This window comes from Dysidea avara, chromosome 10, assembly GCF_963678975.1.
Source record: "Dysidea avara chromosome 10, odDysAvar1.4, whole genome shotgun sequence".
NCBI classification, from domain to species: Eukaryota; Metazoa; Porifera; class Demospongiae; order Dictyoceratida; family Dysideidae; genus Dysidea; species Dysidea avara.
Genome location: NC_089281.1, coordinates 18,988,839 through 19,060,927, shown reverse-complemented (window position 1 = coordinate 19,060,927; position 72,089 = coordinate 18,988,839). Strand labels below are relative to the sequence as shown.

At 37.0% G+C, this 72,089-nt stretch overlaps 3 protein-coding genes across 5 annotated transcripts; all 3 read left to right on the top strand.

Moving 5' to 3' along the window:
• Positions 1-21,361: 21,361 nt before the first annotated feature.
• Positions 21,362-31,163, top strand: LOC136268386 (uncharacterized). The gene is made up of 6 exons (XM_066063708.1): positions 21,362-21,913; positions 24,814-25,080; positions 26,054-26,176; positions 26,228-26,305; positions 27,101-27,154; positions 30,111-31,163. Exons 1-6 carry the CDS (start codon positions 21,440-21,442, stop codon positions 30,939-30,941), a joined length of 1,827 nt encoding a protein of 608 aa, XP_065919780.1. The 5' UTR covers positions 21,362-21,439; the 3' UTR covers positions 30,942-31,163.
• A 17,632-nt stretch (positions 31,164-48,795) lies between these two features.
• LOC136236458 (uncharacterized) lies at positions 48,796-57,752 on the top strand. Its single transcript, XM_066026611.1, has 5 exons — positions 48,796-49,309; positions 54,858-55,139; positions 55,628-55,675; positions 55,914-55,958; positions 56,759-57,752. Exons 1-5 carry the CDS (start codon positions 48,956-48,958, stop codon positions 57,587-57,589), a joined length of 1,560 nt encoding a protein of 519 aa, XP_065882683.1. The 5' UTR covers positions 48,796-48,955; the 3' UTR covers positions 57,590-57,752.
• Positions 57,753-60,307: 2,555 nt separating this feature from the next.
• LOC136269167 (proto-oncogene tyrosine-protein kinase LCK-like) lies at positions 60,308-70,969 on the top strand. Of its 3 annotated transcripts, none has more exons than XM_066064655.1 (7): positions 60,308-60,477; positions 61,228-61,600; positions 62,751-63,020; positions 67,009-67,062; positions 68,345-68,389; positions 69,694-69,738; positions 69,856-70,969. In XM_066064655.1, exons 2-7 carry the CDS (start codon positions 61,259-61,261, stop codon positions 70,678-70,680), a joined length of 1,581 nt encoding a protein of 526 aa, XP_065920727.1. In that variant the 5' UTR covers positions 60,308-60,477; positions 61,228-61,258; the 3' UTR covers positions 70,681-70,969. The 3 variants fall into 3 exon arrangements, with proteins under 3 accessions (XP_065920727.1, XP_065920726.1, XP_065920725.1); XM_066064654.1 differs by having other exon boundaries at positions 60,308-60,517; XM_066064653.1 differs by having other exon boundaries at positions 60,308-60,517; positions 61,152-61,600.
• Positions 70,970-72,089: the final 1,120 nt, after the last annotated feature.

Here is a 72,089-nt window from a genome sequence, read left to right as displayed (position 1 = left end):
CATCTCCTCCAAAAGGGTCTGGTGAAATGCCTATATACTGTATAGCCTAGCAATGTAGCAAAATTAAATTTTCATGGATTTGCAAACAATCCCAAAATGTATTAGACTATATTATTATTATTATTAGCACTTTACAGTGACCAGCACTGAAGATCTGACAGCAACATGTGCTGCAGCCTTAGGATTACCTATATGGAGGTCTAACTATTACAAGGATAAAATTTTTGCTGTTAACCCTCAAACCTCAAATCAGCAAAAAGTTTTCTACTTGAAATATTGTCTGAGAAATTTCCAGTGATAATTGGTGTATAGTGAAACTTTGGTGGTAACAAAGTTTGGCGAAAACTTTCTAGAAAAATTGGTGGAAAAGGTTTTGGCAAATGGGGACCCCACCATAATTATTGTACACATTATCTGATTGAACGAATGATAAATTATGAAGGAGCATGTAAGTACTCCATGAAAGTACCATGTGCAAGTGTGCCATTTGTTGGTGCTATGAATGTTGAAAGAAATGTTTCAGTTTTACAGCGATCTGGCACAGTGATCTTATGCTCAATGTCAGGCAGGTTATCATGTATATTATACCAAAGCATTTGGTAAAATTCCTAATGTGGCGATGAACTGCGCTTTCTTTCTTATATTAATTATCTCTTGGTAGCTAGAAGTTTGAAACATTGCAGGACTGATTTCAATCATACAACGTGGTCTTGCCATATCTGCTTGTGTGAATAAATTTGACAGAAAAAACTTTGGCAATTGAAATCCTATTTGCCAAAGATTTTTACAGCCAAAGTTATTTACTATATGGTAACTACACAAGAGCTTTGCTTTAGCAAAGCCAACTATAATGGTGACATTTTACTATTTAATCATTACATCTGGTACTATCTTGTGTATAGTTGTATTATCATTCACCAGAGTTGGCAATTTCTCAGACAAAAAATGTAGGCATTTTGGCACTTATAATCTCTAAATGATAAGTGCCATCCTGGAGAATAGGGTCTGCGAGGATGAGACTATAGATATATATACTATAAATAAAAGAGAATAAAAACTCTCTATTTTATTTACACTATGACTTTCCATTCAAACGTATTATGTACCTTGAGAAAGAACAACTTTTGGCAAAAAAAACAAGATGCTGGTATGAAGTAAAGGTAAAAATCTTCTTGTCATTTTGACCATTTCCTATAGAGGAAGTGATATATTCTTCATGTCTCATGACATGTATCAGATTCACTGTTACATTGTTTTAGACTATTCTTAAGCAATTCTAACAAGCTGTGGTGAGCACTGATAATGTAAACTATCACTTGTCAAAATGATGCCAAAGTCAGTGATTGAATATGCTGGTGATTCTGTGCTGTGTTTTGGAATGGATTCCTGGTCTAACGAGTCACACACACAGAGCACAGCTTTAAATAGCTCCCCTGAGTTTTATCAAGATCAAAGAAATTCTTTATGTGATTGATTATTATTTTTTTGGATTTTTAAATTAGCCTCAAGTCAGTCGGCAATGCCATTCTTCCCTGACTGAGGAGGAAACGCAAAAATAGCATACATATACACATATAAATTACAACAGCACACACACAATAACTTAACAAAAAATTACAACACACACATAGCACATACAAAACAATTAAGCAAACAATTTACAAACACAAAAATCATCAACAAATTTTACACAAATAAGAAAATAAATCGTACTGAAAAGTTGGAGATGTTAACATGTCGTTAGGAACTGCATTCCACCAGTGAGCAGCTTGAGATCTAAAATGCTTTTGAGTAAAAGAAAGTCTACATCTTGGTGGCTGTGCAAATAACTGTGTAGTATGAGTAGCATATTGATGTTGACGTCCAAATGATATTGGTGGAACTAATGGTATATGTTTTGGTTGAAAGTACTGATGGTGCATTGCACAGAGTGTGCGATATTGTATCATACTGCCTATTGGCAGCCAGTGTAAAGTGTGAAAATGATGAGATATATGGTCATACGTACAAGGACCCAAACATAGATGAATGGCTCGATGTTGTAGACATTTCAAGCGATTGACATTAGCATTTGTGAGGGATGGACCCCAAACTGGTAAACAGTACAAAACATGAGAAAATACCAAACTTTCAATAAGCATCTTAAACAAATCTGTCTTAAAGATCAACCTCTGTTTGTTCAACAAATATAAATAGTATGACATTGATCTACATACTTTGGAGACTTGAGAAGACCAAGAAAGAGCGTTATCAAATATAAGACCCAAATACTTCTGCTTGGATACAACACTAAGAGGTGTGTTGTTGACAAATATTTTAGGAAAGCGAACAGGTTTACGCTGGCCTGGACTTTTAAACCACATCACAGAGGACTTCGACAGATTCAATGCCATTCTGTTTACTACAGTCCACTGACTAATAACTTCAAGATGCGAGTTCATCAATGAAGAAGTTCCCTGAATATCCGGGACAGAACAAATCAATGTCGTATCATCGGCATATTGCAACAATATACCACCAAAAACCTGAGATGGCAAGTCATTAACATATACTAAAAACAGTAGGGGACCAAGGGCACTGCCTTGAGGTATTCTCCCTTTCATGGTCCTCCATTCTGAAAAATTGTCCACACCCTTAACACGATGCGAACGGTCTGACAGATAATTTTGGAACCACTTTAACACAGCTGGACCTATATTCAACTGAAACAATTTATCAAGCAGGATATGATGGTCCAGTGAATCAAATTCCGTACGAAAATCCAAGAAGGAGGCACACACTGTTTTTTCCTCATCCAAACATTGCACAATAAAATCGACTGCCGCCAAAAGGATGTCCTTGGTTGACTTGCCAACCTGATAAGCACCCTGGTGTGAACGAAGAAGAGAATGTTGTTCAAAGTAGTCACTTAACTGGGCAGACACAATTTTTTCTAAAATCTTAGCCAGCACAGGCACCACTGATATGGGTCTAAAATTCCCAGGATCATGTGTGTATACCATAGACTCCGCGCACATGGTTATTAAGCACATATTGTCTGCTAAGTGCATATGGTATACTTGTGCTAGACACCTGTTTGTTAAGCGCATATGGTTGAAATCACCTCTGCAACCTCGTACTACATAGAATTGCAGCAATAAAACATCAGACATGTCACAGCATGCTCAATGTCTCACCAGGCCCATGTCTAACAGATAGCTGTAGCTACCTGACTTCTAAGGATTTCCATGACTGAAGCAAATTATTTACTGGTGTTCAAATTGCTTGAAAACTGTAGTGGGCACAACTAATGCCCTCCTAGCAGAAATTCCTTATCGTAAATTATAAGCCTAATAAACAGAGTCTACGGTGTACAAAAATTCAAATACTTCAATACATATGTCAAGAGTTGCACTGCACATCATAGCCAGTAGAGATGTAACAATACATCACATATCGATCATACATTGAGGCCATGATATGTATTGATATGAAATTAGGATATATATACTGACAAGAGTTCATAATAAAGAGAAGAGTATCTAACTCAGTATTGGTCCATCAAAAATGAAGTACACAGTGGTAATTGTTCTCTGTGACCACATTTTAGCCATATTCATGTCAAAGAAGCCTTGCTATAATATATAGTGGGTGTCAAAGTGTTTAAAGGGCTTCTTTCAAAACTCACTAGGCTTCTTTAAAATGAATATGACAGTCATACTTACCGGGTTCATTTTTGATGGGCCAATACTGAGTTAGGCATTCTCCTCTCTATTGTGGACTCTTGCGTATACTGATTGATTAGTCACAAGTGAAACAGGGAGGGCATACCACGCTAAAATTTCCAATAAACCAGCTGCAGCAAAATTAATATAAGTTGTCCTGATCAACTCACACAGTAGTGACCATCTATGAAGCATATGTAAATTGTATAGGGCTTTGTTGAGTTAGATTATGGCAGTAACTACAGTTGTCTTTGAAGTGAGCATGCCAGGCAAAGGAACTGTCTTCTGGCTGTGGATACTGCCAGCATCACAAAAATTTCATAAGGTATATAGTCATTTTTACCATAGTATAATATCTTAACTAAAGTTCAACCTGAATGTGAATTTCAATACAACAAGTTATACAGCATAATTGCATGTTGAACATAGGTGGTGGAGATGGGGGGGGGGGGGGGGGGCAGGGGGCCCATGGTCCCCCCACTTTTATGGGACACTGTTTGCAAGAAAAGATTGAGATACTCTAATAGAACAGTCAGGATCTGATACTCTAATAGAGCAGTCACAGTATTCAGAGAAGCAGTGTAGCAAGCTACTTAGTACGTATGTGTAGTTATAAATAAGGAGATACAATTGGTGGAGAGCAGCTATTGTCAGCAGGCTGTGATTTTTTTTTTGGTCTTCAACTTACAGCTGGCCTGGCCCCCTCACTCTTTGGCCTGTTCCACCGCCCCTGATGTTGAATGTTCTATATAGTGCATTTCATGATATGCAAACATGTCAGAGCTGACCACTGTTATAGTGTACTTCTATGCTTGCACAGAATATAATGTGAACTAACAAGGGGCCACAAACTTATAGTATAATATGTGGACCACACTCTGCTAAAATTCTGTGATTACCAAGAGCTACGTATGACTACAAAGCCACAAGGTTGCTTTTTGTAATAATGTTTATTGCTTTAGTAGATCAGGTAACTGCATGGCCAGATCAGACATGTTTTATCATGTCTGTTTCTCTACAACGACACCATAATACATAACTTACATTCAAATTATTTTTTCAATCAGTAACTAAATGTCAGTATGCAAATTTTCTAATTGCGAATACACAGTAATTGTGGAGGCATATTATGATTACCATTATCTGTGACTGGCTTAGCTACATAGTATGCAGTCTGTGGTATACTACATGGTTTGCTACCTTCTTAAAATCTGAATCATCTTAATGTTGTTGCCAGTTGGTATTTTGAGATGTTTGCCAGTGGTTATTTGACTGCTACATGGGACTTTTGTCATTGACTTGTGTTCTACATTTAAAATTAACTCTAATTGATTGATAATGTGGGCGGATTTAGGGGGGGGGGGGGGGCTAAGGGGGCTGTAACCTCCCCTTTTCTTTCTAAGTTAGTACTTGGCCCTAAATCTTCTATGTGTATCAAAAGCAGACTTCTTTCAGGAACTAAGCTTCACTAACACAAGTCTGTGTAACTATACTTATTGTTCAACTCTGTATAGCTAGCTTCCTTTTCCTCAAGAGTCCATCCAAAATCAGGTTTGATTGTGGGTTGCATCTCCAGTTACAAAAGTTTTAATTGTGGGTTTTGTTTCATTCAGATAATTAGCAGTGTTTTCCACTATCATACAGTATGATAGTACTGTATAGTAGGGACCACAAAGGAGTAGGCGTGGCCCATGAAATAACATCACCCAAAACCAGCCTCAATTTTCCCTGATGACGATGAGGCAGTCTTGGTTTAGTAAAACTAATGCACCTATCAATATTAATCCCCGCTACCCCCCTCCCGGGCTTACTAGAGGATTAGTGGGGGGTTTTGGCCTGATGTGATCTGACATTCTGCCCAGTAGTTGGGAATTTGACTGTTCAAAATTCTAGGTGTTTGTTTAACTTGCAAACTACATAAGAACTAACCTGTTTCCTAAAGTGTACTGCAGCCATACTATATGGAGATTTGACCACTAGTCATTCCCTCATAAGTGGAGAATTTGATTTTTCAGAAAGTCAAATCCCCACCATTTCCCCTATTACACCCGGGAGGGGGGAGGTGGGGAATAATATTGATATGTGCATAAGCCCAAATAAACTTTTAGATTGACCTGAAACGCTTTCAACAAGTTGCTACGGAATTTTAAAAATAATTTATATAACGGAATTTTCTACTGACTGACTGACTGACTGACTGATTCCTTCAGACAAGCATAACTCGATAACGATAAAGGCTACAGGCTTGATTTTTTCACTGTTTGATGTCGCTTCGGCCGAGAAGTGCCTTTTGGCATACCGCAGTATGTAGAATGCATTCTTCATGGACTTACCAGTGTCCTCCTTTGTGTCCCATTCATCTTTGCTGACAACAAAAAGTGTCGATTTGGCGATAGCACGTGATGGCTTCCCTTCGTAATGGAAATAGTTTGTATTTTTCATAGTGGCTGTTTTGACAGTTCTCGATTCGTACTGCTGTGTAACAGGTTGAACACAGCTGACAGCAAAGCATAATAGATACTTCACTTTTTAGATGATATTGATATAACTGGGGCATGCGGCACCATTTCTTTCGATATGCATGGATTTCAGAGGTGCTTTTTTCAAACAGTTCTAGATTTGAAATGCTGTGTAATGGGTTGAACATAGCTGACAATGAAACGTAATGGATACTTTACCTTTCAGACGATAATTGATATAGCTGGGGTGTGCTGCACCATTTCAGATGCAGTATGTGTGGGTTCACTAGTCATAATAATAATTTTATAAAAAAAGGTTAAAAAACAAGTATACAGAAAAAATTGGAATTTTCAACTAGAGTAGGGACCATAGCACATTGATAAAAAGTACTGAAACAAGCTGGGGCAGTGCATGATATTAAATCACAGTAAAACAATAAGAAGTGTTATATCTCTACTGTGCTCAAGATACCATAATGGAAATGCACAGTAGGGATATAACATTTCTTATTGTTTTACTGTGATTTAATAATTATCGTGCACTACTCCAGCTTGTTTCAGTACTTTTTATTGATGTGCTATGGTCCCTACTCTAGTTGAAAATTTCAAATTTTTTTTCTTTATACTTGTAGCTATAAGAGGTGATTAGTGTGGTTTTTATGAATTATATGTTAGTTGGTTAGAGTTATCAGCTTCAGTATAATATGTAGCTAATAACTCAGCTATTTACTGTTGTCTTACAGTCTCATAAGGCAGCTATAGCATATTCACCCACCTTTGTCTAGGAATGTTAAATCTGTATCAGTTACCTTCTGATATGACCCCATGCTGTTATAGCTAGATCAGTCTTCATAACCCGGCATATCTAGAAATATGTTGACTATCACAACAAATTCAGAAAGCCCATAAGTGCAAATATAGTTGCACTTTGTTAAGTAAGGATTTCCAGTAGACTAGCTAAATAGCTACTGCTTTGTGCTTCACTGCATTCTTCTACTGTTCAGTACACTTTATTTGGTGTTAAGGCTGACAAAGTGTCACTAGGATAAGGAGCATGCATACTAATAATTGTGATCTCATTTACGTTCAATACCACTACTACTTAGCTGTACATTTTTCTGCCTCACAGATTTAGCTGATTAGAGCATGGCAAAGAGTAGCTGATGCATTATGGTATATAGTTAGCTGTATCTAAATCCTTGGTAGCTACAAATGAAAAGATTATCATGCATGCTTGATAGCTACTCAATGCATATAGCAATCAGTCTTGATTTAATGGAAAAGTAAACTTTAAAGATATAAACTGAAAGTCCATTATTTTCCACTGAAAAACTGCTGAAAACACTCTCAGATTCACATTTAGAGGGCCTAATTTCCAAAAATTTCCTGTAGGCATGCCCTCTGCATTGGCATGCTTCATGCTAATGTGCTTTGCACACTAGTATTTATTCCAAATAGCTAATTATAATTTGACCATGGATAGGCTATATGAATCTTACCACTAGGGCTTTGTGAGAAAGTTGGTATCTTCTAATGTCTGGCTAGTTACCTACATCCCTGTCTGGCTTAACCCCCCCACCTTTCGAAAATCCTAAATCCGCCCTTGAATGTGGCCATCTTTTGTTTTCTATCCTAATTATTGAAAAATGCAGCTCAATTACTAGCCCAATAGAGTTATAAGGAAATGCAAGTATCCAAAACACGAGTAAATGATAATGGTCTGATGTTAAAACTTTGTTTATCATACGTATAGTTAGTTGTATTAACTTGGTTGCCTGTTAGCTACAGGATGCATCTTTTTTTTACAGCCAACTTTTTTTTGCACAGAAGTTCATAGTTACTGGTGGGAAATTACAAACCTTTCTTGTGCAATATAATGCTCCGTAATGCAAAGCACTCCCTTAATAATACTCACTGATTATGTTCCATTACAGATTACTCCAAACGTCCAAGCATGCGCCTGTTGCACAAGCATGTTATCAAGCTGGTAGCTTACAAGTGGGATGTGGTTGCTTACTGCTTAGGATTTTCAACTCCACTAAAGAATCTGATTAAAGAATCAGGCAATGGTGATCCTACCAAATGTTGTATCAAGATGTTTGAAGAATGGTTGGACACTAATGCTGGGATAGAGCCTAAAACTTGGGGAACCTTACTGGAAGAACTAGACAACACTGGTGACTTCAAAAAATCTTTACAGGAAATTAGAGATGAACTGGAAATAGAATTTGCAAAGGTGCATTAACATAGTGACAAGTGTTATTATATTAAGTGTTCTATATATGTTCATGGATGTTGTGTACCATAATTTTCTTTGTAGATTATATTCACAGTACAGTTTCAGAGTTGCCACAAATGCTATGGTACAGAAAAGGATTCATTGTATAGTAAAAGCCTGAGCAATGCTTTGGGGATTACAAAACTTGATCTGGACCCTGAAGCTGCAGGTAACTAATTCATGTCTGCTTGCTGCCAGATGAGACCACAAATATACTCATTTTCCAAAAAATGCTAAACGTATTAAAGAGCTATTCCCCTGCCTGTGACTGTCACAAGCTGTATCAATTGTAGGCTTCCTCTACCAGACAGACTTTCATTAAAGCTTTCTAAAGAAAAATCTTAGGTAGATTTGGGAATGAAGCAGCATGAGATTTCACTTTTTCACTGAACTTGGTCCAATTGCAAAATGTTTTATGAACAAAGTACTTTATTGGATCAAATGAAGAGCAAAATTGATGACAACATCGAAGACATACCAGTAGGCAACTGTCTAATTGAATAGAACACCATAAAGGACATTAAGTAGTGATACTGAAAAGAGTCGTTCATACCATATTTGACTTGTGATAGAAAGCTATAACTATATGAGAGCATGATTTTATGTAGCAAGATTCAAAACAATGTCTGCCTTTCTTAAATCAGGTACTATACCTGCATACTTGTTACAAGTGTCAAATTTTACCTACCAGCTAAAATTAAATTCCTAACTTGGCTGCTCAAGTTTTTGATCTGATGTACATTGCTCATCAACTGGTAAACTTCGATCTTCAGCTTATGATAGGAATAATAAGAAAAGTTCACAAACATACGCATATATTATTTGCTATATATCTCAGATATTGTAATGCTAGTTGTACAACAAAGTAATTCTAACAAAAGTCTTTGGAATTTGTTTACTATGTAGCTATAGGCATTACTGAATTAAATTTCTATATATGCTCAACCTATACAACCTCAGATCAAGGAATTCGTACAGGGTTGTTTGCTGAAGTTGCATTTGTACAGATAATTAATTACATAGGATTAAAAGCGTATTATGAACATATAATATTATACTGTATCATCTTTTAGTAAACCATAGTATGTGTAATATGAAGTTTTCCTGAGCTTTAACAAAATCCCATAAGTAATTGATATTGATGGATGACAAAAAGCCACTATATAGTATAGGTAACTATAATATCTACTCTATAGCTATAAAGTATCATTGCAAAACTCGTGTTTGGCCATGATTATTGATGCAGGTTTATATACTAAGCCATGCAGGCTATACCAATGCAACTAGCTAACTAGCAAACTGCAGAGCCCCACTTTTAAACTGAAAAGTTAGATAGCCACTGCAGCAGATCATACACTGACTAACAACTTGCAATTCCTTTCTACGAAACTTTATAAAATAGAATTTTTAGGTTTCATTTCAACCACATGTATATATGTAATATATAGAGTTGATTTCTGCTATTTTTCCCATGACTGACAGAAATCAATAGCTGCTACTGCACAAGGGTGAGAGCCAGTGGCCACAACTAGGAATGCTGTGTATTTGTATATAATTATATTGTTCATAACTACATAAGTGTGTGTAAGGTATCTGTGCTCTGTGCTGGGGGTGATTCCATCTAGCCTATATGGAGCAAAAGACAGTATGTTATAGTAACTTGTGGCTTGCTGATAACTCTCAACTAAAATTTTCCAGGAACTCTTGGAAACCCTCTCCTTACACCTATCTGCTTTTTGTATTTATATGGCCTCAAAGACATGAGCTGCTTTTGGTATTTGTTTTACCTCTGACACAAGCGTGATTGTTACTGTATCATGTGTTTTATGTGACTATTTTGTTAATTTTTTTTGTATTTCTCTACCAGAATGTTCACTTTTGAGGATTTCTAGTATAATGCACATACCAGGGTATAATGGTCTAGAATTTCCATTGGTATAGATCTATGATATTATAAATAGGCTTGAGTACATTATGCTTTTAAATTACCCATTATTCTTTCTGACTATTCTTTTTCATTTACCTATTATTCCAGAGATTATTCCTGGAGTGATTTGTCAAAGAGAACAAGTTATACATCTGGAGCTAAAAATATTATGCAAGCAAGCAGAAAACATACTTTTTAATAATCAAGATACTCTAATAGAGCAGCCATATTACACTAGGGTAATTAGAGTGTGTGACTGCGCTATTAGAGCATCTCTATTTTATATGCTAGCAATGCTTAAACATGCACCTTTATAAAATTATACGCAAATTCCTTGTGAAGATCATCCTTTTATTCTGGAATTATTCCTGACTAACTCTTAAAATTATTCTGGTATTAGTAGAAGCTATAAATAGAATATTTATGAGGGATTTACTTAAAGTTTACATGCAATAAATCATTTTCATCTAGGATCAACAGGTGACTAAATTGTCAAGGTATGTGTAATATTTGTTGCATGTCCTTGTTTACACAGACAAAGCAGGTAATGTTCAGCCAATAACTCTTCACATAATCAGCCTGAAACAATTAAATATATATAGTATTATATAAGTAATGGTATAACAAATAATAAAATTTCTAATGATACATGGTAAGTTAAAATCTCCAAGAATGCAGTGAAACATGAAATTTTAAGGTGGAAGATGGCATTGAGCAGGCCACTTCTGTTAAGAAAAGTGGGCAATGCCCATCAGCTACAAATTCTACAGTTAGGTTAGCTGAGGTTAGCAGTAGAGAGTGCTTTAACAGTTCACAACCACTACAACTGCTATGACCACCACCCTCTGCTTGACGTACGTAGTGATATACCATTTTCATCTCTCTCTCTACTATTAGTTCACCTGGTGAGTTGCACACTCCCAACAGCATAAGGTCTAGTGTATTAACAACTGCTACCATGGCAATGGGTATTGTCAACTCTCATTTTTAGTTCCTCTATGTGCTACTGTGACCACAACAACTTATAGAATGTTATTGCTTGACTGATGCCCTGTCCACCTATCCTTCCACATGCTACTTTTGATGTTGACCTTGGAACATGTTGCTGAAGTGAAATTTCCCAGGTTGTTTTTGATTGAGAGATCACTTAATGCCCTACCTTTTAAGATACCTTTCAGTTGTCCATTGATTGTAACCCTGCATTGATGTTGATAATAGGATGTAATATCTCAAGTTGTTACTACAATTGCAGGACTTAAGTTAGCTGCAGTTAAATAATGCTGAAGCTACTGAGGATTGATGGCACTGCTTTACAACACAACTTGAAGGGGCCGAGGCACCTTCATGAATCATGGCATTGTAGAATCTTCGATCAGGTCAGGGGTCTGAGATCTCATGGGGTCCTGTATCCTCCTATGGCAGTCTACTGAAATCAGCTCCAAGAGGCAAGAGTTCAGACTTCTAGTAATTCATGAGGTGCAGGATGAGGAGTGGGAACTTGTTATACTTCACCTTATCCCCAACAAAGCTTCATGGAGATCTACTGCACTTTTGTCGAGTGGTGGGCAGTACCAGCTACATACACAGGAACAACCTTTTGAGTTGTTGCTAGATAAAGAAGAAAAATCCAACTAATTAGGCCACACCAGCTAGGACTTGTTGGATGCCAGACTGCATGAGTGATGGTTCTCAAGTCACAGTTACAGTGGTAGCTAGTCAATGATCCTACATCACCAAAGAATTAGTTGATACTTTATCCCTGACTTCTATATAGATGCCCAACTAATGAAGCATTTCAACTCCCATTATAGCAGCAAAGCAAGTTTGTTAGTTGGTATTATTAATATAGAAGGGGTATTAAAGGACAGACAAAGTTTGCAGCTCTTCTTCTTGATGGTGTTATTTATCTGACAGCCAACCAATGATATAATTATGCTTCAGAGAACTAAAGCTCATTTGGATCTAGTGGACAATCCCAGTGAACAAGATACTCTCTGTGTTGATGCCCTTGTATAGGGTCTGATAATTACTGGATTTGATTTTGGTTTATAAATTTAACCTCAAGCCAGTCAGCAATGCTATTCTTCTCTGGCAGAGGAAACAAAAACACAACATACATACAAAAAAAGTTACAACTACACGTAATAATACAGACACAGCAAAACATTTACAAAACTAATTACACATACAGTATAGTATTAAATCAAGGTTTTACACATATACAAAAATAGATCGTCTTTAAAGGTCTGGAAGTTGGTGACCAGTGATATTATATTGGTTCCATGCACAGCAGTTGGGATGGGTTATAACTGGTCCAGTGAAAGGAACCCGACCGCTAATTTGGTTGTAACACATTCAATGCAGACACTAAGAGGTCAGCAAGGGCTTGACAATGTTGGTCTACTTAGAGTCTCTTCACTCCCTTAGAATTCAGCCAAAAGCGCATATTAAATTTGAAACAATCATCTCTTTCTGAAGGGATTCGTTGGGTTGCTAAAGCATAATAAAGAGATCTTTCATTAGCATGATACAGTAATACACCAGTGGAATTGTTGAGCATGTGGAACCCAAACACCTGCACAACATTGTCCCTTGATGTTCATTAAAGAAGACAGGGCCACTATCAAATTCATGATTGTGTATGTGTCATCTCAAACCCTGTGGTTAATCATGAATGACTATTTGTATACAAGACTAAGTCTGGGCAAAGGAGTAATATGTACCACTCTTTCATTAATTGTTTAAGACAAAGCTGCAGTGTTCAATGCATCAAATTACTTGAAAACGATGTGCATGGCTATGCCACTTCATTTTCAGTTTTGTCCCACCTATTATACAGTATTACATTATTACAAATAAAGAACAGTAAGATAAGTATCTCTGCATTCAATCCAGTCATTATGGACATTGTGATTAAATATGTGCCTCATCTATCAATACTGAGAAGTGAAGTGGCCATTCCACTTTGCTATCAGGTACGTTCTACCAGTAACACAGTGTATTATTATTGAAGAAATGTATGAGAAGCACCTCTGTAATCAACCCAGTCACTACAGAAATTACAAATATTTGCTGTGACAGCCAGCTGGCACTGACACCATCAGGCATTACCATGAATCAACACCTACACGGTAGTGAAGAAAGACATGGAAAACAGTGGTAAATCAAGGCATAATATAGCTACCTACACTATAACTGCTGCAGTTGGTAAAATGGTACATGTTGAGCCAAAGTAACATCTATCAGTGAAGAAATCAAGGTCATAGCCCTCCTTATTCATAGTTGGGTTATGCTTAACTGGACAGTCCAGAAATTTAAATTCAGTTGAAATTCATAGAAACTTGTTGGAAGTGACATTCATGGGCTTGGTTATACCTAACTAATACAGAGAGAGACACAGGAATATTTTTCAGGCAAAGGTGCAGTGGACTCACTGGCAGGAAGTCTGGGGTAAGGGATCTGGGGGCAGACGTGGACGACACTTTTAGAATTGCATGGCTCAAAATAATTACATTTGTAGACAATTAAATAATGATGATCCTGTACATACATACATACATAGATACATACATACAACACAGTAGCCATTTGCAAATACAAATTACATCAGATCTATTTTACCCAACAATGCACAAGATAATTTGTGGCATACATGTAGTATTATGCACAGTTACTTGCATGTTTCCAATCGGTGTTATATACCTATACTTGTACCATACAAGCAGCAGTACTTACAAGGCTACACATTTAACACTTATAACTCAAGATCTACTATTGATCCCAACTTTAAACTCACATTGGTGAATGAAGAGCATTAGACCAACAAGGAAACAAAAATAAAGAATATATCAAATTGAGATCAAAGGAAAAAGTCATGTTCCATAGAACCCTTTGAACCCCCTCGATCCTCCCCTGCTGTTTACATCACTTGGGTATACAAGATGAATCCTTGATGCACTTACTTCTACTTAGAAGTAAAATCCATGTTTATGGGTCATTCCATTTTGCCAGTGAATTCATGTCTGTGTATGTAGTCCCACTCAGTATAATAGCTAGTTGTTCCCAGGAGTTATGCGAATGTAACCAATTAGTCACTATCACCTTAATGATGTACTGGGTCATACATGAAATATAGAAATCTGTTGAGTTTTAAACCATTAAAAGTCTTTCAGTGGCTGGGGCTATGCCCAGACCCCCTGCATCTTATAACTCAGTGGTGCCATTGGAAACCCCTTTGAAAAATCCTGGCTATGCTCCTCTGTGTGTAGTCTGGTCTGTGGGAGAAGGAGGGTGTAGTCTTGAAGGATGGTCTTCTATATATGACTACATTTTTAGAGTGATTTATCAGAATACGTAGTTCTCTACTATATGCAATGAATCATAATGTGTGGTGCAGGACTGTATAGCCTTGAAAATACTTAAACTGGAATTTAAGAGTTTATATAATTATACCTGTTTACAATAACAAAGTTAATAACATTATGTTCATGTGTAACTGACAGGATGTTACAGTCACCTGATAAGAATATGATTTTAATTTGTTTGTTGAGGAAATGTTTACCAAACAGGATCATTTATGTCAATACCAGATTTTAAGTTTTTGTGTATTCCCTGCAAGGCAGTTATACAAAACGCTATACCATGTTATATTATTAATGCTGTTCTGTTTTACTACATAATTAACTCTCAGCATTATAATAAATAATATAGGGCCATTTAAGTTGTTTAGATACTGCAGGTGAAACTTTTAGCTACCTGTGCTCGCTATGATTGATTCAAATTCTGTGACTAATGCATTACATACCACATAACAATAATTTTATGAGCTACTCATCATGTAAAGGCTATTGTGTATTCCTAAGTAATGTAAGCAATATTGACCACTTCTTAGTTGTTCTCACATGTGCTATAAAAGATTGCTGAACATATTAACAGGAGCTATTTGGTTTGCATTAATGGCTACAGATACTGATGTTGGTAAGTATATATGGTAAATCAGGAAAAATTTGTTGTCAAAAATTTTTCAGCGCTGGCTGCATCAACGAAAATTAAAACAAATGAAATATTTTTAATCATATGAATAATTCGTGCATACAAACATAAACGTATAGTTATTCTGTCAAAAAATTTTCATTGATTATGTTAGCGACAAAAATGCGTTGCACTGAAATTTTAATAGACAAAATTTTTCTACAAATTTTCCTGATTCACGGTAGCTATGAACAAGAAATCTCTGAATCTATATCAGTGTGTATATCACTATCACCGAGATTGTCTATTTGTAAATGCATGCAAACACGTGTATGAAATTTACACAAGAGATGCATCAATCCATTGCCATTCAGACCTCTTCCAGTACTTGTAGCTGCTTGTAGAGTTTCCCACCAAACAAGATAGAAAATTTGAGCAGTTGGATGAGCAAAGTAGTATCACGAGTGCTCATAAAGGGGAGGAGGGTGGTGGTGGTGGGGTGGGCAAGAGATAGACTTCAAAATGGAGGCAGACCATGACTGAAGTCCAGATATGAGATTATAGGGCTGCAGGCTTCTTAGTGGCTGAAATCAACAGAAAAATTGTTTATCACCAGTAACCCACTGATTCTTTCCAAGCCAGGCCATTCAAGCTCTCCACACCACCCAGAAAATGAGACATCTGTTAAAACGAGCCTCGAGTAGCTTGAGTAGTACTGAGGGTCAAAACTAGTAATTCAATGGTGTAGTTATGCACTGGTGGTGTTAGTTTGATTTGCCTGATATGCGATTTGGAATAGTTTTTTAAAATCTGGTCACATAATATGGTAAACAAACATGGACAAAACAATTCTTAGACAAATATTTATTAATGTACAGCCTGAGATGCACATATTATATCCACAAAAGAATGGTAGACAAAAAAAACAAAAAAAACCACTAATGTTAATTGATGAAGTTTTCAAAATGCAAATACTAGTTTGTTAGGATTTCATAGAACCCACAAAGCATACATTGTAGCCTAAGGGTATTTGTTATGTAAATTAAGTGTTGTCACACATATAACAATAATGGCTTCCTTGATTAAACATGCTTTGCATGTACAGTGCATAGCTCAAAGAGATAAAAAGAACATAACTTATAGTACATTAATGTGAACAGTGAACACATGCATAGGTATCATGAAGTGCTGCTGCACGCTCCACAATTTTACAATTTTAATCTGTCATCATTTCAGTTTCACAGTTAATAGCTATTACATCAGCAAGTAATTAAGAAGAAAATTGTGGAGTCTTAATTTATACAGGCTCAATTTAAATTTTCTAGCAGCAGTAACGTGTGGCTGATTTCCAATCACTTTCTGACTGTCTGTGTGATTAATCTCATATATTACAGCAATGAATGACATTTCCCATTGCAGGTGTTATTGTCACTTACATCTTAACCAAAGGAATGATGTTTTTGCTATTGCATTTCCTCAAAAAATACCACTGAAACCTTATACGAGGTGTGGGAGATTTTTATAACCTCACGGCCTTTCCTTGTACTATTTATAAATTTGCAGGGACTTTATCAAAAACATACTTGCCTATATATGCACATATGTAAATGTACCTTCTTCCCTTCTGTTCCACCTACTACTATGACATAAATGATATCACTGCTGGTAGACATGGCAATGTGACAGCAGCAACTGAGCACAACCAATCATCAAACCTGGAATCTTTCAATTCCCAAGCCGGTGTTCTATGACTTGGCTGGGATGGCACACATGCATGCATGCCCGTGCGCTTGTGCGTGCACATGTGCACACACACACACACACACACAAACACATGGCTAAAATGCAATCATTGGCAAGTTATGCTGACTTGAATTCTTTAAAACCGTTTATCTCAAAACTTCTAATTTGCGATTTGGAATGTTTCACAAAATTCAGCCGTATCATACAGTACGATAGTACTGTATAGTAGGGACCACAAAGGAGTAGACGTGACACACGAAATAACATCACCTAAAAAACAGCTTCAATTTCCCCTGACGACAATGAGGCAATATTGGTTAGGTAAAACTAAGCCCAAACAAGTTTTCAGATCGACCTGAAATGCTACGGAATTTAAAATATATATATTTAACAGAATTTTCTACTGACTGACTGAGTAAGTATGCCTTCAACTTGATAACGTCTAAAGCTACGGGCTTGTTTTTTTCATTGCTTGACATCGCTTCAGCCCGAGAGGTGCCTTTTGGCATACCACAGTGCATACAATGCATTCTTCATGGACTTACTGGTGTCCTCCTTTGTGTGCCATTCATCTTTGTTGACAGTGAAAAGTGTCAATTTGGTGGTAGCACGTGATGACTTCCCTTCTAACGGAAATCATCTCATCCATATTTTTCATAGTGGCCATTTTGTTAGCAGTGGTGCTTTTTGAACAGTTCTTGATTCATACTGCTGTGTGACGGGTTGAACATAGCCAACAACAAAGCATAGTGGATACTTCACTTTTCATCCGGATGATAATTGATATAACTGAGGTGTGTGGCACCATTCCTTTTAGTATGTGGGGATTACAGAGGTGCTTTTGAGCAGTTCTTGATTCAAAATGCTGTGTAACGGGTTGAACATAGCTGACAATGAAGCGTAATGGCTACTTCAATTTTCAGATGATAATTAACATAGCTGGAGAGCGCGGTGCCATTTTAGATGCAGTATGCGTGGGTTCACTTATCATAATAATTATTTACAAAAAGTCAACAAACAAGTACACCAAAAATTTTTGGTATATTCAACTATAGAGTAGGGACCATAGCACATCAATAAAAGTACTGAAACAAGTTGGAGTAGTCCATGATATTAAATCACAGTAAAACAATAAGAAGTGTTACATCCCTACTGTGCATTTCCATTATGGTATCTTGAGGGATATAACTAATACTTCTTATTGTTTTATTGTAATTCAATATCATGGACTACTCCAACTTGTTTCAGTACTTTTTATGGTCTCTACTAGTTTAGTTGAAAAATCTTGTAGTATATGTAGCTGTTTAAAAAATTGGACAATTGAATATTATTGTTGATAAATAAACTTTTGATAAAATGCATGTTACTGAGGATGTTATAAATGTGTACTTTTAGTTTTGACAACTGAAAGTGTCAAATTTGTAAAACTTTTGTGCAGGAAAACATGCTATAGTGGTTTGTGGACCTATGACTGATTTTTGGCCAGTTTATGCAGCATCAAAGTATTTCCTATACATGCACCGAAGTATATTTGGTTATCAAACTTTGTATGATGCACTGTATGCATGCAATCAAGTCAGTTTATATTGAATGATGTTTCATAAGTTATAAGGTCTGAAACCTTCCAGGTGCATATTTACATAGGAAAGAAAACATCTGCACTGCCAGCACATGACTACAAGTGATTCACTTAAATAATGTTACATGCATGCAGATGAAGGAAATGTAGGTTCTGTCATGCTTTTGTGCGGATGTATGTATAGGTGTATATTGTTTTCACTCTGAGCATATTTAAATGTTATTGCATAAGTTGTTAGCTTGCCAGCTAGGTTGTGAGGTGCATTTCTGTAAGTGTCTGTAAGCATCTAGGCTGTTGCTATTGTTCCGGCAGTCATGTGAATAAAAATAAAACTTTGACAAAAAAGGTCCTTAAACGAAAAAAAAAGAAAAGCACAAAACACCTTGAGTGAGAATCGAACCCGGGACCTCCAGTGCTTGAGCCCAGAGTCCTAACCATTGTGCTACGTGGGTTCTACCTCATATGTCTCCGAGTGGAGTAACTTCTATAATATATATTGAAAGTGATGAAGAAACCAAAGTTGAACCCGACCCTACCCCCTAACACTAGAATTACTTTTCGCGTCCCCTAAAGTTGAATGCTCGGGGCAACCTACTAGATGCATCCCCTAAAGTTGAATGCTCGGGGCAACCTACTAGATGCATCCCCTAAAGTTGAATGCTCGGGACAACCTACTAGACGCGTTCCCTAAAGTCGAATACTCTACTAGACGCGTACACTAAAGTTGAATACTCGGGGCATAGCATACAACTAGTGTGTTTGATAGTGAGAAATCTAGTGGACTGCTGGAACAATAGCCCTGACAAAATGTTTCCTGCTGCCGGAACAATAGCAACTTCGTTTTAAATTTTAGCTTACCTGCATGGCTATATGTGACCGGATTTCACATAACCAGGCTTCCACACACACAAAATCAAACTTATGTTTTTACCAGAAATGGATTGCTGGCCTAATACACTATCATATTCCACACTGTACTTCCTTCAGGACTGGCAAGTCTGGTTTCTGTGGCAGCTTTCTTCCGACCCTGCCACGAGTGGGAGATTGGTGCCATTGGATGGCCATGGCTTTGTGATAATGGTGTGTAGTGAGCTGGGACTTCACAGAGAGCTCGCCAACAGTGTTCTCAGTCAATTTGGAGTGATTTGAGGGCCATGGAGAGCCCAAACTTGGCCTCTGGATTCCAATCATCTTCTTGCTTCATTTTATACCCCTATATTAAGCCCACCCACCCTATTACTATCGCCCCCCACCCTATTACTACCACCTGTGATATTATTACTAGGCATTCCAGTATCCGAGATTTTTTAATAAAAAAATTCTCCGTATATTCCCCAATAGAGACCTGGCACAAAATAAGAACTCGTATTTAACTTGGGATTGCTCCGTCGTCCAAGCTCCAATGAGGATGAAAATCACTGTGGGGTTTGTCCACACGTTGATCATCATGAAAATCTTAGTTTTATCATGCGCGTTACATATAAGTACGTTTTGTGTTGTTTTGTAATCTTTTCAAGCCTTATAATGTATGTAGAATACTTTAAAAAACGTACTGTCGGGTGGAAGGTAGTCACAGGTGCTTACTTTAAAGTGCGTAGTTACTTCGCTCGGGTTAGCGATTTTCAGCTCCAGAGTAATCTTCTGATGGCTGTGTCATCAGCTCAAAAGTATAAACCACTTCAAAGTCGGCATAACAATACCATAATTGAAACCACAACTCCACCTTAGGTATTGTTGCATCATTGCGGCACCTCCACTTTAGTTGTTTACCATTACAAGTTGTTAACTTGATGTTTTTACTTACTTGACATAGCCTCTTGCCTATAGGTATGCACCATTGTATTGAGAAGTGTGCAATAGGTGAAACATATTTGCTCACCACAAAGTATACAAAGATAGCTGAGATCTGATACAATCTGAAGTTACTCTCATTACATGTACAAACTTGCAGATAGATGCAACTGCAGTTTCAAGATAGTCCAGATTGCTAGATGGCTTCCTGATTCAACTGTGCCATTTTTCCCTTTAAAATGTATGGGGAGCCCCGAAGAAAAAATGTACCTTTTTTCAGTTTTTAAGCACTGTGCATGCCAAAGTAGCTAATTCCAACCCAACAAACTATATATTTCTGAGATCGGCAATCAATACTCTATCTATTGAGCATATAAAAAGCCCGTTTTTCCAAAATTTAAAAATCGGGCTGGAATGCCTATTATTACCCGCTCGAGAAAAGCTGCCCAAAACAAAAGAAGAGACTCCCTCTATTTGGAATGATATAGGGAGTCTCTGCCCTAATTTTGGGTATCAGAAATGTATACACCCACTCAGTGATAGCTAGTAAATAGATGCATACTTGGTGCAAATTTTGTTTGCACAGCTGTAGGCACTGGGAAGTTATTACACAATGATTACTTAAAATCGCCATATCTCCTAACGAAGCTTTGTGCGTCGGAGCCGGGTTTTGTCAAATTCAGTCACATATATAGCGTATACATATGCAATGCATCAGTGATATGCAATGTATTAAAGCAAATCCACCGCTTTGAAAAAAAGTTAGAGCTGCATGAGGATTATAGCACAAGCTGGCGTCATTAATTTCCTTCAACTATAAATCTATTCATTTAGAGGCGGATGCGTGACAGCGAGTGAGGTCATAGGTATAATATTCCCATTATACAATAAGTATATATGCATGTTACATCGTATATAAGGAAAGCAGAAAGCTATATGCTAATGTTGTAGTTAGCTGTTGATCAGGGTGGGTTGCATTCAGTCGACATGAATTTAGAGCTAACTGATAGTGAATATCGGCGCGTTCTTCAAAACTGTGAAAGGGAAATAGCAGCGCAAACTAATTTATCTCTGCTACTGCCGATATTACGCACTAAGGGGTTGCTGATAGACGAAGAGTTTCGCACGCTAACTGAGCTTCCGTCGTACGAGAGAGGTTCACTTTTAGTGCGGATCTTGCAGAAGAAAGGAGGTGAAGATGCATTTAATAGGTTTACTACAGCTTTGAAGCAAGAAACAGAACACTTGGGACATAAAAATTTGGTTGGAAAATTACTCAAGGAACGAGATGATATAATTGCAAAAAGGCCGCCTCCAACACTTCCTCGGCGAAGGAAAACAAGCCAAGGACCATTCACTCCACCGGTTACTCGCAGAAGAACGACAATGTTTCCTCAGGGTAATGTAGTAAGATCAAAGAGTCTTCATAACATAGATGAAGTGGGACTTGACAGTGAACCGGTTAGTAACGATGTAGACTAGCTAAATACTAATATGTGTACCGCGCGTTTCAGTAGTGCGACGGTATAAAATCCGTTCGTGGTTACTGTATTATACTGCCAGTAATTGTATGAATCATTAAATAACCGTAATTCATATAGCTAGCAACGCACTTTTACGACAGGTACACCTATAACGGAAGGATTCTAGCTAATAGCCTAGCTAGACGCGTTTTTTGCAGTTGCACATTAGTAAAGCAGAGGTGAACAGGCGCCTCATAATTACGCTACTTTGCGCTATAGTGACAATGGTATCTAATGCTCTGGCCATCCACTAATCTCGTCCCAGACCGCAAGGGTCTGGTTCCACGCAATATACAATACAACTTTTACCGACTAGATTCGCGAGAACGCCGCGGCCCTGACGTCAGGTATCCCTATATTTCACGCGACTATAGAACTCACTTTTAAAGCTACTTTCGTGATCTCCCGTTTATTGACCAACAGTCTTCGATGTTTCCCTACAGATGGTGTTCCAACGTCAATGGATGTCGTGCTCACTACCCCCCCGCATGCAACGACGAGTCTACGTGTTATCGAATGTGTGATGTCATTTAAACGTTATAAGGCTTCGCATGTGGCCGGGTGAGAGACCAACCATCTAGAAAACGTTCCCATGACAATGTGGCCAATTATAAAATTTTAAGGAATCATGCGCTGAAATTCAATTTGTTTCTGCCTGCCAGCCTGACCAGTTGGTGGGGTTTTTCATAGTTTTCATTGGTGTGCTACCATGAAAGTTGCATCATGGTAATATGATGTGAAATATCAAGGGGCCATGAATAACTGATGGGCCATGAAATGTACATAAATTACATACGAAAAGTAATTGATAACCTTTCTATGGGCTATGGAATTGTTTTCATGCACAAGCTATGGGAATTTAGCTATGGATGCTTAAGTTATGTAATTTTACAATGATGCAACTTTCATTGGGAGTATCAGGGGCAGATCTAGAAATTTTCGGAGGGGGTTTCAGCATTCTCTGGAATTGCAACTTCGGCCTAGCTGCAAGCTGAAGACCAAAAAAAAAAAGGTAGCTACGTGTTTTGAATGCTGTGAAGGTGATGTCAGAGGCAAAAGTATGGAGTTTTGTCAATAGAAAATGCCATAATATAATACAGTATGTACAACTCTTCGTAATTTTTATCACCCAGACAAATTGTAGGGGCGTACGCTATTTCAGAGGGGGTTTCTGGAAACCTCAGAAACCCCCCTAAAACCACCCCTGAGTATACCATGAAAAGTTTGTAGCATTGTCATGAAAATATTTTCTGTTAGCGTATAGCGTAAGTGATCAATTGTCAACCAACTAGAAAATGTTATCTTCACACAAGAACAGCCTATCATCATCCTCATTTGGACTGTTAAATCTCCGCTATACCACAGAATCTTTTGTCATTTGGATGACTGTATATTTAAGAAACAACACATACATATGTAAATGCATACTATAGACCTCAACCAATGCATCCTTAATATCAGCACCGATACATGTTATTGACCATCAATACAAATGGCCAATTATCAACCAGTACCTTAATCAGGACTCACGTAGTGAGTTGTGCGACCAAGAAACAACGAAGTGCATGCCCACAATTAAAAGACATGTGGCCACCACTATTGTGAGTTACTGTATTTACGTGTAGGGATGATTTTGCAATGTTAGCCCTTGAGTCAATTATGCTTTGAAAATAGCCTATTATGCTTTTAAGCAGTGTTCAAAATCCAGCCTATTATGCTCAAAATTATGCTTTCAAAATCAAGATTATGCTCTAGTGTTGGCCAGTGTATATGCTGGCATAATACTTTCTGCTTTTTCTAGCCTATAATGTTAGAAATTATGCTGGCACTAGATTATGCAACATCTCTCAATAGATTTGTATTGTGTTATGTAATAAAAAATGTCATCATAGTTTTCTTGAAATCCTTTTAATATAAAAAATAAATGTATTTAAACATATATATTTCACTTGAATACTCTACCTTGTGTTACACCTATGCTGTATAGTCATCATACCTGTGTTTGTACAGTCCATCTATAGCACTGACATTATCCAATTCTGGTTAATGTTATACAACCAATTGCAATTAACAAAATTTAACATTGAACCTTTATCATTCAGCTGTGTTCTACATTCACCCTTGCTGCATTCTAAAACTCTAATTGACTGGTAATTTGGCTGCCTTTTTTGCTCCGTGCATTTAACGCTTTGATTATAGTTAAAATTGATTCTTGGCTGCTCCAGATATCAGCTCTTTAAATTACCAGTTATTTTACTTTCATGAGGTCTTACTCTACAAGTCAGCTGAGCTGTTTTTACATTGGGTTACAGATACTTGTAGTTTCTTGGATGTGCCTTTTTTTATAGAGAAGGTGTTTTGGGCTGGTTCTATATAAACCCTAACTGGAGTTGGTAGTTAAAACTGAACCCATAATCCCAACTCTAACATAGGACTACTAGAATTGTAAGAATTGGTTTCTCCTGCCAATTCTCTTGAATGCAAAATATAAAAACTAACGAAAGTCTGTCCAAACAGTACACCAGATCTAGAGTGGAAAATCAGTGCTAGTGCCCAGGCAGTGAATGTGGTACATGCCATAATTATAATTTATAATCCTCCATGCAAAAAAGCTGGGCTGTAAAAAGCAATCCAAGAAAGTAAAGGTATAACTGGCAACTGAAGATTTTCACTTTCCTGTCAAAAACATCACCAAAAGCAACCTCAATTTCCTAGTTAGCTGTATTAGTATTGCAGCTCTAGATATCAGCTCTTTCATGATCTCTACTATATAGACAGTATGGTAGACATTATATACTGTATGATATATACTGTATTAAATCATATTGAATAATATAGGAAGAAGATTGTCTCCCACAGTTTATTTTGGATGTTAAAGAAATTAGCCCTGAAAAGGAAAATTTCACACTATTGTCAGATAATGTTGCCATACTCAGTCAACTGAAACACATAAAGAGCACATTCACTAAAAAGTTTGAGGAACTGAGTGCTTATATGGAAGTGATGCAATCTGCAGTGCAATATTTATCCCAAAATATTGTGACGATTAATGAGAAAATAGAAACACTGCAGTATTCATTGTCTGCATCATTGGAGCACTATCAGGTAGTTGAAGTTATTAGAATTTACAAACTTATATATACATGTGTGTAAAAAGCTGAATGATTGTCTACAACTATACTATCATACACTGTTGTAGTTCTGTATATTAGGGATCATGATAGCTTGGGCTTTCTTGCCAAAAAAAAATATCACCCAAACACAGCCTCACCTTTCTTTTATAACAGCTTGGCAGTATTGGTTAGGCATAGGTAACATCTTCAGAATGACCCTAATCCCTTCCAACAATTTTCTATGAATTTTCTATTTAACAGAATTTTATGCTGACTGACTGACTGACTGACTAACTACTGTAACTAACTGATGCCTCCAGCCAAGCATAGATAAGGCTATGGAATCGATTTCTTCACTGTTTAGTGTTGCTTCATCCTGAGACATGTCTTTTCACCAACTGCAGTACATACAACACAGGCATCATGAACTTCTGTGTAACTAGCAGAACATGCAGAACATATAGCTAAACATTAAGCGAAATACAAGGGTCACTTCACTTTTCAGTAATTGATTGTTGGGGCGCACGTTGAGACACAAACTATATCAATTTTATGGCATGCCTGGTGCCATTCTTTCTATAAACAGGTTCAGTAGTCGTATAAAAAGTAAACAAGCAAGTAGAAGGAAAAATTAGGAATTTAAAATTGGATTAGGGACAAAGAGAAAAGTAGTGAATCAAGGGAATAGCTGTAAAGTAGTGCAACAAGAGTGGTTGTCTATACCAGCAGATGTACTACTGGACATTGAATCCCTAATTCAGTAATGGTCATAGTTTAAATTCCTAATTTTTCCTTCTACTTGTAACCTTTTACACTGTACTCTACACAACACCACATATGGCATACACTAACAATCGACGATCACGTAATAAGTAGTTCTGGACACATAGTTATAGTGTGTAGACCATCTAGTATGTTATAGTGTTGTAGTTTGTCCTATGTGATTTCACAATACATAATTACAGCCATCTACTATGAGCCCAGATCCACACACAGTGAATTACAGTACCAGTACCAAGAAAAAATTGTCAAGTCATTATGCCCCAAAGATGAATCCTTATGTTGAAATAACATCTGCAAGTTTGGAGGTACATTTTGTACTGTTATAACAACAAGTGCTGATATGTCTGTTCTATTAGTGTTCAAAAAATGAAGGAGACCATCAACCTGTTCAACCACCACCCACATATGATTATATATCAATAAACAGACACAGAGTAAGTTAGGAACAACTTAAGACCAGTGCAGTTTTAATGTATTATTGTTCTAAAAAAATAAATTTAGATAAATAAAGAAATGCTGCAGCCGAATATATATATAAAGCATCCTTTTATCAATAATTATATCAAAACAAAATTTAATATTCTCTCGTAATGTTGTCATAATGATATATCACCAATATTTTTTATATCTCATGAATTTATGAACAATGATTTGATTCTTTGTTCTTGTGCTAGCTCTCAGTTATGAGAATTCATATAGTTTACTAAACTGTATGGTAATTTGAGTGAGGCAGTTTACCAAACAGAAAAGTAAATGATTGCTTTTTTTAGAATTCTTAACACATATCGGACATGCAATTTCAATAGAATAAAGTAGCCTATTAAGCAATATACCTGTTTAATTACCCAGTTCTACAATCGATATCCATATTAAATTTTACCACCAGCATAGCTAGAAATAATGAAGGGGTCAGTGGCAAAAGAGGACAAGCGTAAGTGCCATTTGAAAAATAATTTAGGTAACCATGTGATAGGCATTAAACAGAATTTTTGGAACATAATTGAATTCTTGTATATTTGCTAAAAATTCTTTTGAGACTGACATGAACTGTTGTTTTGTTAGTGCATTATTCACATGGCTAAAACAACTGAACCATTCTACTTTTTAAGAAATAAAAAATCTAAACTAAATGGCATATGTCCCCTTTTTCCACTGACCCCTTCAATTGGAAATGCTGGTTATATTGTTTGGTGCCATGGACTATTATAACCTAAGGTATTGTTTTACAGAAAAGAAGTGAACCCCATTATGAAAATTCTTCACCAATCCAAACCTTCAACAAGGTACGTTACATGTATATGTAGCGGTGCTACTATATTTATCATATGTGATGGTAAAAGTGGCATGTACAGTTGCAATTAAACAGTTCTGATAGCATGCATACAGCAACAAAATAGTCTACGTTGTCACAGTAGGAGTAGAATATCTTAGTATTATTGACATGAGTCTGAAGCAAAGCCGAGGACAAGCATTATTAACTAACATATTTTACGACTATTAACTGAGATATTCTATGGCTGCTGTGATATAACTGGTTTATATCCAAGTAAAAGACTGTCGATACTTTGATGTATATGGCTTCACATACAACCAAGGATGACTATTAATATCTACAACTGCTGTGATATAACTGGCTTATTTAATAGCTATACCATGACTGCGAGGGATTTTGCTGACATATACACCTGAAGCATGAGGGCCTCGAGCTCAGGCTTGAGGGCTAAGGATGTATATCAACAAAACCCGATGCAGTCATGGTATAAGTGATATATATCACTCTAGGCACACTCACCTGATAGGTGAAAGAACTACAGAGCACTCACCCTGTTCCTTTTATACATCAGTATCCGATTTTAATAGTGTGGGCTAATAGCCATTAGAACGCTACTCATACATCATTATGTTTTACACACAGCACAAGAAAATTGCAATTGTAGGATCCGGTTTTCTTGTTTTAGCATTTTGTACTGCGTTTGGCTTACTAACATTGCTATTGGGACAGAAAATTAATATATTAAGTTAAGTAGTTAGGACTATAGCTACTCAGAGGGCCAATCATCTTCCAAGAGAGAATAGTAGATAAAGTGTCCAAACTCAATAAACCAACGTATTTGAACAGACACATATTTCAATATAGTTGTCCTCTTTGTGTTGTTCTGTGATCTGTTAAATGGAAATATGCATCCACAAACAATTATTTTACTGATCATTCTACATTTAGTAACTAATCGAAAATTAGCAACTACTATACACTGACACTAGCTTAACCTGTAAACCCAAGCCCATAATTAAATGCTTTGTGTCACTCAATATAATGAATCAAAGCATATAGCATCTTTGAACTGGTCAGGCATCAAAGCCATCAGCAAACTGCATTCCCATGATATTGCCAGGTATATCAAGATATTGCCTGACTGGCACCTTTGAATGCCCACTGAAGTAGTATATATCCACGTAAAAGACTATGGGCACTTTGATGTATATGGCTTCATTTCCATCTTGCATAAACATGTTTTGCTGACACTGCATTTTGACTGCCAACATTACACATGTAATAGTTGTAACACAGGCATGAGGACTTTATTTGATATGTATGCCCAACTTCCTGGAGGTATCCATATTAGGCAAAAGTCTGAATGCCTTGTGTTACAGCTAAGATGTAACACTTCCCATTTGTATGAGGCTGATAGCCTGCACAGGGTGATAAATCACCCAACCAATATAAGCGCAACCATTATATTATATATGCATGCCTAAAACTTTTCACTATGGGTCAGTAGTTAGTATGTTCTGGTTACATTCAGTCACGATGAATGAACAAATCAGGCCTAGAGATATCACAGAGGATCCGGAGAGTTTAATATTGTAATCAATGCTATTGAATCATTTATGGAATAATCACAGAGTTTACTATAAAGGCCTAGATATAGATAACCTTGCTTGTAGAGAGGTTACTTTGTGCAGAGTGGCAACTTCATGATGGAAGTGTGTTCCATATTTGAAAATGTGCAGAAATGATTGGTGAATAAGCTATAGCCCTAGTTCTCACCTTAGTCCAACGTTTTTCAACTCGTAGGATAGTGAGGATAATATATTTGGCTTTCTTGGTGAAATCCAAGTCGTGCATAATAATCATGTGAGTATTAAATGATCACCACAATCAATTTTTCTGGCCTTACCGTGTATATAATCACCGCCCAGATGTAGCACATATGTAGCCCGGCCAGCTGGGCTACATACGAAATATAGCCCGGGGCGGCTCCTTTAATCTGAGGTGTGAAAGTGGTAATTACATTTGGTGTTTAACACCTTACTGAACAATGTGGTAGTTATTGCCAGAGCCAATAACTACTATATTGTCCAAATAAAATTTTGAAGTATGGCTTTACTGGGATATATTTATTAATTTTTAGTAAAACACTTCTTACAAGTTTTTTGTATAACTGACTTGTATGTCATCATTTTCTTGAGGAATCCCTGCTATTTCATGCTGCCATACAGTATAAATATCACTACAGGATCAATACACATGGTAGTGTGTTGTACAACCCAAGAAGCTGGCACATCACACTTATGGAAATTCCTTCATTTTCAGTAGTCAACACAACAAATTTGAACAAATTAAAATTGCTGTAGCATTTCCAAGATATGTGCCTTCACAAATTGTCTTAATTTCTTTGCTTTTCTGTTTTCTTCTTCATATTATTCTATGCACTTGGCCTGATTCATGATAAATCTCTCGATACATCGTGATATAGCTAATTATTTTTATATATATATTGTGATAATTATTATCATGAAACACATGGTATAGCACTTGTGCACTATATCCATTTTAACTAATTTTATTGTTGAGTTTTGTGTTTAATTGTATGTAAACACCAACACATGCCGAAATACATGATATTATCCACATAATTATTGTAAGGGTGACTGGTAGCATAGCTGAACCCTTCTCTATAGGATGGCTTGCTGTTACTGAACCTTCTACATGATTTATTTTGTAGAGTGTTTTATTACATACGTAGCTGACTGCTCAGTGGAGTTCCCAGGTGTAGGGAATAATAATTGTAGAGATTTTATATAACTATTTCAACCTCTATGGGCTTTATATAGCATGTTGGTTTTGGTGGACACTGTATAGTGCTTCAGGATGTTTGATGACTAAGAGAAATACAGTTTAGTGTAACATACTTGTTATTGCAAAGTGTTTCCATAATAATACCTTTATAATTTCAGGCTGACTACATGGAGGTGAAAGTACTGGCTTATGGTCAGACTGGTGAATTTTGGCTGGCGATCAATAAAATTGACAGGTCAAAGATTGTCACCAAAAAGCCAGCTGATACAATCTCCAAAGAGATGCTGGGCAAAGAGATCGACATGCTAGAACATTGTCAACATCCCAATATTATAAAATTTATTTCTGCAGATTTGAACTATTCTGTGCACACATATTCTTTGTTTTTTGAATATGCAGAAAAAGGTAATTTGCAAGGATTTCTGCAGAATGAGGGAGCAAGGATAAATGTTGCAGTGTTGTTGGGCATGGCACTTGGTGTGGCAAGCGGTATGATAGAGTTGGGGCTGAGAAGAATCATCCACTGTGACATCCGAGCTAGTAGTATTCTGGTTGATGGTGACATGGTTTGCAAAATAGCTAGTTTTAACAAAGCACAGTACCTGAAGGATCACGAGACACAAAAAGTTTGTGACAATTTTCAAATAGCCACCAGATGGCAAGCTCCAGAAGTTCTGAATGGTAGAAAGTTCAGTACATTTTCAGACATGTGGTCATTTGCTGTATTGCTTGCTGAACTGTTCTCCTATGGTGATGCCCCATACCCAGGAATGACAGCTGCTGAAGTCAAAACTTTTGTTCTAAATAAAAAGAAGATGGATAGGCCAAAGGAATGTCCCAAGGAGGTTTACAGCTTGATGAAGGACTGCTTCAAAAAAAGTGTAGAGCAAAGGTTGACCTTCACTGTTATGCACAAGGAATTAAAAAACTTGTACAGTACTTTTTCAAAGAAATTGTCCCAAAGATTGTCAGCTGAATTTGAAGACTGACTTTATCATTTTATGATGCAGGCATTTTTTCTAATCATAATAATGGCAATTGTATCTGTAATTTCAGACACAACTACGTAGATGCATGTATCTACTTCCTTTCATGCGGCACTTTTATGTAGGCTGTAACATAACTAATACATAGCTTTTCTTTTGCTACAGTACTATTGTTATCATGTATATTTTAGTTGTTGTCAATCTTTTTAATATTTTATCTCTGAACTGCTTTTGGTGTTATAGTAAAGTGATATAGTGCAATAAGGAGAACTTTTTATGAATTTGGAAAAAACACCATGCAGTCATTTATCAGAGAACCTATAAAATGGCTACTGTAACTAAGTTTTTATGTATGTGCATGCAGTTACCTTAAATTATTGAGCTACTAATCACTGCCCTATAGTAGTATATAGTTGAAGCTGTGCATGAAATCTATGAATATATATATATATATAAGTGTTAAGCAAATTCTGTGTTTATCACTATTATTATTTTAATAGGGACCTGAGAGATGGATAAAACATTGGAGACAGAATCTTTGCTCACAAATGCACGGAAATATCTACATCAGCAATGGCTTGACTATCTATGTGAAAATAACATACTGAGTTGTAGAGTATGTGCCAAATTTAATTGCAAATCTTAACTCATTCGAGAAAAAGTATACTTTCTTGTTTGCCACATTTTTGACTTCCACTTAATTATATAGCTACTTGATTTCTGTTTTTCTTTCATTTACCTAAGCACTATATATCTCTTCAGTTCCATGGTACATACCAAATTTCCATGCAGTTTGACCAGAATAATTACCAACTGCATGTGCATTAGACATTGTGTGTCAGATAGAATGAGTTTTCAAATCTTAGATGACCTACATGTCAGTGTCAACAATGGCAAGTAAAACTAATAGTGGTGTGTGATATACTATCATGATTATTGCATACAATATATCATGATACAATATATATCACAATATACAAACTCATCACTCAGCTTGTGTATTTACACTGTCTACACTGATGACACCTGTAGCACTGATGTACTAGAAGTACAATATAGCATGGTACATGACTACTAGCATACAACATTGCAAACTCTTTTATCAAAAAAGTACAATGTATGATAACATCTTGGGTATATACATTTTTCTCTAATTATAACTACATTCTATACCTAGGCTTATATCATGATATAGAAAATTTTATCACAATAGAGCTGGACAACCTTAATCAATTTAAAGTTGATTTATCTGCTCACCTCTTTCCCACAGACTATAATTAACTGTATGATTATCTGTGTATTTACACTCATTTTGTGAGTCTTACACAGTAATAATTAATAATAAATAATAATAAACCGTATACAAAGGCACAAATTAAATGCCACAAGTGTTATCAAATGGACATATCCATAGGGCTATATAAAATGAGCTTTCACGTAACTTCTCTCATGATTTTTGCTAGATGTAGATTGTTCATAACAGAGGTGGATCCATGATTTTGCTAAGGGGGGAGGGGCACACACAGGGGCGGATCTAGGATTTCAGAAGGGGGGGGTGCTAACATGGACATTTATATATGTAGCAAGATAGTTGATACAACTAGTGTAAGAAGCACCTATCTAGGGAGGTCTGGGGGCATGCCCTCACAGAAAATTTTGCAAATTTGGCCTATTGAGATTGCATTTGGTAGTAATTTTGGGTGAAAATGATGTCACTTTGTTTATGTGATACCATTATTCCCCTACAGCTTGTCAATATAACTAAAGGGTGCAGCCATGTAGTGCTTTACACCTGCAAAATTTTTGTCACCGGTTAATTGCCAGCCATGTAGCTAAAATTCAATAACATCTTAAAGAACTAGTAGCTAGTGGAAACATATGGGTATCAGCTGCACATGATCAAATTTAGTGTTTTGAAGTGTAGCATAATTTACAGTCTCATGGCTCAAACTACACTAGCTGTCCATACAGTAGAGAGGGTAAGTGGGAGTGGAGAGGGCAAGTAGACTGACTCACCAGTGTATAGAGTGCATGTGCACTCAGCTGTATGTAATTCTCCAACTAGGGGGGCTCTAGATCTGGTGGCATATATACTCCCGGAACCCCTGGAAATTTTTGGAAAATAGCTATCACCACAAGATTGAATCTAGAAGCTATTTTTAACCAAATCTGGGTACAAGATAAATGAGTTCAGGTGGAAGTAATTTTAATTTGAATGAGTTCAGTAATTTTAATTTAAAAAAAAAAAACAGAACTATATACTGTTTCTTGTTATTGGATTTTAAGAAAATGTATAATAGTGGCCGGCTTGTCAAAGAGAATAAAGAGTGTATAGTTAATTGAATGTAAGGTCAAGGAGAATATTTAAAACACAGGATTGGATCTACTTCATATGTGGCCACTGTTCTGAAATGCAGGTTGCTATTTCAATCTAACTTTTAAAATGATGGATCCATCCATTATTATAATTGTTTTACAACTAGCTACTCTACAAATACAACTAGTTTTTGGCCACAACTAACCCCTTTTTAGCACACAATGATCATGACAACATAAATGCTGCAGTATAATTTTAAGCTTAAAGTTGAGCTTCAAGGGATTTGATAGTGCAAACTCCAAAGCTGCTAGATTTATACAAATGTAGCATGGGATTTGATCAAGCAAGGGAAACAAAAACGAACAGTTCTCAAATGTTGCAGCCTTGTGAATTTTATAAAAGCTAAGAAATTTACTATTATATAAGACTACTGTTTTACTTGCATGCAAGAGAAGCATTTCAACCCAAGAATCAAGTTTGTAGCAGAGCCTAAAAGACTTTAACTATTTGACAGAAAAGGTTATTTTCAGAATAGATTTTCAATTAATGATGTTTTATACAATTTATAGTATATTAAAGGTGTAAATCTTTTACCTGAAGTGATTGGTATATGGCAGGATGTTTGGTACAATGGTGAGGGTGGCAGTGTGCAGGTCTAGAAGAATAGGTTTAATTTCAGCTTACACTCTGGTAACTTCTTGAAAATTATAGTTTTCATGTTGGATGTTCTATTAGAGTAGTTGACTGTTCTATTAGAGTATTTCGGATTTAGCAACTTCTAAGGTAAGACTTACTCCAAAAGTATAATTTTGAACCCTTCTTAGTAATTCTTGGAAAAGATTAGCTATTTCCCTTGCTCTTTCCATCTTTTCATTGCCTATACATGTGTATAAAATGCAACTGCACCTGTACTACAGCTTCTAGAAGCTTCCTAGCTTTCCCATTGCCAGTTGTAAAATTTTGGAGGGGGGTGCTTCAGAGCCCTAAGCACCCCCCCTAAATCTGCCCTTGACACAAGTAGAAGTCAATCCACACCTGAAATGTGAAGCATGAGCTTTCTAGGGGAGTCTAGGGGAATCCCCCAGAAAATTTGGAAAAATTAACATTCTGAGATTGAATTTGATGGCAGTTGAGTTCAACACTGGAAGTATGAATGCTATATGCTAGAAAGAATCAGCTAGTATATTATAGTGTTAAGCTTCCAGGGGCAGATCTAGGATTTATGAAAGGGGGGCTAATTCAAGGTACTAATCTCTTGGGTGGAGGTGTGTGAAACATACTGGAACTAGTGGGGTCTGGGGGCATGCTCCAACAGGAAAATTTTGAAAAATAGATGCTAAAATACTGACATTTTCACATAAAATACATATTTCTACCTGTATATATTTTTTGTACTGTCTTTAGGTATGGCTCTCTGCAGCATTTGTTAATGGAAAGGTTTGGAATTCAGTCATCTAAGCACATGATGCACCCTCTCACAATTGTGTGCATGATAGAATAATCTAATCAAAAACAGCTAAGTTGTAAAAAAAGGTGCGGCTCCCAAAAAGGCCATGGTTAAAAAAGATGTGAGGTCCAAGGTGGCAGCCAAGAAATTGCTGTGATGGTAGGTTAATGGTAAAAATTTTAATAACGACAATTCAGGTGAATTTGGTGCTGCTTGGTCTTGGCACCAAATTCACCTGAATCGTCGTTATTAAAATTTTCACCATTAACCTACCATCACAGCCATTTCTTGGCCGCCACCTTGGATTTCACATCTTTTTTAACCATGGCCTTTTTGGGGGCCGCACCTTTTTTTACAACTTAGCTGTTTTTGATTAGATATCACTTCTTTTTGTATTTGTATACTGCAAACCCAGCCTATGGCTGGCTTTGGAGCCTTTTTAACCCATCTGTTTTTTTTCTTTACCACAGGAAGAAGAAAAGAACTTGAGGAAGATTTTTAATACTACAAATATTTTTGATTTTATTAGTAATTATATTACTGTATATACATATATTTATTAAATGCCAATTATTCCCCACAGGATAATTTCTTTGCAGCTGTTCTCTCTACTGGGTGACTTGAAATGTAGCTGAACTATCTACAGGATGGTTTCTTTGTAGCTGAACTCTCTACAAGGTGACTTGTTTCTAGCTCATCTCTCTATAAAGTGGTTTGTTTGTAGCTGAACTCTCTGCAAGGTAATTTGATTGTAGCCAAGCTTTCTACAAGTTTCTTTCTAGCTAATCTCTACATAGGTAACTTGTTAGTAGCTGAACTCTCTACAAGGTGACTTCTAGCTGATCTCTCTGCAGGGTGACTTTTATCTAGCTGTACTCTCTACAGGGTGATTTATTTGTAGCTGAATTCTCTACAGGATGGTTTCTTTGTAGTTGAACTCTCTACAAGGTTACTTGTTTCTAGCTGATCTCTCTATAAGGTGACTTCTTCTAGCTGATCTCTCTGCTGGATGACTTGTATCTAGCCAGGGTGATTTGTTTGTAGCTGAAGTCTCTACTGGGTGACTTTTTTCTAGCTGATTTCTCTACAGGGTGATTTGTTTGTAGCTGATCTCTCTACAGGGTAACTTGAACTCTTTACAGGGTGATTTGCTTGTAGCTGAACTCCCTACATTGTGTATAGTTTCAAGCTGATCTCTCTACAGGGTGTTTTGTTTGTAGCTGAACTCTCTACAGGGTGATATGTTTGTAACTGAACTCTCTACAGGGTAATTTGTTTGCAGCTGAACTCTCTGCAGGGTGATTTTTTAATAAATGAACTCTCTAGAGGATGATTTGTTTGTAACCGAACTCTCTACAAGGTGACTTCTTCTAGCTGATCACTCTACAGGGTGACTTGTTTCAAGCTGATATCTCTACAGAGTAAATTGTTTGTGGCTGAAATCTCTACAGAGTGCTTTTTTGTAGCTGAACTCTCTACAAAGTAACTTCTTCTGACTGATCTCTCAACAGCATGATTTTTTCTACTTGAATTGAACTCTTTACAAGGTCATCTGTTCATAGATGAACTCTCTACAGGGTGATTTGTTTGCAGCTGAACTCTCTGCAATGTGATTTTTTTTGTAAATGAACTCTCTACAGAATGATTTGTTTGTAACTGAACTCTTTACAATGTGACTTCTTATAGCTGATCTCTCTACAGGGTTACTTGTTTCTAGCTGATCTCTCTACTGGGTGACTTGTTTCAAGTTGAATTCTTTCTAGGGTGATCTTTTCATAGCTGAACTCTATTTATTTGGAGCTGAGCTCTCTACAGGGTGACTTGTTTCTAGCTGATCCATCTATAGGGTGACTTGTTTCTAGCTGAACTCTGTACAGGATGGTTCCTTTGTAGCTGAACTCTCTACAAGGTGACTTCTTCTAGCTGATCTCTGCAACTTGTTTCTAGCTGATCTCTCTACACGGTGATTTGGTTGTAGCTGAACTCTCTACAAGGTAATTGTTTGTAGTCAAGATCCCTGCCTGGTGATTTGTTTGTAGCTGAACTCTCTACAGGGTGATTTTTTGTAGCTGAACTCTCTACAGGGTGATTTGTTTGTAGCTGAATCCTCTGCAGGGTGTGATTTGGTAGTAGCTGTACTCTTTAAAAGGTAGTTTCTTTGTGTCTGAACTCTCTACAAGGTGACTTCTAGCTGATCTCTCTACAGGGTGACTTGTTTGTAGCTCGTTTCCTCTCCAGGGTGATCTGTTTATAGCTGAGTTCTCCACAGGGTAGTTTTTTTGTAGCTGAACTCTCTATAAAGTGACTTCTTCTAGCTGATCTCTCAACAGTTCTTTTAGTTGATCTCTGTCACTTGTTTCTCTCTACAGGGTGATTTGGTTGTAGCTGAACTTTTTACAAAGTGATTTGTTTGTAGTCGAAATCTCTACACGGTGATTTGTTTGCAGCTGAACTCTCTACAGGGTGGTTTCTTGTATATAGGGACCCGCCGATTATGCTCATAATTTTACCTATTATGCTATGCTGCACTGCTCAAAAATTCACCTATTATGCTTAAATTAATACTCAATATTTACCTATTATGCTCGATTATGCTCAATGTTCATGCCTTAGTTCATATGCTTTGCTACTAGTTTAACACCGTATAGAAAGAAAAAAATGAGTAGCTGGAACACAAATAATAAATTCTTGCTGCATGCCTGCATGTAAGAGAAAAGATCGATATACTCTAATAGAACAGTCAGTTTGATGATTGTTCTATTAGAGTTACTGACTGCTCTATTAGAGTATATCGATCTTATTTTGCAATTGTCATTTATCCAGCAAGAATTTACACTATCGTACAAATATTTAACCTATAATGCTGGCATTATGCTCAATGCTTTTAGGTACCTATTATGCTCAAAATTATGCCAGCATAATCGGCGGGTCCCTACTTGTATAGCTGAACTCCCTACAAGGTATAACTTTTTCTAGCTGATCTCTCTACAGGTGATTTGTTTCTACCTAAACTCTCTACAGTGTGATTTTTTTTGTAGTTGAACTCACTACAGGGTGATTTGGTTATAGTTGAACTCTCCGGCTACAAGGTGGAGAATAAACGTCTTAATGATTAAGACAAAATATACATTACAAGCATACAGGGGCCTAGACACAGGGGTACCATGTGCTGATGGATCAGTACAGGAGCCCTGGCAAGACTTACATTAACTAAAGGTAAATTAAATTACAATACACAAAAAAAAACAACAACTATATCTACATATATGTAATACTTAAAGTTTACCTAAGGTGGTCTAAAAGATCCCAGCCCGGGGAGGCTCTAGAATTAAAAATTCTGTAAGAACAGGACACAGCAATGCGAGCTGCCTGCTCAAACAAGGATCTTATGGTTTTCTTTGGCACTTCACAAGCAGTAGCCATTTGAGCAATTGTTTTGGCAAAAAGTGGCCTAAACAACCAATTTCAATTGGAACAAGATTGACAGTTAACCCAGAAAGCTGGAGGTCATATTGCAAGGAGCTATATCGATCTTCCTTTCTAGCTCTAGCAGCAAGAAGATGTTGCTGGGTATTAGTTGGTACTGTCAATTCGAACAAACAAATGGAATCATTAGAAACCAATACCAAGTCAGGCCTGCTGAGGGTGGAGGAAAGATTGGTTGGGATGGTACTATGGGGGCTGGAACTAGCTAGATAACCAGGAAGGTCAGCGTAAAGTTTGAATGTTTCAGGTAAATGCAGTTGGAGCCTATGAACAAGGACCTGTAAAACTGAATCATGTCTCCAGGTATACCTGCCTTGATCTAGAGCAGCAGGACAGCCAGTCAAAATATGGTTTGTTGTGGGTTGAGGAGCTTGACAAAGAGCACATCTAGGGTCAGTAATGATGTTCCATCTGGCCAGGTTCATAGGGGTTGGTAGAGTGTCACAACCAGCACGTAGCAGGAAGGACAGCTGTTTTTCAGGGAGGCCATACATCAGTCTCTTCCACAGAGGGCAAGCTTGCTCCAGAGTTACAGTACAATGTCTTCTAGCTGTGAACTCTCTCTTGTTTCTAGCTTATCTTTCACTTGTTTGTATAGCTGAATTCTTTATAGGGTGGTTTTTGGTTGCTGAATTCTCTACACAGTGACTTGTTTGTAGCTGAATTCTGTAAAGCATGACTTATTTGTAGCAGAACTCTCTACGGGGTGCATGACTTTTTTATAGCTGAACTCTCTTCAGTGTGATTTGCAATGTTCTGAATCATAACAGCGATACATTGTAGCTGAACTCTCTACAGGGTGACTTGGCTTGTAGCTGAGCTGTCTATAAAATCAACTGTTTGCAGCTGAACTTCCTACAGAATAACTTGCAATGAAAATTCTAAGTCATGAACGTAACTGAGTGCTCTATTAGGTTGACTGTTCTATTAGAGTATCTCGATCTTGCATTTGCTACACTGTACTACACATAGATGACATAGTTGGCTTTCGAATCATAATTCAATGGTTTGTACTCCGATTCTTCTGTACTACACTACTACTGCAAGCACTTTCTACGATTATTATTCCAGCCACGTACCAATTTTCACGAATTTTCAGCTCATTGCTTTAAGCGGTTTGCCTGGTAGGCGACACACCTTCGGTTTCGTGTCATATCTCCATGATCTTAATTTAGATTGTTGTAAAACCACAAAAAGGCACTCCTATAATGGTTGATCTATCCACAAACCGATTTTCAACTCATTCCATGAAGCGATTTACCCTGTAGGCGTGACAACAAATCGATCTTGTTTTACGCGAATAATCGGTCATAACTCCTGATTCATTTATCTCATTTACACCAAATTTGATACTGTAATTCGCTGTTGGACTGCCGTTATGTGTGCCAAAGTTCAAGGTGATCTGATTACGCGTTTGTGTTTTATAGCAATTTTTCCAAGTGTGCGAAAAGACGGCGAAGAATAAGAAGAACATATCAAAGATGGAGTCTATGGTTACACGCTATTTGAAGAAGTGGTTACACCTTCCACGAAGTGCTACACGTGTGATCCTTTATTATCCAGGGATCTGTTGTCCAAGCGTGTCTCATATTACAAGAGAAGCTAAGCTTAGCCTCCTGTCATGCATTAATGCTTCTTCGGACCCTAAGCTTCAAGAACTGGGTGTACATCTACACTTAGGGAAAGATTTTCTACAATTTCATGAGCATGATTATTCCATCCTGTTGACTGCTAGGAAGCAACTCTCTTCTTTGCCAACTGCTAGGTCTCTCTATGTGAGGGCTAAGAATCAACTGCTCATTAAAGTCAAGTCCATGCACCTCTGAGGATCATCTTCAAACACTTTCTGTCCAGTCCAAATTTGCAGACTCTGCTGAACTTGAGACCTCCTGTAGAACCTGGCACTGATTATTGTCCAGTCTCCATCCTGGCCAATTGTCATTTCTTTTACGGGCAGCTTCTGACACGTTACCAACTGCAATGAATTTATTTAATTGTGGTGGTGGAATATTCAGTTCAATGCAAAATGTACTCTTTGTGATTCTTCGCGCCCCACCACTGCTCATGTCTTAAGTGGCTGTCCAGCTGCATTATCTCAGGATAGGTACACTTATCGACATGACTTGGTACTTCAGTCTTTGGTCACCTACTTTATCAAAATTTTTACCAATTTGCCCATTTATTCGTGTCTATGCTGACCTTCCCAATTTGCGAGCCAGTGAGTCACCTTTGTCTACTATTCCAACAGGGGTGATGGTGACCCCTTTTAGACCGGACATTGTTATACACAATACCATCGCTTCCAGTTTGTTGTTATTTGAACTGACGTGCCCATTAGACAGTGCCCACCATTTTACAGAAGCTAGATCTCGTAAGCAAGATAAAATTGAGTACCACCAAATACTATCGGAACTAGATTGGCTAGATATTACCAACTATTATGAGACCCTTGAGATCAGTCTGCTAGGGCATTACCATCAATATTCTGTTACCAACACTTACAATGCACTCCGTTTTGTTGACCAGGATTTGTCTATTACCAAATCCTCAGTGAGACAACTACTAGATGATGCCTCAAAGGTGTGTGTTGCAGCATCCCAGAGAATTTTTATGGTGAGAGATTGCAGGGAGTGGCTGTGTCCAACCTAGTACTTGCGTAATTATTGTAGTCCTAATTTTTACTTGTATGTTATACATGTAGTTACTGTATAGCCTTATATATCTGTAGGTCATTTTCTTTTTTTTTCCGCCCTTGCCATGCCCACACTGGGTTCATTTACAAACCAGTATTTTGTGGTCGCATGAGACTGAGTTTTTTTTTGTGGATTTGTACTGTATGTCTTCTCATTATTTATTAATAATGGTTTCAATCAATCAGAAGAATCTAAACCAAAACAGCCAAGCTGTAAAAAAAGAGTGCGGCCCCCAAAAAGGCCAGGATGTAAAGAGATGTGAAATCCAAGGTGGCGGCCAAGAAATGGCTGTGATGGGCAAAACTTTTAATTACGACAATTCAGGTAAATTTGCGTTGCCTCCTCCACTAGGATTCGGCACCAAATTCACCTGAATCGTTACAAAAATTTTTGCCATTAACTTACCATCACAGCCATTTCTTGGCCACCACTTTGGATTTCACATCTTTTTACATCCTGGCCTTTTTGGGGGCCGCACTCTTGTTTTTACAGTTTGGCTGTTTTGGTTTAGATATCACTTCTTTTTGTATTTTAAGCCACAAAGCCAGCCATTAACTGGCTTTGGTGCTTCCTTCTAACTTGTTTTTTTCTTTTCTTTTCTGCAGGAATATCGGAACAAAGAAAGAAATTTTGTGTACAGTTTTTTGTCTGATTAAAAATATTTGTATATTTAACAATGAAAGATGATTTTGTTTCCAACACATATTTCTACAGGGTGATTTGTTTGTAGCTGATCCCTATAAGGTAACTTGTATCTAGCTGATATCTCTATACAGGGTGACTTATTTGTGGCTGATCTCTCTACAGGGTGATTTGTTTGTAGCTGAACCTTCTACATGATGGTTTCTTTGTAACTGAACTTTCTACAAGGTAACTTCTTCTGGCTGATCTCTCTACAGGGTGACTTGTTTGTAGCTGATCTCTCTACAGGGTGATTTGTTTGTAGCTGAACCTTCTACATGATGGTTTCTTTGTAACTGAACTCTCTACAAGGTAACTTCTTCTGGCTGATCTCTCTACAGAGTAATTTGTTAGTAAAGCTGAAGTCTTTACATGGTGGATTTTGATTGTTAAACTCGCTGCATGAAGACTTGTTTGTAGCAAAACATCTACAAAGAGTGAATCGTTTGTAGCTGAACTCTCTACAGGGTGCATGACTTGTGTTTATAGCTGAACTCTCTTCATTGTGACTTGTAATGTTCTGAATCACTACAGCAATATATTTGTAGCTGAACTCTCTATAGGGTGACTTGCCTTTTGCTGAACTGTCTATAAGATTAACTGTTTGCAGCTGAACTCCCTACAGAATAACTTGTAATGTAATAGAATTGTACATAATAATGGAGTAAATAAATTAACTGAATGCTCTATTAGGGTGACTGTTCTATTAGAGTATCTCGATCTCGCATTTGCCACACGGAGTTGGCTTTCGAATCATAACTCAGTGGTTTGTAATCTGATTGTTCTGTACTACTGCAAGGACTTTCTATGACGATTATTCCAGCTATACACCGATTTTCAGCTCATTGCTCTAAGCGGTTTGCCTAGTAGGCGTAAAAACTAATACTTGTTTTATTTATTCATAAAAATCGATCGCGTAATTGTGACTCAGGTTGGGTTTTGTGTCATATCTCCATAGTCTTTATCTCGATTCCTTTCAAACCATCAAAAGGCACTCCTACGATGGTTACTCCATCTACATAGCAATTTTCAACTCATTCCATGAAGCGGTTTACCCTGTAGGCGTGACAACAAATCGATCTTGTTTTACGTGAATAATCGGTCATAACTCCTGAACCATTCAACGAATTTACACCAACTTTGATGCTTGGATTCGCCTTTGGACTTCCTTTCTGTGTGCCAAATTTCAAGGCGATCGGAGCACGAGTTCGCGTTTTATAGCAATTTTTGCAAGTGTGCGAAAACACGAAGAAAAAAATAAACGAAGAAAAAAAATCGAAACTTTGGCAACTCGTATCTCGGAAATGGCTGGAGCGGTTTCCTTCAAATTTGGTATGTAGGCTCCCCTGGCTGGAGGGCAACTCTGTAGAAAATTTAGTTCCAATCGGATAAGGGATCACCGAGATACAAAAGTGTGAAAATGACGTTTTCTTTCTTCCTGTCAATATACCCACAGTGTGGCGCGCCGGCTTCTTGGGCCGCACGACACACTATCGTGTGTCTTGATAAGAAAAAAAACCGAAGAAATCAAAAACGAAATTTTAGCCACTCATATCTCGGAAATGGCTACGGTGATTTTCTTCAAATTTGGTATATGGGGTGGCCTACCTGGCGGGCACCTCTGCAGCGAAACTGGCTCCAATCGGATGAAGGATCACGGAGCTACAAAGGTGTGAAAATCGCGTTTTCTTTCTCAGTCCTGTCAATATATCATCTTCACTGACTTTGCAAAGGCTTTTGACACAGTACCACACCAACGTCTGCTGTACAAATTAGACTGGTATGGCATTAGAGGCAATTTGAAAAACTGGATCTCCTCATTTTTGAATCATCGAACGTAGTGTGTTCTGCTAGATGGTATTTCATCTCCCAGATGCCCAGTACTGTCTGGTGTCCCTCAAGGCACAGTCCTTGGCCCTACTCTTTTCTCCATCTATATCAATGATCTACCGTAATCCATTTTACATAGTTCTATTCTATTAAACTTTTCACTGATGACTGTATAATATATAAGGCTATCTGTATCCCTGAAGATGCTGAGAGGTTACAAGAAGATTTATGTGCATTACAAGAATGGCAGCAGAGATGGCTGATGAGACTAAATGTATCAAAGTGCTTTACCATGACTGTTTTACATCCTATAGAAGAAATAAAATCATTACTCCTTACAGACCACGTAATCATCTCCTCTCACCTGTTGAACATTACAAATATTTAGGCATCATTATTCAGAGAGATCTGAAGTGGCACCTATGCATATTCAATCTATCACCTCCAAAGCAAATCAGATGCTTGGTCTGCTAAAGCGTAACTTGAGGACATCATCTATTCACCTTAGAGAGAGAGAGCCTACCTTAGCCTAGTACGCCCTAAACTTGAATATGCAACTACAGTCTGGAACCCTCATTTAACAACTGATAAGATCGCTTTAGAAATGGTTCAGAGGTGTGCTATACGATATGTCAAAGGTATTTACTCCTATCATGCCAGTGTAACACAGATGGTTAACGAACTTAAGTGGGAATCACTAGAGTCTCGAAGAGAACAGCTCTCCTTAACTATGCTATACAACATTCTTAAACAAAATGTCTATTTACCACCTGAATACATACCTGAGTTTCATCTGCAGACATCACAGTACCAGCTACAGACCAGATCATGCCATATGTTCAAACTCATTGAACCATTTTGTAACACTGACACCTACAAGTACTCCTTTATACCATCAACATCAAGGCAATGGAACATACTACCTCGCTACATCTTTGAAGCAGAAAACACTGACATATTCAAATCTCTGCTACGTAACTATTATTTTGCAATCAATAGCTAACATTATTTATTATATCTGTGTATATTCTTCTGTTTGTGAAGTTTTCACAGCAATAATAATAATAATAAAATGTACTCACAGTGTGGCGCACCGGCTTCTTGGGCCGCACGACATACCGTGTGTCTTGATAATGTTAAAACGGGAAAATTTTGAATTTGAATGATACGAGATTGAATCTGAGAGCATTTTCAATGGAAAGTTTGTACCTGAATTAAGCATACTTGTACAGAAGATGAGTCAACTTTTAAACAGACCAGTACACTTCATTGTATGCATAGGCGCAAGCAGATTTGGAAACTTCTATGTTCACACTGAATGTTCTATTAGAGTAGTTAGGTGACTGTTCTATTAGAGTATGTCGACCTTGTACACCTCCAACTGGGTCCTTGTTGCATATAAATCCACTGATAACGCCTAGGAAAGATGTTTATAAGGTGGGTTTATGAGTGCTTGTATTATCAGTGATCAATAATTATGTTAAGACAAAATTTCATTATAATCCCGCATATTGATCAAGTAAAGCCTAAAAGGGGAGGGGGGGGCTGAAGCCCCCCTCCCTGGATCCGCCTCTGGCTTCCTCAAGGAAATTTTTGAAAAAATAAACTTTCTGATATTGAAGTTAGTGGCAATTTGACTAAAATATGTACCTTTTTATGAAAATTCAATGCTGGAAGCATGAATGTTACTGAGCTGCATGGTAGCTATAAAGTCTAAGGAAATTTTGAAAATTTACCTTTTGAGAATGTTCAAATATTACCAAGCTATAAACAGAATTAGCATAAGGTCCTCTGCACAAGCATCACAAAATATTTAAGCATAGAGATAATCCTGGATTGTACTGCGTGATTTTATATTTCCAGATAATTTCTAGTCACTAGGGCGGGGAAAAGTCCGTAACTCAATTTATAACAGGTGTTTTTGTATTTTAAAATGACAAACAGTGTTTTATAATTATACTACTATTGACTGTTTGTTAGAGTAAATGACTGCTTTATCAGAGTATCTTGATTTCTAAATGTAGAGGTTGCTCTAACCCACCTAGTTTCCCTTGTGCTATGCCTATATATGGGTAACAATTTGCTAGACAGATTTATTATGTGCTATACATAGTATAAAAATCTTTGAATTATGTCTAGGGTGTCTAGAAATGTTCAATGAGCAACACTATAAAAATTTTAAAAGGGGGCCAGTACTGCCCCACCCACCATCCTACATAATTATGCAGTGTAGGTATATAGGTACTTAGCTACATGCATATGGCTGTATATACTATCAAGAGACAAGTGTCAGAAATTCTCTGTGGATTTTAGTATGGCCCATCCAGCTAGCTGTCTGCAAGATGTTTACTTTATCCTGAGCCATGATAAGCTATACTAATAACAGTATGACTTTTATAGCAATATGAGTTCACAAATATAACCAAATTAAGGTGCGTGTATGTGATTGGGAGTGTGCATGGAACTAACATGGGACAACCCATACACCTAAGCATGCAGACTATAATTATATCTGAATTCTGCAATTTGGATCCACCCAATCTGATGCAATCTTATAGCCTCTCCAATCAGTACATGCAACTTTACTCATAACTTACCTAGATAGCAACTGGGAGTATATACGGAAAACCTGGAATGTTGGATCAACTGGAACAGTGATATTTTTGTGATTGGAATCACGTGCAACTTAAATCTTTGTTCACTTGAAGCTGTTGGATAGTGCATGTGGCAAAGTTTGGAGTCATCAAACTTAAGATACTTAGTATCTGGAAAGGCTGTAAGGCTGGTTTTCCAGACTGGGTCACATATATTGTGTACTGGGTGTTGGATGTAAAATTGCAAAATTGGTCAGTGTATAGTCTGGTTATATTTGCATCATCATGGCTTTGTGATATAGTCCTAGTGTTACATTACAAAAATTTCTAATAAGATAATTTACTGACATCACATGGCTTTGTGTGTGGCTCTCCCATTCACTACAACCCTCCACCTATAAAGAAACCAGTCAAGTACATACTTATATGGGTAAAGCCTTTATGTTACACAACAAAATAATGCACATTATGCATTATAAGGATGCTTGGTTTGTTCCCCTTGTTTGAAGATACAGGAGTGGCCATATCTTGTTTCATCAGTAATTCAAACTTTCAGTGCACTGATGCAGTGTAGCCATACAACAGTGTAGTCGTACAAATGATTCACAAGATAGTTAAAGTTGAATAGCAATACCTGTAAAATATAGTAGCTAATTATAACACTAAGTCCGGCAGTCCTTTAACTCTTCTTTGCTAGAAAAAATTGATTATGGGATTGGCTGTCTTCATTATTGTATTATATTCCTTAGTCTAGTAGGGAATATATAATTTATTGTCTGTGATGCTTTGTAACTGATATTAGGCAAGGCGAGAAGCAAGGGCACTTTAATTCAGTGCTTTCTAACATTTCATGACAAGAGAAACCTTATTTATATGATATATCCTACTTCAGCTGATTCTACTGACCTGGGCAGGCATTATTTAGAACTTCTGATAAGACTTATTTCAAACTGCAACTAAATGTCTACAAAGAACGCTGCATCTCCCAGTAAGCAGAGATTATTAGGCATGCTAATATTACCTCACCGAATTCTAAGAAGCAAAAGGACATGAACATGCAAAGAAGCTGAAACTGAACCAGAGGATATAGCTAGCTATGTGCTGTGTGTAATGAGCCAATCTTAGAATGATCAGAAACTAGTGATGGACAAGGGGCTATATTTTGTGAAGGTTGTTGTAATGCCTGGATGCATCGAAAATCAGAAAATGCAGTGGACTGTCTTCAACCTTATTTGATATCCTTGTCATAGTAATGAATCGAAAGAACCTTTCCACTGCTGTCGCTGCATACACATCAAAGAGATGAAATTAACATTCTAAAACAACTTGTTGCGGAGCCTTTGACTGAAAAAATTTCTAGCTTAGAATCCAAGACTAACACAATTGCAACTTCTGAAATTTCGAATTTAATAGAAACTAACCACTCCATCAAAACTTTCAAAACTCCAATAATCACCTTCATACTCCTTCCTATGGTCTTGTTGAACCTCATAAGACTTAGTCTAATAAACTGTTTATTGTGGTCATGTATGGAATCCCAACCAAACAGTTCAAGAGCAACTAAACTAAAGCATGACATGGAAGCCATGCAAGATGTACTCACTAATATTGATCCTGCTCTCTCCAAGTCATCAATTAGGGATTTCATCGACTGGGAAAATACAATACTTCCAACCCAAAACCCAGACCTATATTAATAAAATTTACTCGCACCTTTGATGCAATGTTTATCTTATCTAAAGGATCTTCAGTACAAAACAATTTCTAATCAAATCAATCATGACCAGAGAAGAAAGAGCAATCAAAGCAGTCTGTCTGAGAACAAGGTGGCAATTAGCTCAGAATGGCACTGACAAGAAGCTTGTCAAGCTAAGAGGAAACAATATTTATGTCAATAAGAGTCTCTTTGGCACAAATAAAAGGTCCGACAGCACAGAATCATATTATGTAATGACTCCAGTCACCACCAGTGATCATCAAGTTATTAACTTCAACGATAAAAGCAACTGTACATGTTACTTAACTCCTTGCTCATGAATTCATCAGTCACAGCCACCCACCTTCAATCTAAACTCTCCTTAGCAACAGTACGTGTGTATGTAAATACACATGTATTTAGGGTAATGTACAAGGATGCTGGTGCATGTTACCTTCAGGCCTTTGGTGTGTTTACGCCATAAAGTTTAAATAAATCACTGATGTTATAGTAGCTACAGTATATAGACTTGCAACTATATGTACTGATACACTGTAAATAATGAAGCGTCACAATAGTGTGCCCTGCGGTGATATCAAATCAGCACACTTTGGTGTCACAGTTTTTTACAGTGTATGTACTGTCTATAGCTAAAATTGTACAATATACAAACTGCACAATTCCTTTTATATTGCAAATTGCACAATATTATGTCTTTCTCTCTCTTACATCTTTTAAAGAGGCTGTAGGGCCAGGTGTCATACAGATCTTCAGCACTTGTGCTGTAAAGCCTTAATAAATAAACAAATAAATAAAATACACAACAGTGAACTAACAAAATATCACTTGTCAGCTAACTACATTATAGCTATTATAGCTAGTGACTAGACTATAGCTGTTTATTAATTACCTTTGGGACAAACGCTCTTGCACAAATCCCGCATTCCAGATGTGCAATCCCCATCGAGCAATCGGACCAATGCCAGTCTATCTCCCCGATCTCTCGCTTTTGCACGAATCCAATTGCAAGTAGATAAACCGGGAAACGAATGATCGCGTGTGGTAGGTAGACGCCCTGCCGGTTGCTAGGTATTACGTCACGCCGTGATGATTCATTAATTCATAAGAACGGAGAATGATATCTGACAATTATGAACCATACCAGTCGCTGTGTCGACATGCTATAGCTGCTGTACTGTGAAGTTAATAGTTGGAGTTCGTATTGATTAGCTGATCTGTATACTTGATTCTGCACCTGCGTCAGCTGTTGCCGATGGATTCTGCGCTAAACGAGCTTCTACAAACCCTTCAAGGAGAAGCTATTATGTCCATCGATTTAAACAGCTTGCTTCCTGAATTACGTAAAAGAAATCTGGTAACCCATGAAGAATTTTGTCGGCTATCTGATTCCAGAAGAAGTCTACATGAGAGGAAAAGAACTTTACTAACTATCATTCAAGGAAAAGATGAAAGAGGTTTTGACTCATTTGTAAAAGCTTTACAAGCAGAGAGACAGCACACCACACATGGAGAATTTGCTGAAAAGCTGGTTAAAGCAAAGACTATTATAAGGAATCGGCTAGCTGTTATGCGGCGTCCAAAGCCACCTCCTCGACCTCCTAAAAAGGTACCCTTTCATACAGTTAAGACTACAGATTTTGATTAATGCCTTGTTAATAGACTATAAACCTATTCTGGGTTATGTAGTCTCAGTTAATTTTAGCTATTTTGTGTCTCTACCTTATTAATAATTATAGACCACTTTGCAATAGAGGCCATTCAAGTATTAAAACATTGGCACAACCTTAACCTGTTAGCTAATATTGGCTTCTTAATTGCTATAACTGATTGCTATAACTGATTACTCACACTTCTCTGGGTGTGGACGTAGTTTAATAAAATAAAAATAGTGGTTTTTTCTATCATCTAAAATCTGTTGTATTTCCTGCTCCAAAAAGTATCCCAAACAGCAGCCTTCGCACTTTTCCTACATGCCAACTTGACAGTACTAATTAGGCCATCATTAATTTGTTTGTTTCCCATCACAGAGTGTAGTAAAGCTGATGTAGGTGGAATGTGAAACATAAATCTTAATTATACAACTGTTTTAAATGATACACTATACTACTTCTAAGATTGTTCCAGTCATCCTTAGTACCAAAATAGGTGACAAGACCTAAACAAGGCTTAAGTAATTTAAAGGAATGATCCTTGGTTTGTGGCTGCTGTATTGGAGTATCTTGATGTTGAGAGGGGCAAACACTGTAAGTGTCCCTGTTGAACAAGAGTGGAGGGATTCCAACCCTCAGTTATCTTTCTGCTGTGTTGGCCATTCTGAGCCCTCTATCATGAAATAGTTTATTCACGTGATCTATAACCCAATAATCAAAATTTGGTTTGGCTATCAAAAAATTTATGTGGGCACTGACGGGAAGCAAGGAAATGAAGGAATAAAATGATGATGGCCTGAGTCAAACCCAAAAATGCCTTCAGAGTGACCATGCACAAACATTTCCATAAACCTTCTATGAAATTGTTTCAGACTGATTTTTCTACTAACTTACTGACTTTAGCCTAGTATAATTCGACCATGGTTTTTTCACCGTTCAACATTGCTTAGGCCAAAGGTATGCCTTTTTACCTAACTCAGGTCTTACCTTCGTCTCCCATTTCTTTCTTCACTACTGCATTGATTGGCAGGTAGTGCATCATGGCTCCAGTGCTGGCTACTGCATGCAGTATCACGAGAATCATTCGTATTTTCTGTAGTGAGTGGATTGATTGCAGAAGTGTGTCTTGTACTTTTTAAAAATGACTATTTAACTTTTCAGTATATGATAGTCAGGGTGGGTGTTCCCTTGTATACACAGTTAATAATTTTATAGTCTGTCTTTCCTTTGATGCAGTATACACTGGTTCAGCAGGTATACAGAAAAGAAAATAAACATGTATATATAAGGAAAATTACATATGAGTAGAAAGCATAGAAAAGGGAGATTGTCTAAATACAACTGTGCAGTTCAATATAATAATGAACATATGATTCCTTCAGTCATGTATGATTCCCGCTCAAATGTAAAATGTCACATATCTAGCTACTTGTATTATAAGTTGTGGCAGTGTACATGCTAGCTGTCTGTCTGTCCGTACATATTTGTGCTACTATCGGTAGCCATCAGACAGTTTAAAAATACTAAATCAAACCCAGTCATCAAGTCAAATGATCATTTTACTACATTATTTCAGGTTGTGCAATCATAGCACATAACTGCAATATTAGATGCTTGAGCACTACTACATAGCTCCTATCCTGAGCGGTCAAATTCTGGCGAGAAAGAAAATTCCCAGCAAGGCAGATAGACCATGTAGGGACCCAAGTCAAGAGACTTGTTCCAAGTGCTGCCTAAATTCAGTGTATATATGATATGTGTATTTGCATGACGTATTCCATGTTGGCTTGCATGACTATAATCATGAATGACTCCGGTTGACTGATCATCTCACACAATCACGCAAAAGGGACTGTCATTTGTCACACCACTAGAAAGTGGTGTCTTACAAAGTCCACCACAGGGAGATAAACAGTATGGGTCCCTTGATCATGCATATACACAACAGAAATGAATTGATTTTTTAGTAGTACTTAGGGTGACCAAAATTTAAATAGAACTACAACTTCCTCTAGCTGTAAATGCTAGTTATATATTACAATAGTCTCATATATTTTGTGTTTTACATGAAACAACATAAGCAGTGTTGGGTGTAACGTGTTACGTAATATTATTACTTTTGTGGTACCTAAGTAATATAACGAAATACACTATAAAAACAGGTAATGTAACTCAAGTTATTTTACTTACAAATGTAACCATTACCTAAGTAATATAGTTACTGTAACAAGTCTAATATTACATAATATTATTTCTACAAGTAACGAAGTTACTAATCTCGTTAATTATCCTTTGAGTAACGCCTAGCCACAATGAAGTAACGAAGCCTACTGAATGAAGCTTATTCACCAGCTTCTTACTTATAACCAAGATTTGCACATTGTCCAACAACACAATCATGTCACGTGATAAGGTGGTAGTTTCACACGTGACAGCTTAAGGCTGTGAACACAAAGTAATATAATATGTAATATTATTACAGTTACTTTATTTTATGGGTAATATGTAACTGTAACTAAATAGTTCAGTTGCAAGTTATATGTAACTAGTTACTTTTACAAAGTAACTTTCCCAACACTGAACATAAGTTAAATTGAAGTTATGCATTGTAATTTACTTATGGGATAAAACTTAACATTTATTGCAAGGGAATAGAGAAGTGTTTTCCTGTGGTGCTGGTAGGTCAGTGATGCCAGGGCCTAGATGTATGACAGCATAACTAGGTATAATTTTATGCAGAGGGAAGGCATTACCTTAGTGTGTGTTCAGAGGGTCTGGGGGCATGCTTCCCCTGACCCTTTGAAATTGAATCTAATTTCAGCAGTTTATCAGACCATTTGGTTGTCACTCAATAATACAGTATCTCAATCTTGATATTAATTTTACAGTGAGCTTTTCAGTTACTGAGTACATACCACCCAAAATTAGACCCACTAGAATTGAATCTAATGATTTTATAAGATTATTAGAATATTAATTATATTAATATTTGGTTGACTGCTGTATTGGTATGTCTGCTTTATTAGAGCATCAATCTTGCAAGGGGGTGACACAAAGGCAATCACTGTAGGTAGTTCTGCGACCATGGTCAAAGTCTAAGTCAAAGCCACCAAAATCGTGCCAAGTCAATGGTCAAGGGTAAAAATTTCCAACCCACAATCGAAAAGTACTGAAATATTGTTGCTAACTGAGTCACTGGTCAAAGATCAAAAAGGCTCTTGATTACAGGTCAAAGTGAAATTTCTGCCAGTCAAAGCAAAATTTCGTCCCAGTCGCAGATCTACCTACAGTGAGTGCCTGTGTGTCACCCTCTTGATCTTGATATTATTCATTATTAATGTCCAGTTACGTAAGTAGCCTGGGTTCTAGCTGCATACTTGGGTGCCAATAACTTCCTTGTAGTATTTCAGTAGTAACACAAAACTATCAAAGTTTGACAATATAAAGGAACAGAAACAAGATTAAAATAGTACAGTATAGCTAGACAATAGAAAAATTTACACTTATTACTGATAAGTGGAGGAAGGAGAACTATAGGGTATGGAACCAGAAAGAAACATTATCATTAAATAAGGTGGGGGGTTATTAATGTAGGACTAAAATGATATTCAGCTTTCATCAAGAGAACATAATTGATATTATTACAGCAGGAGTAGTAGTTTCCAAGGCAAAGCTACATGCTAGGATGAGTGTCTACAACCAATAATTATTCTACAGCTGCTGCAATATAACTGACTTCTTTCCAAGTGAAAAAACTTGCAGCTACTTTACTGTAGCATTAAGTGTGGACAAACTGTTCAATTGGTAGAGCATCTGTTTTATCTGAAATAAAGAGACCTTAGAAATCCAAGCATTTATAGCAATATATAATCATCCTATGTGAATGACTGTTCTATTGGAGTAGCTATTTTAATGCTGTACAAAAAATTTTGTATAAGAAATTTTTGTATAATATTTAGGCAGGAGTCTATTGCACTTTTTAATATTCCAATTATTCTTTCTGGCAATTCTTTTTGAATTTACCTATCATTCCCAAAACTATTCCTGGAATTTGTGCAAAAAACAAGCATATTAGTTAGAGTTTAACATAAGTGACTGGCTGACTGCTCTGCTATAATTACAAGTACACCAAAAAAATTTGGAATTTTTAACTAGAGTAGGGACCATAGCACATAGATAAAAGTACTGAAACAAATTGGAGTAGTCCATGACATTAAATCACAATATAACAATAAGAAGTGTTATATCCCTACTGTGTATTGGTGTGCTTGTTTGTTGACTTTTTTGTAAATAATTATTATGACTGGTGACACACATACTGCATCTGAAATGGTACCACGCACCCCAGCTATGTCAATTAACATCTGAAAAGTGAAGTATCCATTACGTTTTGTTGTCAGCTATGTTCAACCCATTACACAGCATTTAGAATCAAGAACTGTTCGAAAAGCACTGCTGCAATCCCTGCATACTGAAAGAAATGGCACTGCGTGTCCCAGTTATATCGATTATCGTCCGGATGAAAGTGAAGTATCCACTACGCTTCATTGTTGGCTATGTTCAACCCATTACACAGCAGTACGAATCAAGAACTGTTAGAAAAGTACCTCTGCTACCAAAATAGCCACTATGAAAAATATGGATGATTTCCGTTTTGAAGGGAAGCCACGTGCTACCACCAAATCGACACTTTTCACTGTCAGCAAAGATGAATGGACGCAAAGGAGGACACTGATAAGTCCATGAAGAATGCATTGTACGTACTGCAGTATGCCAAAAGGTACCTCTCGGGATTGAACAGTGAAAAAATCAAGCCCATAGCATTAGCCGTTATCGACTTATACTTATCTGAGGCATCAGGCAGTCAGTCAGTAGAAAATTCCATTAATTAAATGTTTTTAAAATTCCGTAGCAACTTTTTGAAAGTGTTTTGGGTCGATCTGAAAGCTTGTTTGGGCTTACTTTTACCTAACCAATAGCTTGGGAAATTGAGGCTTTTTTTGGTGATGCTATTTTTGTGGGCCACGCCTACTCCTTTGTGGTCCCTACTATACAGTACAATAGTACTGTATGATACTATTGTACTGTATGATACTATCGTACTGTATCATTAGAATTATAGGACTTGAAGTTGACTGCTCTATTAGAGTATAAGTGACTGCACTCTCTATTAGAGTATCGCGATCAACTGCTTTTATACTTGCACTGTTTCAGTGTTGTGTCCAAAAGATTTTTGCATTACACTACAAGAAAAACTTTTAATTTAGCAATAATTATTCCTAGAACTCATCCAATTGTTCTGGAATATTCCCCAATTTCTTTCCACTACCTATTATTCCCTAAATTATTCTGGCATAATAGATGCGTCCCTAATGATATTTGCATACATAAATTATTTTACAACAAGAAAAAAGTGAATTACAGTAGCTTGACATATAATTTGTAAATAATATCTTTGATTTGCAAATTATAAAACACTAAATTCATTTGTTTTTGTGTCTATAGCCAAATTTGCAAGATATTGCACCAAAAGTGATCCTAAATGTTGGTCCCACAAAGCAAGTCAACTCTGAACAGCAAGTCATGGCTACATCAGAATATTTATACATACAAGGTCAATTAAGACAAATAACCAACAACTTTGGGAAAAAGTTTGATGAAATGAATGCCAAGCTAGATGCTGTGCAGTCTGCAGTACAGCTATTGACCCACACCATGGTGACAATTCAGGAAAAACTAGGGCAAACACAGACTTCTACAGTAAAAGAGTCAAGAGGCTTTTGCGAGGTATGTTCATCAACACAGATGTATATACTACTTTGTAAATCTTGAAATTATCTTAATTTTATAATCTGTATAATATCTCAAGTATAACTTCATGTACGTACATGTATCTAACTATCATTGTGTTCATTGTAATTGTTTACTTACACTTACTGGCTTTGCAAAAACGCTATGTGCTTAGTGTTAGGGCAAAGTAGGCAAATGTCACTATTGCCCCTTGGGGTGTGTCACGGCAACCAACATGTTAAAGCACAAAAGTGAACAAAAAGACAAGAAAAATGAAAGGTAATAAGTTTATATCTAGCATGAAGCTTATATATAAGGAAGAATCCAAAGGAGTAAAATACAAGTGTCATGTCCACAAGTAAGAGAATCTTTATGTCTGGAGATATAATAGAGCACAGTCATATATGCACTCTAATAGAACAGTCCTGGAAATATTATATCATAAGCTATCAATACAGCTTTGTATTTGTGTCTTTTGTTTACAGAGTTTTGATGATTCTTCTCAAGAGTATGAATATATTGACATGGACACTGTAAGTTGTGATATGATCTGTGATCTGTAACAGCTACTCCACGTGCACTCAAATTAGATGCAATTTAACATTCAGTGTTGTGTTGATATTGTTGCACAAATTATTACTGTGTTATCTGTATATTTTGTAATGATAACTTAGCTCAGTATAGTTCAGTACAAGCTTTATACACAAGCATTGATGTACAATCATTGCAAATGTGTATGAGATAGTATGAATTATACTATTGCTTTAATAGGACAATGAAAATGACTGTTCCCATCAACAGCAAAGCTTTAACCAGGTATTCTATTGTTTGTTGAATGCTGCATCTACAGATGTTTACACTTCATCGCATGAGTAATACTGCCCCACATAATGTGATTAAAGTCCTATAACTTATAGTGGACTAGTATAATTATGTTGCAGTTTCCACTGCATTTGCCTGAATTGTTTGAGTACCTTAGCCAGTTATTGTCACCGATCATAGGTCAGATGCATATGTGATGCGACAGTTGGCTTTTAGTTGTCACTTCATCACCATAATAATTTTTAGTATGTAGCTTCCAGGGTTGTTTCATCATGATCAAGTATATATACAATAGCACAAAAGTTATTTTCATTTTGAACTGACTGTAGTGTGTATTGGCCTGGTATTTGGAAAGTTCCAGGTTTGATACCCTTGCAGCTATGCCAAATCAGTGTTTTTGTCATTTCTTTGAGTAAGAACCTTTACTCCCATTGGCTGGTCTACCCAGCTGTTCAAATGTGACCTGATGTCAACTGGGGAAGCAGCTGTAACGTCAATGGATACCTGGTGAAAATTGGGGGAGTAAATGCCAACTGTTCAGGGCTTGCATAGTGGGTGAAGGTCCAGATGGGGCTTCAGGTGCCCACACTGTCACCTGTGAGACATGGCACAGCCTCCTGCAGGTTACTAGTCCTGCCCCAGGAGGATTTTCTTGCAATGACTCATATCAACTGAGTAGAGCACAGGTGGTCCACTGAGTAGGTGTGACCATGCTAGCACAGCTGTTCAACACTTTACTTTGTGTGTGTGTGTTTTCTTGTCACCTATAAGTATGTGTATTTTCTCTGATGCAGGCTGATTATGTTGAGATGAAGATACTGGCACAAGTACAAAGTGGAGAATTTTGGCTAGCTGTCAACAAAATCAACAGGTCCAAAGTCGTGGTCAAAAAACCCAGACCATCAATTTCTTCACAAATTTTGGGTCGAGAAATCAATTGCTTGAAGTCCTGCCAGCATCCTAATATCATTCGGTTTATTACTGCTAACATTGATCCAACAAAGGAGACTTATTTGTTGTACTTTGAGTATGCTGAAAGAGGACAATTAAAAACTTTCTTACAGAATGAAAAAGCTAACATAAATACCCCATTACTGTTCTCCATGGCAGCAGGTGTGGCTTGTGGAATGGTGGAATTAGAGCGAAGAAAAATTGTCCATTGTGATCTACGAGCTAATAACATTCTTATTGATGGTGACTTGGTTTGCAAAATTGCCAGCTTCAGCAGAGCGCAATGCCTAAAAGACACAGAAAACTATAAAGTTTGTAACGTTTTTCAGTTAACCACCAGATGGCAAGCCCCAGAAGTTCTCAATGGAGGAAAGTTCAGCAACCAATCAGATGTGTGGTCATTTGGTGTGTTCCTTTATGAAATCTTTTCTTATGGTGGTATTCCATATCCAGGCATGAAAGCCAATGAAGTAAAAAGCTTTGTTTTGGGGAAGAGGAAGATGGAAAAGCCAAATGAATGTCCCCCAGAGGTTTATGACCTGATGAAAGAGTGTTTCCACTATCGCACTGACCAAAGACTTCCTTTTACTTCAGTATACAAAACACTGATGCAACTTCATGGCAACTTCTTCAGTAAAGCCTGGGGTAGAATGGCAGGGGAAATTGAAGACTGACATGTTTCATAATTGTGATTTGATCACATGCATTTGTATTGTACAAAGCAGTAGTTAAGCAGTTCTGTTTTTGGTATGTGTAATTGTTTTTATAACTATACATTCATATTTTTTAGATTTCAGAAAGTGAATATATACAAGTTGTGGCTGTAATGATATAGATGTGGCTAATATAAGTTGTGGCTATTCATACAGTGCAGCTACACTTGTTTAATTTGTTTTTGCTTTAGCTATGCATTATAGAGGGATATATGCTACCAAGATTACACACTAGGTATGCATAACATTTTCAATTATGTCCCAGTCTGTAATACATTACCTAATGGCCATGTTGGCTCCACTGCTGTACTGTCCTTATTGGACTTACTGCACACCTGAAGTTATGTACATGTACAATACATATCACTGACACTGATTATGTAATTGTTCAGACACTACAACTTCGTATCCCATTGGCACACTCAGAAGGATTATCATTCCTGAATGCAGATCCCTATACAGTATCCCTAAATTTTGGTGTTGATAGGTAAAGTAGGTGCTCTCATACACACACACACACACACATACAAAAACACACAAGCAAAAGCAAAGCCTATGGCAGCTATATGAAGCACAGCTATTGCCTCCCAGCAAACCAGCACTGGGATGCCTGTGCACCACTCAGGTGCTTGAGCCTTGTGCAGGCAAATCCTCCTGGAGCAAGGCTAGTAACCCTCAGGAGGTCTCATGGAGAGAGGTCATGGAACTCAAAGTTCCACAACGACCTCAACACTGCTAAGCGAGACAAGGACAGTTGGGCATTTGCTTCCCCAGTTAATACCAGGTACCCATTGATGTTACAACTGGGTGGGCTGCTTCCCCAGTTGACACTAGGAAACTAGGTCCCCAGAAACAGCTGGGTAGACGAGTAAATTAAAGTTTCTAGCTCAAGGAAGCAACAACAACACCAAAGTGGTGTAACCAGGAATTGAACCTGGGACCTTTTGATTACCAGGCAGATGTCCTAACCACTTGGCTATGCTGCCACACACACACACACACACACACACACACACACACACACACACACACACACACACACACACACACACACACACACACACACACACACACACACACACACACACACACACACACACACACACACACACACACACACACACACACACACACACACACACACACACACACACACACGCACACGCTGTATACCTAATGCATGCAGCTTCAGTTTCGTCCCCAAAGAATGTGTAAGTTATACATATATTGTTACAGAAGCCAAGTAACATGCATGCATGCATGCATAGTAAAATTATTGCATTAATAATTCATTACATTATGGTATAAATGGCTTGAATTTCCATCACATATCAAAGTATGACTAGCTAGCAGTGATGAGCTAAGTGATGTCAAGCATAGCTGAACCCTATACATTAAATGAAACAAACACTTATATGCAATTATGCATGTTTTAAAGCATGTGCAGCTATCTAATAAACCAGAAGATCTGTGAATTGCATTTGCATGAAACATATATACCATAAATCATCTACAGCTGCAGTTATATTGCATAAGTTATGACACTATTCAGGGGCGGATCCAGAGTTTGGAAAGAGGGGGGGCACCTTGCTGAAAAGCAGTTGAAGACCAAAAAAAAAAAAAAAGGGTCACAACAATAATAGCTAGTTATCCTTTACCAAATATATCACGTCTGTTATGTAAAATAAAATCCTATTTATAGCTTCATAGGTAAGCTACACTGCCTCATGTACGTTGTGACTGCTTTATTAGAGTAATCGACTGCTCTATTAGAGTATCTCGATCTTGTATGCAATTTCTTGAAGGGAGGGGGGGAATTTGCCCCAAATGCCCCATCCTGGATCCGCCATTGCTATTGGCTAAGTTTTAATTGTTAGTTGCATGCTGGAGAATTAAGACTAAGGTAATTGTCCTATTGATATATAGCTATTCCTATCCACTACCTATATTCTAGATCCTAAAGCGTTTTGGCTCATGTACACTCAGAATGCCCACAACTCAAATTTTTAGCTTACATGCAACAGTAGTATTACAGAAGTAGGTTAGTAGTAGCAAATTACAATCTCACTAGGAACCTGCAAGGAGGCAAAAGCTGGAACCTGGCGATGAATTGTGCCTCCTTAGATATATACCCAAAATTCATTGCTTCCCAATGCTAATTTATGTGAAGCTACAATGCAATTACCCTTAAGGGTTTTGATGACTGGGAAGAACCAGTGTGCTTATGTTAGCTACCACTACTCAGACTATAGTGTCTACACATAATACATGTCATATCACAGAACTCAACGCTTGTGGAACAGATATTATGATACTCATAATAAAATAAATATAGAGGTCTACAGTACTGTGAGTCATCTTATTCGGCTATACAGTATTATGTTGGCAAATAAAATCGCTAATATTGTTGATGTTAGTACAGGTTGAATACAGAGAAAATCTCAGATCCCAGCTGTTGTGGCTCCTTTGGCACATGCCTAGACTGCACTGAGGTTGCTGGGGATCAAATCACCACTGGGTCTGGGATTTTTTTCATTCTTCAACGTTTTAGTTACATGTTTATGACTCCCTGTACTCACAGGCTTTAGCCTTCTCACAGGTCCCTAGTAGGATAGCATTCACAGATAATATTGCATTAATTTTTAGAGGCGTCAAATATTTGACTGTTTGTGGCGCCAATAGGAGGTTAGTAAGTGAAAGTCAGGCGTTTATTACCGCGTACTATATACAAGTTAGGTAACTAGCTACGTAGCTAGGTATTTCGTTTGTTGACTCCATTTGCAGCCTTGCGACCTACTCAGTGAGCCGCTGCTGGGTCGTCTTCGCCGGGACGTGCCGTACTGATCGAGGTAACTACTGCCACAAGCCTTAATACATTCGTTAACTTCGGTGAGTTTAATAGAGGGTCAAGATATGGTCTATGAATAGCAAAGAAAATGTTATGCCTTTTAGCAGCATTAGATACGGTGCTACTACCGACTAACTAGGTAGCTAGCCATATATTTAACTATAACACTATTGTTTACTTCTCAGTGTTAGTGTGACTGTCAGACAGCCAGCTGGCAACAGCCATGCAGGGAAGATTAACTCTGAAATGTATAGTTACGTAGCTGGCTATTGTAGGCTATACATAAACTCTATGCATAGCTACAGTATACTGCAGAGTTTATGTATAGCCTACAATAGCCAGCTACGTACGTTCCAGAGTTAATCTTCCCTGCATGGCTGTTGCCAGCTGGCTGTCTGACACTGACACTGAGAAGTAAACAATAGTTTAGTTAAATACTTTAGCTTCAAAGCATGACTGACCTTATGATTTCCAGTAAACATATTTTGGGTCCCCAAAGATTGGTGTAACTACTCAAAATATAGCTACCCTCATGGATGAATATCTAACACTTCCTTAGTATATTAACTGGGGTATATAACCAGCAGATTATTGTAACATTAGTACATTTTATGGACAGTGATAGCTAAATTTTAAGATATCCATACAGCTCAGTTATATTCATTATTTCTTAAGGTTTTACGGCACATGCACAAGTGCTGAGGGTTCATCGTTCAACGTGTCATCATAACTCATTCTATTCTATTTCAAGGATTTTCATGTGAAACAACCAGCTTAACTAGATGGATGCTAAAGTAGTAGAAGCACTCCAAGAGAATGGTCCATTGTATATCGATATATTTTTCCTGCTCCCGGAATTGTGCAAGCGAAATATATTAACCGAAGAAGAAATTCGCCTGCTGTCCAATGATAGAAAGAATCCAGATGAGAAGAACAAGATTCTAATTAACATTATTCAGAGAAAGGGAGAAGAGAATTTTGGTTTATTCATAAAGGCCTTGCAAGCAGAGAAACAGCACAGTGGCCATGCATATGTTGCAGAACAGCTACTCAAAGCAAAAGCTACACATGTTACAAAGAGCCCAGCTCTACCACCTAAACCACAACCACGAGCTCTCAGAAAGGTTATAATACTATACATCTATCATTTGCATGTGCTTTTATATCTATAGTAAAGCATATATGCACTTACGTGGTTATATGTGCATAGCTATATAGCTATGCACCTGTTCATGAAATGGGAAACTATCAAAAGTATATAATATTATACAACTCAATAAGCTGGTGTGAGTTAGTCATTACAATTCCATTCACAGTATTATTGAGAAATACACCGTATGCTAACAGAATAAAATGTTTATGTATATAAGCACAATAGACGGTTCACATTTTACAACATGAATATTATAATTCTTGAATGCTGTAATTATGACACACAACAACTGTGAGTTGTTAGTGTGAATAGTAGACATCATGAAAGCAAAACTATCAGCAGACAATTAAACACTACTGTCTGTTTACTGTGTATTAGTGAGCATATAGTAGAAAGTTTAAAAGCCATGCATATAGTTTAAAAGCCATGCTATGCATGCAGAAATTTGGGGACTCCTTCTTGATATCATGTGGTGTCATGTTTCATGATCAACACCCTATAGGATTCCATGATTGAATTGCTAGGTGCATGCACAGTTGCAGCTATGCTCTGCACAGAAATTAGTAAAAAATATAATATAACTTTAAATTAAAATAGTGTTATACACCAATCATGTTTAAAATTACACATGATCACTAAATATGTAGGTATTTGTCATAAGCCATATGCTATTTAATGATGTTTACGCTAACAATATTGTATTACATATGTCTATTCATGGTCATGTACTTTGAGAGCTTCCCAAATACCTAAAATGTGTCATATCAATAACAATGAAACCTACATATTCCTGTCATCTTTTGGGAAGAAATATCCTGGCCTATTAACTATTTACCTATAAACAAGTGGCTGCATTTTGGCAGTTCACTCTGTAAACAAATAACTGGGAACTGAGTTGAGGATTTTTACAATGCAGTAGACCTTATTATATAGTGACTTAATTGTACAGGTTCATTATACTTGATAAAGCAAATAACCATATTTAGTTTCATGGCTGCTTTTTAAAAATCAGCTCATTCCATGTGGTAAACAGAAATAACAAACAGTTATAGATAGCTACAGTTGCATATTATTGCTTACTATTTATTTGTTATGGATTTTTTATTCATATGTAACTGTAGGATGACAAAGGTGCTGTTCCCAAGGCTATCACGGATACAACAAAGCTAGCAGTTGTGGAAGAACGACTCAATGTAACATCAGATAACATTTACGTACTTAGTCAGCTGAGGCAAATGAATGAAACTTTTAGCAAGCAGTTTGTTGAAATGAATGCCAAGCTCGATATGGTGCAGTCAACAGTGCAGCTTCTATCCCATGCTATGGTTACAGTTCAGGAAAAGCTGGAGGTTATGCAAAACTCCTTGTCTTCATCAAGTGATTACTATGAGGTAGCCAAAGATAACACAGAAGCAATATGTAATATGATGGTACAATTAAGTTTATGTTATTACTATTATACACTGCTTCTTATTATTATTGTGTTGTGTAGCTATAGTTCATTAAGCTGATACCTCAAAGAAATTTAATAACTCATGCATGGATGGAATTACAAGAGTTTGAAATTTAGTTCATTTCAGTGCTACTTGATCCACTAAAAACTCAATTTTTATTCAAACGTCTTACAAGTGCATAGTTTGGTATTGCCCTTTCCTAAATTTGTAATGAAGATAAACTGCACATTGGGCTATTATATTTATACTGTCATTGCTAGTTAGCTGAAAATTGTTGTTGTTTTTTAAAAAAAAATTTGAGAGCAAAACTTACTTTTTATTTTTTGACAGAATATAATATAGCAGGAGTTGCAAGCTTATAATAACCCTAGCTTAGGTAATAGAAAACATGTACAACTGCAAGAAATCATTAAATATTGGCCTAATTTGTTATAACAACACAGGTGTATATATACATGTTGCAAAGTTTTGAAGGTGCTTACATGCATGACTATGAGAGGAAATGTGTATAGAGAACTACAGATCAGTTTTGCTCAGAAAATTCAGAATACAGAGTTTGGTGACCACATCCTTAATGATCTATCATGTTAGATACCACCAACAGAGACTCACCTGACATCAACAGCAAGATTTTCTAATATAACAGTCACTTTAATTTAACAGATGTACTCGTGTATATGATATTCTAATAGAACAGTTACATGTGTATATCATAGCTTCACTATTAAAACTATATTTAATTAGAGAACTAGAGAAACTAAAGACATGATGGCGTTGCAATATAGCTATATTATACTGGGAACAAATTGTAATAACCTGCAAATGTGTGGATTTTCCACATATGCATGTGTGTGGATTTTCCATAATAGCCTGTAAATGTGTGGATTTTCTTATTAGTGAAGTTCAACATGATTTTTGTTACAAACATTTCACTGTCACCCTTCTACTGTCATCAATTAATGATTAGACTTCAGTCCTTGAAAGATGCAACTCCATTCATTGCCTGTTGTTAGATCTTGCCAAAGCATTTGACTTAGTTCCCCACTGTTGACTCCTGAAAGTCTTGACATACATGGAATCTTTAATCATGGTTTAACTCATTTTTAACTCAACGCTACCAAAAAGTTGTAATTAATGGGAGTTTCTCTGATTGGCTTCCTGTTAGACCTGAAGTTCCCCAAAGCTCTGTTCTTTATATTGATGAGCTACATAAAGTAATCCATCATAGCACCATTAAATGTTTTGCTGATGACATTGGTCTCTATAAAAAATTGTTTCTCTGCATGATCAGCAACTCTTCCAAGAAGATCTGTCCTCAATTTATGAGTGGTGTAACTGTGGCAGTCAAATTTAATCCACTGAAGTGTGAACACCTTTGCATTTCCCATTCCACCTACTTACAACTATACCCTGGTTCATGCCCTGGTTGGTCAATGTATTTCTCTAGAACCAGTAATTTGCTATCTAGGAAACCTCATCAACTCTCACCTTAAATGGGGAGACCAAGTTAAACATCTGGCAGCTAATGCAACCCATTCTCTTAACTATCTATGACCAGTGTCTAGTTTCAGTGGAATGGAATGGTGGACTGGAATGGTGGAATGGAATGGAATGGAACGGTACTTAGGTAATTTCAATTAGTGGTCACCTCTTTTAAAAGACCACCTTCTAACAAAGACCACCTCTTTACAAAGACCATTTTACTTTAATATCTGAATTGTTGTTTTAGAGCCCTATAAGACAGTCTTATTGATGAACTGAGTGCCACATGTTATGTCCCCTAGAAAAGCCAGTGATATCTGATTTATGATACAATACAGTAATAGTTATATACCCCATACAAAAAACAGTTTGGCTATACAAAAAAATATGTGTCCATGAAACTAAAAGCAACTGGCAACTAAAGGAGCTAATATCTAGAAATGAATGTCAATATATACTGGCAACTAAGTATAACTTACAATAATCTTGGTCCTTTATCATTGACTTGTGCAGTCTGACTGTATTAATTCCCTGTAAATCTAATTGGCTAGTAAATTGGTACTTTTCTCAATAGTCTGGTGTTGTAGAGAAAAAAAGCTGCTAGTTCTAAGTCCTTGAATTAGGTTAGGTAATCCTAAGGCTGCAGCACATGTTGCTGTCAGACCTTCAGTGCTGGTCACTGTAAAGTGCTAATAATAATAAATTACTAGCCAATTAGAGTTACAGGGAATTTATTATTTATTATTTATTTATTATTTATTATTAGCACTTTACAGTGACCAATTAATTAGGAATGCAGCAAGAATGTACGAGTGAATGATGATGGACCAAATTTTTATAAATTATAGCAAGTTATATGTCAGTATTTATTGGCCTCACCCAAATAATAGCTCTTTTAGTTGTCAGTTACTTTTAGTTTGATGGGGACGTCACTTTATATGGCCAAACTGTTTTTGCATGGGGTATATTGCTGTATTAAAAATCAGATATCACTCTGATTTTCTAGGCATGTGGCACACAACTGATCAATAAGACCATTCTATGGGGATACACTCTAAAACAACAAGATAGCAGCATTTTAAACATTAAGTTAAAACGGTCTTTATAAAGAGGTGGTCTTTGTTAGAAGGTGGTCTTTATAAAGAGATGACCGCCAATTGAAATTACCAAAGTACCGTTCCATTCCACCAGTCCATTCCATTCCACCAGTCCATTCCATTCCAGTCCACCATTCCATTCCACTGAATCCAGACGCCCATCTATGACACACCCTCTTCTCATGTCTGACATATTAAAGTAGTTGCGTACAAGTCTGTTAGGCCGATCCTTGAATATGCTTCATCTGTTTGGTTTCTATACACTATGAGATATATCACAACTGCAATCAATTCAGCAATGCGTTGCACGTTGGTTGTGTGGCAGTAGGTGGAACCCTGATACCCGCAGCTGGTCTACATATTCAGATTCCTGTTTACAAGCGCTCAAGTGGCCTTCACCCCTTTCTAGACGATCCTACTTTTCTGTTAATTTAGTCCATGATATCCTACATAAGTAAATTTCCATCCCATCTAACAAGCATTTTAAATTTTCTACTACCAACACACGATCCCATTCACTAACAGTTTCTATTCCCTCTACAACTATCAATCCTTACTGTCATTCTTTTATTAACACCCCCTTTTATGGAACTCTATTCCTTATCATATTCTTCAGTTATCAAATTGACTTGCATTTCACTCTTTGCTTCATTGTTTTCTGTTGTGTAATTTAACTGTTTTGTAATTTTTGTATGTTTCCTATCCGTTGTAATTGTAAACTTGTTCTCATGTGCATGTGTGTATGTACTTTGTGTGGGGAGCACATTAACAGGTTATATGCCTTTTGTGTATCCATGTCTTTTGACAAAATAATCTAATCTAATGTGTTATTTTGCAATACCTTAACTGTTATTTTACTATGTATGTTTTATCTCATGGACTCTATTTATTGTTTTAAAAATATAAACATACTATAGTATGTTCACGTTGAGCTGAGTCCTGAAAAACAGCTAAAAATTAAAAAGTGGATTTTTCTCAACAGAGTTAACATTTCAGCCAACCAGATGATTATTGGTAACAGCAAAGGTGTCAACAACAGACACGTATGGTTTGGCTCCATTACAAGTTTGGGAAAGGGCTGTAATGGACACTGTACTTATATGACTTCCCCATAGGAAATGTATTGTGAAAATTTTGATTGGCTGTAAATATTATGTCAAACACATTTGAACAAAAAGATTTTGAAATATGTTTAGCGGGTCAAGCAGTACTACAAATGAGCCAAATTTCAAGATCATGTGAAATTGCATCCATGAGTTATTAAATGTTTTTGAGGATTCAGCTCAACGTGAACATACTACTGTATATATATAGTGTATTATGTACAGAAAGGTGTTTTCTTTCAGAATGAGCACAGTGATCAAAGTGGTACACATGAATATACCTACATTGAGAACAGAGTAAGTTAGAGTTAATGTAGTAAGTTGAGTGGGTCTCTAGTGTAATGAGTTCTATCTATACAACATGTATAGAAGAACCCTTTCAGACTTGCATCGTTACATCAGATGAAACATGGCCAGAAAACTGACAATTAATACCTCCGCAAATGTGTATGGGTGCGAAAATTAAAGCCCAGATAGCACCAGCGTAAAATTCCTGTGTTATAAGGCTAACATCCCCTCTGAGTATACTTTTGATATATGTTTCTACATAGTTCAGATTATGGAAATATGCCAAGGCTCTCTAAGAAACCAGGGCTGATTACAGACAATTGCAATAGACCAGTGCAAAGGAAATGCTGTCTTTCCAATCCCCATCCATGTCAAATTTTATTCCACCTTCATATCTTGCAAGAAGAATGTGGATGTTAAAATCTGGTCAGTATGACTTGATAATTTATATGTATATGAGGTCTATATATTACTTGATGCTAATAGCTCTTACAGCATTGCATCAAAAAATTTATTATCTATGCGTGCAGTTAATACTAACACATGTGTGACCTAATTTAAGAAAGTTGTCAAAGTAAGTACATCAATAGATTGTGAGATATGCAAATTTAAACATTTCAATTCAGTATAGCTTGGGAAGGCCAAAGCTACAAGTTTGAAATTTTCACCATGAATACAGCTACTTTAATAGCAAGCTAGCTACTGATACAGCCATGATTTTGAGTAACTTTTGTCATGGTGGTATCTGTAACACAGACACACAACCATGGGCAGTGGTGGGGGTGATGAGTGGGTGGACAATTAGTTTATCAACAGAAAATAGCCGAGCAGGTCAGAAGGAGTCTCCAGCTTGAAAGGACTCTAAAGGCCAATTTTGCCCTTCAAAGAGAAAGAAATGCACGTACAAATTATCTGGGCAACTGTTCAAAGATGTGCATGGCTTTAGCTGTACGTTCCAACTGGCCAATGGGTTTTCAAGTTATCAGATTGTTTTCAGTGATCTCTAGAATTTTCTATTCATGAAAGCAGCCCAAGCAAATTAATGGCATGGCTGTGGTGTGAATGTGTAATGCAAATGTGTAGTGTAGTGGTGTGGCTACCATGGTGAAAAGTCAAGTTTAATGATGTGTACACAAAATTAATCAATAATTTCAAAAGTTTGGTCACGTATATGCGCTAAAAGAGAGAGAACAAAATGAGTTCTCATAATAGGTCTGATTATTACTTGATGCATTTATCTATTTATATTTATGTCTCAGAAAGGATCTTGAGTCTCTTCACTTTGTTATAGATGAATGCTGTTGTGTCCTCCTCTAGGCCAACAAATTTAAAAAAGGTATGCAGTTGTCAACTTGCTTGTATGTGGTGCAAAGTGCTAATATATATGTGACTGGATTTGACAAAACCCTGCTTCGACGCACAAAGCTTCGTTAGGAGATATGGCGATTTTAAGTAATCATTGTGTAGTAACTTCCCACTGCGTACAGCTGTGCAAACAAAATTTGCACCATTTATTCATCTATTTACTAGCTATCACTGTATGAATGTACAAGTTTCTGATACCCAAAATATGCCCTGTTTTGGGTAGCTTTATTCGAGTGGGTAATAATATCACAGGTTGTAGTAATAGAGGTGGTGGGTGGGTGGGCTTAATATAGAAGTATAAAATGAAGCAAGAAGATGAATGGAATCCAGAGGCCAAGCTTGGGCCCTCCATGGCCCTCCATGGCCCTAAAATCACTCTAAATTGATTGAGAACACTATTGGTGAGCTGTTTGTGAAGTCCCAGCTCACTACACACCATTACAAAATAGCCATTGCCATTTAATGGCACTGATCTGCACTTGTGGCTTTGAAAGGGTCAGAAGAAAGCTGCTGCAGAAACCAGACTTGTCAGTCCTGAAGGAAATACAGAGTGGAATATGATAGTGTATTAGACCACCAATCCATTTCTGGTAAAAACGTAAGTTTGATTTTGTGTATGTGGAAGCTGGGTTATATGAAATCCGGTCACATATGCAAATAGTTATTAGTTGTGTTATACATAAGCTCTTCACCATTAATATTGCATGGGAGGACTGGTATAATTCATATTTGAATGATTTCAATGGGGACCAAGAGGCACTGTACCCTTTCAACCCCTCCTGGTAAAAAGCCAGTGATTACATATAGCTAATGAAGCCACACCATTAATCATAAAATTATTATATACAATACAATTCCTACTGCCTAACCACTGAACCAACCAAGCATTTAATTTCAATGTAAAATAAACACAACAAGAACTTATTGACAACTCAACACACTAAGATTTCAGTAGAAATGCTGCTTTAATTTTTGTGAAGAGTTAATAGCACATTCTTGTACTATTAAAAACAAAACACTTTAATTTGAACAAACCATGCAGCTATACTGACTGCATTATTAGATAACTATACAGTGCTCATGTGATCTGCAGTTATTATAGCTGCTGACAATTCTATGCACGCTGTTAAAAGGAATAATGTTCAGCTTGCATTTAATTGTAAAGCATGAGTAACATTATTTTTAAAGCATATCACCATGTACGTGCATGCACATACTGTAGTCTGTAAACAAAAAAAAGTAACACTGGTAAAATTATGTGTGAATTTTTTGCAGAAAGCTGATAACTACTACACTCAGCAAGTTCAAACTTTCAACAAAGTATGAGTTATATAAACAATACACACTTAGAAGTATGATTGTATGATCAGACAAACTGTGTGTAATATTAGAGTAATTAGATTAATATCTGGCCAATGCATTTGTATTGATATGCAGGCAGATTATGTGGAAAAAAAGATGCTAGCTCATGGTCACAGTGGTGATTTTTGGTTGGCAATCAGTAAATACAATGGATCAAAGGTTGTCATCAAAAAGCCCAATAGTGGCATGGCTGTGTCATCAAAAATGCAACATTTAAATCAAGAAATCAATTCCTTAAAGTGCTGTCAGCACTCTAATATCATACATCTTCTAGCTGTTGACTTCAATTCATCACAACAGATGCATTCGCTGTATTTTGAATATGCTGAAAAGGGTCAATTAAAATGCTTCCTGCAAAATGAGAAGGCCAGGATAGATAACGGGCAACTGATGGCAATGGCACTTGGTGTGGCTAGTGGCATGACAGAACTAGGCCAAAAGAAAATTATCCATTGTGATCTCCGAGCCAGCAATGTTCTTATTGATGGTGACCTGGTTTGCAAAATTGCTGGTTTCAGCAAAGCACAAATTTTCGAGGATAATGAAAGTCATGTTGTATGCAATGACCATCAACTTGCTGTGAGATGGCAAGCCCCAGAGGTTCTTAGCAGTGCACAATTCAGTGTACAATCAGATGTGTGGTCATTTGGTGTGCTCCTTGCTGAGTTGTTTTCTTATGGTGACCCTCCTTACCCTGGAATGAAAGCTATTGAGGTGAAAAACCTAGTTTTGGCACAAGAGATAATGGAGAAACCAACTGATTGTCCAAATGATGTGTACAATATTATGAAGGAGTGTTTTCATTATCATGCTAACCAACGAGTCCCATTTACTGCTATACATTTAACACTGAAACAGAACCGGAAGAAGCTCGGCAAATGTTATTCTGCATATACATGATTTATTAAAGTGCAAACAAATTTCTAACTGCTGTTTTCTAGCTATAATTCATGCTCTGAACAACTTACAGTGTTGTTTATTTATTATTTACTTTAATGCTGTAGTAGAACTTAACAGAACCTACTTTCCCTAATGTTCCTCAGTGTAGTATATTGCACTGACATATATGCAGTCATTTACTACATTATATCCTAGTTATTATAGTCTAACATACGTACATAATTATAAGCATGCAAATAATAGAGTTTACAAGCTTGTATGTTGAACTAACAGTTGATTGAATGGATGGTTTTATATTACCTTATAGTGAACCTCACTATAATCACTGTACAGTAATCAGTAAAGTACACAGATAGTCTTGAGCTTGCATATCTGTAATGTTAACATGCATACAAGAACTTTGCTGCAAGTTAGCAGCTCAAACATGCACCCATATCAAAAGATGCCATCATAGGTTATAAAAGTTAGAGTAAACTTCTGTTAGAGTACACTTTTCTCAGATAATGGAGTAGACAGTTTTCAGATCATTTTTGATGTAAATATATTACAATTTAATATCTGAATTGGGGTGTGGTTGCTGGACCAAAGGGACTTTGTCATGTAGTTGACAATTTCAAGGTTAATCATAATTCCCATCCCACTTTATAGGAACTTGCGAGAAGGCTAAATAAACCCTGTGAAGTCATATCATCATGTCAAAAACTTTACTGAGGCAGAAATATCCCAGACCCAGCGGTGACTTGAACCCTCCACAATATGCAGTCTATATAGGCATGCACTTAAGAAGCCACAACAGCTGGGATCAAGAATTTCATGCAAATTAAAGAAAGATTATCACACTGTGTACTACATAGTTAAATTCTATGACTTGATAGTTTTATATATAAAGGAAGTATCTATTTAGAAATGTCAAACTTTGAATGCTACTTATGTGGCCTGCTTGTTATATATATATTATGAACTTATAAGCTTCTTCTGCCAACTGGGTAATACCAATGCAACTACAGTACAGTGAAACCGCAGCCTCTACAATCTAAGACAAGAAAATTGTGCCAGATTAGTGGGGGTGTCAGATTATTGAGGTAGTATTTATAATTAGATAGATATAACAAACAGTGTCAAATTATAGAGGTGATCTGGATTATACATAGAGGTGTTGAATTAGAGAGTTACGTAAGTTACTATAGTATCCTTTCATCCTTTCAGCATGTACATGTTTGATTGTTAGTCACATCCCACTAGGGACCTGTAAAGAAGGCTACTGAAAACCTGTGTAGAAGGGAGTCAGAAACATGATACAATAACTGTTGAATGCAGAAAAATTTCCAGACCAGGTGCATGGTGACTTGATCCACAGACAGCTTGTAGTCTAGCCTGGGCAAGTTCCTGAGGAGCCACACAGCCTGGGA

Coding starts and splice junctions, on each gene's coding strand:
- LOC136268386 (XM_066063708.1), top strand. CDS start 21,440: ATGAATTTAGAGCTAACTGATAGTGAATATCGGCGCGTTCTTCAAAAC. Junction 25,081..26,053: donor CATCATTGGAGCACTATCAG/GTAGTTGAAGTT, acceptor ACATAATTACAG/CCATCTACTATGAGCCCAGA. Junction 26,306..27,100: donor TATCAATAAACAGACACAGA/GTAAGTTAGGAA, acceptor ATTGTTTTACAG/AAAAGAAGTGAACCCCATTA.
- LOC136236458 (XM_066026611.1), top strand. CDS start 48,956: ATGGATTCTGCGCTAAACGAGCTTCTACAAACCCTTCAAGGAGAAGCT. Junction 49,310..54,857: donor CTCCTCGACCTCCTAAAAAG/GTACCCTTTCAT, acceptor TTGTGTCTATAG/CCAAATTTGCAAGATATTGC. Junction 55,959..56,758: donor AACAGCAAAGCTTTAACCAG/GTATTCTATTGT, acceptor TCTCTGATGCAG/GCTGATTATGTTGAGATGAA.
- LOC136269167 (XM_066064655.1), top strand. CDS start 61,259: ATGGATGCTAAAGTAGTAGAAGCACTCCAAGAGAATGGTCCATTGTAT. Junction 68,390..69,693: donor GGCCAACAAATTTAAAAAAG/GTATGCAGTTGT, acceptor AATTTTTTGCAG/AAAGCTGATAACTACTACAC. Junction 69,739..69,855: donor AAGTTCAAACTTTCAACAAA/GTATGAGTTATA, acceptor ATTGATATGCAG/GCAGATTATGTGGAAAAAAA.